Below are 72,089 nucleotides of genomic sequence, written 5' to 3' on the forward strand. Positions count from 1 at the left end.
AATAAAATGGGATGTTTTGATTGGTTAACTTGTGATAACGCGACGCATGACGCGCTCAGTGGAAACTCAGCCTAATTGGTCTAGATTTTGGGATCTAAGTAAAGGCCATTAATCATTAAGGTGCCATTTCATGTTAATGCTTGACGCTCATTTTCAGCGAGCAAAAATCTTCAGAAATAATATTTTTTATTTATATAGATATATAAATTGATTTTATATATATAAAAATAAAAAATATTATTTTTACAATCACGTGGCTTTGCTTTGACGCTGTTAAATAAAGTTGAATTTATTCAACATCCAGCGTTGACGCTAAAGCTGGCCACACACACTTTTCATAGAACGTAACAGTAAGATTTCGACCAATCGCGTTGCTCGATGTCTATCTTAGCATTTATATCAATATCTATATTTCTATAACTATATTACTCTCTTAGTATCTACGTAAATCTGTAATGCATATTTCATAGTAATAAATAAATCATAAATCCAATTTGTATTGTGTAACTTTACTTAGCAGGACACACATTATCATAATACATATTGTAACATAATACATATTATAACACAATCATATATAAGATAATACAATCAATATTGTGGACAGTATACTTTCCCTTAGATTTTAACATTTGGCTTATTTTGTACTTTTAATTATTGCACAAAATTAAAAATTGCACTATGTTGTTATTGTCCATCTTAATATCTATTGTAATATCTAGCTTAATGTTCATTTTAACATTTTAATGTTTATTAAAACTTCTAACTAATATCTATCTTAAGTCTACTGTAATGTTTAGCATAATATATATTTAAATCTGTAATATGCATTCGATAATCATAAATATGTCATAAATTCAAGCCGTATTGTGTAATTTTACTTAACAAAAAACTCATACATTATTTATAATACACAATGTAAAGCAGCTATCTAAAATAATACCATCAAACCGTAAAGCATAAAGTATACATCCTTTTTTGTTTTCAAAAAATAAAATATTTTAGAACTTTTCCGTTCAGAAATAAAATTTAACATAGACCATGACAATGAAAACTTTCTTTTAGACTGCAACATTTAACTTATTTTGTATTTTTTTTTTATGAAACAAACTCGAGTAATCTCTTAATATTTGTCTTAATATTTATTTTAATGCCTATTTTAATGTCCATCTTATAATAACACATATTCGATAATCATAAGTATGTAGTAAATCTCAGTTTTATAGCGTAATTCTACTTGAGAAAACAAATCTCCTAATGCATATTGTAACTACCTGAAATAATACAATCAAAGTGTAAAGCGTACATGTCATTTTCTTATTTCAAGAAATAAACCGTTTCGGACCTTTCCTGCTCAAAGACAGGAGAATTAAGATACAACATGACATTGAACACTTCTTCTTAGACTTTAACATTTTACTTATTCTGGACTCTTTATAATTGCACCAAATCGAAATTTGCACTATATTCTTATTTTCCATCGTAATATATATCTTAATGTATATCATAATACCAAATTAAATTTGCAACACATATTTTATAATCATAAATATGTAGTAAATCCCAGTCTTATAATGTAATTCTACTTAAGAAAAGAAATATCGCATATTATAACTATCTGAAGTAATACAATCAAAGTGTAAAGCGTACATGTCATTTTCTCTTTTCAAGAAATAAACCATTTCGGAACTTTCCTGCTCAAAGGCAAGATTTAAGATACAACACGACATTTAGAACTTTTTATTGTTAGACTTTAACATTTGGCTTATTTTGTACTCTTTATAATTGCACAAAATCGAGATTTGCACTATATTATTGTTATTGTCCATTAATGTCTATTGTAATATCTATCATAAAAAAATGTGTATATTAATATCTAGCTTCATATTTGTCTCAATGCCCATCCTAATGTCTATCTTAATATCTATCTGAATATATATCTACCTTAATATTTATCTTAATATCTATTTTAATATATATCTGAAGATGATACATTTACTGGAACATATCATAGAAAAGTTTCATCATGGCCAACTTTCTACAAAAATAAATAAAAGTAATCAATTTGAAATCATTATGAATCTAACAGCGAGATAAGACTTTAATCCATTTTTATGAATATTATATTTATTATATATTTATCATGAATGTTAATGCCAAGTAGTAAATAACAATTAAAAATACTTGCTAATTAGTTACCAAAATGGTATTACTCACATTTTGGCCGTACAGCTTTTAGGGGTTTTTGCTTATTATTTATCCATGCTTTTATTTGTGGCGACGTCCGGTGAGATAAACAACTATAGTTCTTTTTGACTTCTTGAATTTCTCGAAAAGTTGGTAGCGTTAAGTTCTTCATATGTATGGCAAATACTCGTAGAGCTGTTTCTGTTTCTTCGTGTGTCCAGCGCTGCCTCTTGGTTTTGCCATAAGGAGATGCTAGAAGAGAAGAAACATTATATTATTAAAATAGTGCATACATATTGAAATTGATAAATGATGAATCTTAAAAATAGACATAAATAAAAAAATACTAAAATATAAAAATAAAATATAATTCCACTTTTCATTTTATTAAAAACTAGTAGAATTATAAGGAAAATAGTGAAAATGTGTTTATGTTAAAAATGCCGACATATGAATTTTAATAAAACTATGCAAAATACTCACTAGATCTTTTTTGTTTATTATTTTTTTGTGTCTTATTCATGTCACGTATGTCATCGTTGGACGTGTCATATCTTAAACATTTTCCTAAAACCAATATTTTATCAGCATTAAAAATAAATACGAACGTGTTCAAAATAAAAAACATTTTTCAAAAAAAAATTAAAATAATACTGTATTTTATTAGAAATACTTACTGGAACTTTTACGTTTATTATTTTCTTCTATCTCATTTATTATATCATCATTAGAGGTGTTACATGACGATATATCTGAAATAAATAATTTGTCACCATTAAAAACAAGTAAATTTTCAATTAACACACACAAGGTAAAAAATTAAATTAATTAGCATGTAATATTTTTGGAATCTTTCATTAAACAAGTGATCTGTTCTTCTTGATTTGCACTTTCCGCACTATTTTGTACTAATTCTTTCTTTTTTTTCAAGTATGTATTTCTTTCTAAATCCAAAAAAGTATATATTACTTCAGCAAACAATTTTTTTTTATATAGATATATATAATTTGAATTATTTCGATAATTCAAAAATATTATGTAACATCTTTAACTTTTCACCTCATTTAGTTTCTATAATGCTCTCTAATAAAAAAAATTAAATTATTGTATAAAATATTTATATAATTACTTAAAGACTTCGTCTCTTTCATCTTTTTCGTCTTCTTCACTTTCAGATTCGTTCAAATTTTGTATACCTTGGACGGCTTCCAAATATTGTGATATTTTAAGGATATCTCTGCTTGCTAGGGGTTGCCTATAATGCTCTCGATGTATTTTTTCTGCATGACCCATGAATGTAGCAAGATCGGAAACGTCAATATCAGTAAGGTTCAATTGTATGCAATGAGTTGCCACGTGTTTTCGTAAAATAGTACCCCGTAAACTTGATGATTCATTTGCATTGCATTCTTGTGCAAATTTACGCATTAAAAGGCAGGCCCTTAGATATCTGTATCTATTTTTATTATAACCGGGTAATCCAAAAACATATGGGTTTTTCTTCGGCACTTCAGCTTTTTCACGAAGTTGTAAAATCAGATTAATACATTTAAGTAGTTCATTCGTTAATAATACGGGTACAGTGCGACCCAATTTTCCTCTTATGCAAAATCTACTATAATTTTGTGCTATTTTTTGGTTCTGCTCTGATAATGAAGTGTAAATATCAGTATACATATCTTCATTTATTTTTTCACAGTTCTTAAAATCATTAATAAGCACTCGCTCCATTTCTCCTGCCCGTCGTCTGTTGAACACGTGGATTGAAGTCAGCGTTGCCTCTGCTAAAGAAACCCAATTTTTATAAGAAAATGACTTTTCTAGTTCCATATAAGCCTCGGTTCTAACTTGCTCTAAATGCTTGTATAACTTTTGAATATCATGAATTGACGGGAGATTTATTTTTTTATGTCTTTTCTGAGCTGACTGTGTTTCAATGACTGTTTTATTAACGCTTGTTCCAATGTCCACAACTAATAGCTTTAGAAAATCTTTCGCTAATTTCTTTTTTTCTGAATCATCTCTCTTTATGTACTCTGTAATTAGCACATTTCCTACATGTTTAAGTAACGTTGATAAATTAGCTGCTACTGCTGGGGATTTGTAAATGTTTTCTTCCTTAACATATCCAGCTACTATATTGATTGCAGAAATACAATCGTCGTATACTCTCGGATGATAAAGTGATTTGAAATCTTCAACACTTGTATTTATTTTTTTCAATGCTAAAAGGAATCGACCGAGAAGTCGCAACCTTGCACGTATCATGTCATGCTGGTGTTGTGTGTTATACTTGATACATAACTTATTTGCATATAATATTAGCAATTCATCGTATCGTATAATTCTTGTTACTTCATCCTCTCTCATCACTGGAAACACTATTTTCTTTAATGTATCATTTGCTAAATGATGTATTCTGCAAGTCACTTTTCTACCCATAATCATAATGCATCTATTTTTGCTAAAATCTGTTTTAAGGCAAGATCGTGAATGATGTCGTATGGTTGTTTTTGCGAAAAAACCTTTACATTTGGCACATGCTATAAAGTCTGTTGCAGACTTATTATATTTTGCGTTAGGACGTCTGCATACAATAAGTTTTCCATTATTATTTTCTGACATTGTGTTGAACTTGAAATTACCATTTTTTCGAATAATATCTATTATTTTTTTTCTTTCTGGATTACCTTTAGGTAAAACGGCAAACTTTTTAACTTCAGGTTCATTGCGGTGTACAGTTTCTAAGTGTCGCGAAATTTGAGTTTGCAATTTTAAGCAAAAATAACAATAATTATGTTTTGTTATTACATTAGACTTTTCTACATACATATTTTCATCATTGCACGCAGATGTGCCAATATTTTCTGCCGAGACATCTGCACTTGATACTGAAGAGACAGTTTTACTTAAAACAGTTTTTCTCTTTTGTGATTCATTATGTTCATTACGTTCTAATAAACGTATTTCATCTTCAGATGGCAAATATTCTGAGTCACTACTGTTTTCTTCACCTTCATTAACATCTAAGATACATGAATAAATAAAATAAATATATGCATTAATATATATAGCTTCAATATCCTTCATTTGAATGCAAGCTACATTTTGGTATAAATTTGAAAATGCATCTAGTCTACATACCATGTGATGTAGATATTGAAGAAGGTACTTGAGATAAAAGAGATGACACTGGATTAATTATTTGTCCACTGGATACGATTGTATTCGTACCTTCTATGAAAGGTGATTCATTATGTTCATTACGTTCTAATGAACGTATTTCATCTTCAGATGGCAAATATTCTGAGTCACTACTGTTTTCTTCATCTTTATTAACATCTAAGATACATGAATAAATAAAATAAATATATGAATTAATATATATAGCTTCAATATCCTTCATTTGAATGCAAGTTACATTTTGTATTAAATTTGAAAATGCATCTAGTCTACATACTATGTGATGTAGATATTGAAGAAGGTACTTGAGATGAAGGAGATGACACTGGATTAATTATTTGTCCACTAGATACGATTGTATTTGTATCTTCTATGAAGGGTGTATTCATACCTTCTATGTATATATCTGCTGCATCTATCACATCTACATCTACATGTAAACAGAAATATAATTAAGACATTAAAAACTAAATGTTAGACTCTCGAATATGACACTTAAAAAGAAAAATCGGCAAATGAGAGTCAAGCGCTGTTCTTAGTCCACATATATTTTCGTATATTAGAATAAATTAAATACAGTGTCCGGACATTTCGACTCTATTCGAGTCATTTTCAACAGTATAAAATTAACGAGATAAAGTGCCGGGGCATTTTACTTTCGGACTCAGAGGCATTAATATCAAAAGATCCGATTGACTGTCTTTTGACTAAATTGATTTTAACTTTAATTTTATTAATTCTTTTTTATTGTGTGACATCTTTTTGGAACATGTGCATTTTTCGTTCTACACTGGTTGACTTCTTTTGGATGAGAAATAGACCGGAATACATCACTCGGCTGTGTAACCGCTGTGGATGACACCTGAATTTTCTATGGGTCGTCACCAAAGGATTTTTGAATTTTTGCATTTTATCTCGTTAATTTTATACCGTTGAAAATGACTCAAAATAGAGTCGAAACGTCCAGACACTGTATTTAATTTATTCTAATATACGAAAATATATGTGCACTAAGAACAGCGCTTGACTCTCATTTGCCGATTTTTCTTTTTAAGTGAGAAATATAATTTATTATAAGATTAAAACCATAATCAAAATATTATATATTTTGATGAAATTAATATATAAATCAATCATAGCATACGAGGAATATTTTGTAAGTAAAACATCGTTATAAACCAATAATTAAATATATTGTTAAAAATATTTAAACACTAAATTTTAAAACACAATTTTACCGTAATCTGAGATTACTCTTTAAAATGACATAATGAAATAGTTATGTAATTGATATATTAATAACAATTATCTAAATTTAATTATTAAATATGTTTTAAAACGAAAGTTTATTCTAACCCGCAAGAAAAGAATCAAATAAATAATAATAACTTACCAACGGACATTAAAACTTCAAAATTTTCCATACCAGCCTCTGTATTATTGTTATGCATGTTTTCATCGACACACATTAATTTTGTATTGGTATCTAATATAACAATAAAAATTATTACTAAACATTTATAACAAAATAATAAGAAAATTAGACAATATTTAAGAAATTTACCTAACGGTACTTGAACGTCATTATTTCCTAAAAAACCACTGTCCTCTTTTTGTACATCAGCATCTTTGTTGTGCATGTTTTCATCGACACACAGTATCCTTGTGTTAGTATCTGATATAAAAGTAAAAAGTCAAGTTATATTGTTATTAAATACTTATACCAAAAAAATAATAAACTGAGACAATAGTTAAGAAAATCACCTAACGGTATTTGAACATTATTATTTCTCAAAGAACTGTCCTCTTTTTCTACATCAGCATCTTCGTTGCGTTTGTTTTCGTCGACACACAGTGTCCTTGTGTTAGTATCTGATATAAAAGTAAAAAACCAAAGTTATATTGTTGTTATTAATATTTTATTTAATTTTTTTATTATCTGTAAAATGAGATTGATTTGTTTTAATATGTTGCTGATTTTTCTATTTAATTAATTTTCTTTTTGCATCTTGTAAAACTAATTATTTAATAACATCTACTATGATATTGATATAAGTGTAACATATATTGATAACAATGTTTAAACTAATTGTAAGACTTGACACTATTACAATAGACAAATATCATACATAGCGCACAATTCAACTGTAATATTTTAATTCAAAATTTACATCAAGGTTTCTATACAACTTTAATTAATAATTTAGATTTAACTAATACTTTATAAATAATACAGCTATTAATTAATTAAAACTCTCAATCTTCTACTCTTTCACTTGTACCGAAGTAATAATAAAATTAGACAATAGTTGAAAAAATTACCTAACGGTACTTGAACGCCATTATTTCCTAAAAAACCACTGTCCTCTCTTTGTACATCAGCATCTTTGTTGTGCATGTTTTCGTCGACACACAGTATCCTTGTGTTAGTATCTGATATGAAAGTAAAGAGCCAAGTTATATTGTTATTAAATATTTATACTAAAGTACTAAAAAATTATACAATAGTTAAGAAAATCACCTAACGGTATTCGAACATGATTTTTCAAAGAATCATCTTGTCTCCGTGTATCAGCCTCTCCATTGTGTATGTTTTCATTGACACACATTCTTGTATTACTTATCCTTGTATTTTTATCTGATATAACAGTAATAGGTAAAATTATTATTAATTAAATATATGCTAAAATAATTATGAAATTAGACAATATTTAGAAAATTAATCTAAAGTACTGGTTAATAATGTATAAGTCTGGCTTGTCACTTTCATATGAATTATTAATACAAAAATAATACAGATTTGAACATCATTACTTTACATCATTATGTTACATCTTTTATATAGTTTTTTTTTGTGTATGTTTACCAATCTTATTCTTGTATTAATATCTAATATAGAAGTAATAATTTAGACTGCATTATATACTATCAAACATTTATGATAAAATAGCAGTCATGAAATTTATCAATATGAAGGAAATTTACCTGCAAGTACTTGAACGTCATTATTTTCGACATATGTATTGACTTTGTCTGTACTATTAAACTGAATTCTTTTACATATGATATAAGGTTTTTCTTTATTTATGTTTTTTAATATTTCATTTAATATTTTTTTATTGTCTGTAAAATAAGATAAATTTGTTTTAATATGTTGCTGATTTTTTCATTTAATTAATTTTCTTTTTGCATTTTGTAAAATTAATTATTTAATAACATCTACTATGATATTGATATAAGTGTAACATATATATTGATAACAATGTATAAACTAATTGTAAGACTTGACACTATTATAATAGACAAATATCATACATATTGCACAATTCAACTGTATAGTTTTAATTCCTTTACATCAAGATTTCTATATAATTTTAATAATTTACAGTTAACTTAATATGAGGCCCGATTGCACCTAAGTCACATAATATTTAATCGTAACTTAATTCACTTTGTGTGTGTGTGTGTGTGTTTCTCTTTCTAACCCAGGTAGCAAGCACTCGTCATTTTGACGTCAATTGACGTCAAAAGACGTCAAAATGACAAACTTTTGACGTCAATTGGCGTCAAAATGACGAGTGCTTGCTACCTGATGGGAACTAACCTTTTAGAGAGAGACGAATAGCGAGTTAAGCTAAGGTTAAATATTATGTGAAGTTGGTGCAATCAGGCTTACGTCTTATGAAAAATTTTGCTGCTTACCATTTCTTGCTAAAACATTTGCCGTATACATACGCCCATCACTATACTTTGCTTTCGTAATGCTTTTATTAACAACAATCCTGTTTGACTTACATACGTAATTAATACCATCATCAAATTTGAGTAAAAGGCGCAAGTCCAATGGAGATCCGTAAACCTAACCCTAACCGTAAGACCGTAACCGTAAAAGTTGGTTTATTTGAACTTTTACATACCACGGCACGTACCACGGTTATGGTAACGAAGAGAGGTTAGTTCAGAACGTTACATTCAGAACGGGTGTGAGGTTATATGTTTACAATGGACTTGACGGACCAACGTTTAATTGAATTGGTGGAGAAATGTTCTCATTTATACAATAAAAGCAGTCCCGATTACAAAGACAAATTAAAATCACAAAATTCGTGGTGTAGCATTGCAGAAGCGTTGAATGCAACAGGTATGTACATGTATGTCATTATCAGTTTTTTTATTTATTTATTTATTTATTTATTTAGTTCTATAGTAATACAACAGTTTATACGTATTGTGTACTATAATTTAATCATATATATTATTATGCAGCTGCTGACTGCGAACACCGATGGAGCCAATTGCGAGAACGTTTTGTTCGTGAGAGACGTTCTTTAAAAGCAAGGCTTCCATCCGGTTCAGGATCCTCAAAACAGTCAACGCCTAGTCATCTGTATAAAGCTCTGCAGTTCTTAGAACCTCATGTTCAAAGTAGAAGGTATGTAATTTATGTAAATATTATCCATTCAAGTATGTTCACTAAATTTATTATATTATGTATTTATATTTAGCCTTTTTACACACTGTGTCCTTGCAATGCAGTTTGCTGAAAATTGACTTCGTATAGTAAAAATATTTAACAAAAACATACATGCGAATAGAAGTTTTTATCCGCATTTGTACGTTTCTTAATTAAATTTGTATGTTTCTTACACATACAATAAATACGCATGTAAAAAAAGTATTTTCCAATTATTTCAGGACACGTGGGAATGTTTTAAAAAGAAGCTTGTCATCATCTGAAGAATCTACACGTGGGAATGTTTTGAAAAGAAGCTTGTCACCATCTGAAGAATCTACTACATGGGATGCGCTAGAGACCGACGATCCAGATGTGATGGAATATCTGAAAATTGTAGAGCATAACAAAAGCAAGCATGAAACACCACAAGTGAGAAATGAGCTCAAAGAATCAGATTTGTTGAAAATAAAAATGGAACCATCGGATGAAAATAATGTCAATGTACTGAATGTTAAGACTTCAGCTGTCAATAAAACATATACAGACATTGTAAATGACAAAACAAGAAAAAGTGTAAAAACCAATGTAAGTGTCAATGATGATACTTTACAAGTTGTTTCTGAAGCATTACAGAGTGTAAAAGGACTATGTGAATCTGCTGACAAAGAGCGATAATGTTGCCTATAACTTTTGCATGACTACGTACAGTCAATTGAAGAAAATGTCGAAGAAAAAGCAAAAAATCGCTCGTTCCAAAATCCACACCATCATGCTAGAACTGGAATCTGACTCAGAGTAAACAGTATTTTATTTTTTTTATTTTGTGATTCTATCCAAAGAAGTTGGTTTTGTTTCTTATTTTTAAAAGTTACTTATTTTTTGTAAAACTGTTATTACATACTTATATTAGCTGTAAATATACTATATATATACTATACAGATAGGACATAATATATAAGTCCAAGCTTTCCAATTAGAAAAGTACTTTTTTAGAATAGTATTAATGAATGTGATTTAATCCAAAGAAATAAGTTTTAGTTTTATGTGTTGTTAAAGTACAATCACATGTGTAAATGAGTCTAAACACTTTTAAAATTGTCGGCTGTTAATGATTTCAAAACTTTCAAACTATCTCTACTATAATTTTGTGCAATGTACGAATTTCTTTTCATAAATGAATGTTACATAAATAAACAGCATAAAAATGTTATAAATGTAGCAGTTTATTATATTATTATAACAGAGACTTGTAATGTAGCTGTTATCCAAAGTTTATTAAAGATACAATGTGTAATACGTAATAAGATTGTTATTTAATGATAATAAACATTCTGCAAAATATACGTCGTTCTAAATAGTTAATATTTTCGCGAGTTGTACAATTAAAATGATCCTCTCGTAATATATGCTTCTTGCCACGAAACTGCGCCTTCTGGAGAAATTAAGTACTCGGCAAGCGTGTCACGTAAGGTAACATTCTTGCGTGTAGCATTATTAGCTCCCATTCTTCCCATGTTCCTAAAGATGATATTCTCTTCGCATTGTCTCCACTGTCCAGATATGACATTCCCATTGTTGTCCCATGTATCAGCGTAATTTGGAGGACAGTACGTAGCATTTTCTGATTTTGAGATTAATTCTGACATCCGGAGGAAGTTATGAAGGCACAATCCTGCACACACAATCCATTCCGCAGTATCAACATGTGCAATAATTGTTGATCGGAAGATTCGCCAACGACTGGCCAAAATGCCAAAAGAGTTTTCGATAACACGTCGTGCTCGAGAAAGACGGTAATTGAAAGTTTTTTGTGTTTTGTCCAATTTAGTTCCAGGATATGGTCGCATAATATAGCTTTTCAAAGGAAACGCTTCATCTGCAACCATATAATATGGAAACTTTGTGTCGGTTTCTGGTAAGCAGCTATCGTCTGGTATTTCCAGTTCGTTGTTATCAAGAGCTATTCCAAAAGCTGATTCTTTAAAGACTCCTCCGTCACTTTGTGAACCAAAAGCACCAACATCAACAAGAGTAAAAATGTAGTTAGCATCACAAACTGCCATTAACACAATGCTGAATGTTTTTTTATAATTGAAGAAACTGGTCCCAGTATTGTAAGGAGCTTGTACAACGATGTGCTTTCCATCAATCGCCCCGAAACAATTCGGCATATTCCACAACTCTTGGAAATCTCGTGAGTACCTTCTGAAATCGTCAGCAGTAGGTCTTGGCAAACATATAGGCGATAACTTGTCCCATATAATCTTACAAGTGTCACGGATAACTTTGCTCACAGTTGATTTTGACACGTAAAAGTTCCATGCAACAGTTTGCATACTGCAACCATGAGCAAGATAACTATAAAATAAAATATTCGTAAAATAAAATATGTTATAATAGTTTAAAAAAACACATAAATCATTGAAAGTATTACAAAATATACTTACTACAAAGTAATACATAATCGATGTTCCGGCGATAGAGGCTCTCAAATACTTCTCTTTGTCAGAGACTCTTGTACTAATTCTAATAGTCTTTCGAATTGTAAAACAGTCATTCTAGTAAATTTGAAAAACTGTTCATCGTCATTGTCTTTCATAAATTGAAAGAGAGTATGAAAATGGCCTTTTTGCTTCCGCTGTAATAACATTGGCCGAACCCAATATTTTCGTTTAACCTTTTCTTCTTTTTCCGGAATAAGTGCAGAATTACCGCAACTAAGTTAATAGCCACAAGAGCTGTTTTTCTAACACGGTAAATATCCATTATAGCGAAATTTCTGCACTTTGTAAAAGTTAACACAGAGGTTAGAATCGATTCAAAGACGAATTCGCGTTATGGATTTACGGTTCTTTATGTTACGTTTCGTTACGATTATGGGCTGTCATTGTAGACGATAGGAGGCGATTTCTTACGGTTACGGTCTTACGGTTAGGGTTAGGTTTACGGATCTCCATTGGACCCGCGCCTTAAGGCGTACATATTGGAAAAGTACTCTTAATATTATCTCTTATTTATAAGGCACGTTTTCTTTCTTGTGACCGATGTGTTCTAATGACCTCTTACCCGCCTTTTCACGTATTTGAAATAGCTGTTTACTAGAGCCACGAGTGACTGCGTTCAGCAAAACATTTCTTTTACTACGAGTGCGTTCAGACAACACAACAGTTGCACAACGGTTGAGTAATTTGTCAACGTAAAGGTGGAAGCACATAAAATTGCAGGAGCCATAAGCAGAAAGCAGAAGCCATATGCGCATGCGCTGTGTATGGACCAACCAATTTTCTTATGCTTACGCATTATGCGTTGTGCAGAAATGTGTGCTCCTCGCTTAAGGAATAAGGCATCTCACTTTAATGTACACGTGTACTGAAGTGAGATGCGACATTCCCTTAGTCGTATACTACGTTTACGCGAGCGTTAAGCCCCTTGCACAATGCCAGACAACAGGCAATAGGAACAGGAAATAACCAAAAAATCGTTAAGGAGGTTCTACAGGTACTCTCTAGTCAGTTGAGAGATGAAGAGAAAATCTTCAAATTCATCGATTCTAAGTATTCATAAAATATTTTCGTGAATTTTGATGACGTTAGAGCTTATATCATACCCATATTAGTCGAAACGAGGAATAATTAAAAATATCGTGTAAGTGCTCTTTTGACTCTGGCGGCTTATAATGGAAGAAAATGTGGTAACGTCGCGAACTTGACAGTTCTGCTCATATGACCGTGGTAATTTCACAGTTTCACATAATTCTAGAGCGAGTACTTCTCTGTAAGCGCTCGTAAACGTTAGGTGCTTAAGTTTGAGGTGCTGTCATACTGTAATGCTGTACTGGCTGTACACTTTTCGCGCGGGTGCAGTCGCTGCGACATTGCCAAATCTCCCTTGTTATTCGAAGCACGCTACGTGAACTGTGATATGGCCTGTTTCAATAGCCAATATCACAAAATTTTACGCGATAACCCTTGTTTTTCTCGATATTTCTGAAAAGGTTAGTTTAAGATCTATAAAAGCTCCGTTTTTTGAATCTCTGGTAGGTCGCTTTTATATAATTAATATCTCGTTTCCTGTCTCCAAGAGCCCCTCTGCCATATGTAGCTTATGTTAAAAACTGTGATTTCAAAATTCATTTTTGCAAATTTTTACACGGTAACCGATGCTAAAATTTTTCGAGCACTTTTCTCGCATCTCAATTTATACGTTCATAAAGTTTTTTCCAATTTTTAGATACATTCATTGTCTGTAGAACCTCCTTAATTACAACCTAAAAAATTCGAATGCTATGATTGGTTGGCAACAGGCAATAGGCACAGAATTTCCAACGTGACGGAAACTTTATTTCTGTAATAACTTACGATAATTCCTTTGCGTAAACGGAATTTTGTAGTAACTTACGATAATTTACTCCGCGTAAACGGGTGAATTATTATAAGTCACTACAGAAGTAACGCTCGCGTAAACGTAGTACCAGTCTACAATAGGTGTTTTAAGCCCTAAGAAATTGACCAATCACAGTCAATTATTCTCCTCAAATTCAACTGTGATTGAACAATTTTTAAGGCTTAGGGCTTAAAACACCTATTGTAGACCGGGACTTATTCCTTATTCCTTTATCTTATTCTTTATTTTTGTCATTGTGTCTTAGCCCTAAGGCTGAGTTTCCACTGAGCGCGTTATGCGTCGCGTCGTCTGTCGTTAACCAATCTAAACATCCCGTCACAAGTAATGTAATAAAATGGGATGTTTTGATTGGTTAACTTGTGATAACGCGACGCATGACGCACTCAGTGGAAACTCAGTCTAATTGGTCTAGATTTTGGGATATAAAGCTTTGTGTACACGATACTAGAAATCGGTCCAAGTTTCGGTTTAAGCCAATGAAACTGCTGCTTTTCTGTAAGAGCTGCAAGTTGATTGGCTTAAACCGAAACTCGGACCGATTTCTAGTATCGTGTACAAAAGGCTTTAGTAAAGGCCAATAATCATTAAGGTGCTATTTTATGTTGACGCTTGACGCTCATTTTCAGCGAGCAAAAATCTTTAGAAATAATATATTTTATTTATATAGATATATAAATTTATTTATATATATAAAAAAATAAAAAATATTATTTTTAGGGTCACGTGGCTTCGCTTTGACGCTATTAAGGTCAAGAAATGAAGTTGAATTTATTCAACATTCAGCGTTGACGCTAAAGCTGGCCACACACACTTTTCGTAGAACGTAACAGTAAGATTTCGACCAATCGCGTTGCTCGATTCGAAAACGTACGGCCGTACAACCCCGAATATAATAAATAAAATACGGAGTAAAGTGCAGTTTAACACTTAGTGCATAAAGTGCACCTGAGTGCATCTGAGTTTGCCTGGGTTTCCTGCCGACCCTTAATAACTTGTAAATTATCTAGTAACTTTAGTCCTAGTGACTTTTTGGTGACTCAACGCTCATGTGCCGTTCTTAGTTCGACGTATGATATAGGCTGCATTCGAGGAGCGCGCTATTAGCGCTATTGCATCATTCTGTCTTTATCGCTCATCAGGTGTAAAACAAGGATAGAACAAGCAAATAGCGCTAATAGCGCGCTCCCCGAATCCAGCCATATATGTAAAGTGTTAAATAGTAAATAAACAGATGTTTATCTGCAACGTTCATGTATGTACCGAGAGAAACCTGAGAGCGGCCACCGGGATCATTCCGTTCCAGCGGACGTATACTGACGCGCCGCCTGAGAAAGTGGACGTCAACTACGTCGTTACGCTCGGTAACGGTACACACATGGTTCGTGTCCGTGCTATGGTTCGTGTCCGAACTATTCAGATGGAGGGGATATGCTGGTCGCGCAAGCCCCTCTTCTGTTCGTGTACGCTCGGCACTCGGCAAGCTTCGAGCGGGGAGAGAAGGACAGACATACGATCTACTGTCTCTTTTTTTCTTGAGCTGGGACATTGCCGGCGCGGCGTTGCCGTTAGCACGCGCCGGCTATACCACAATGCCACGCATTTCGGTTTCGCGTCTCGTGTCTCGTGTCTCGCCGAGTGCCGAGTCTCGAGTTGGCAAATTGACGATGCGCTATACGTTACATTTGCGTTTATATTTACAAATTTTATTTTTTATATTTATAAATAAATATATATATGTATATATATTAGAAGTTTATAATATACAGGGTGCCCCTGAATTCTTGGTACTTTTTTCATATTTAGATAGAGCGAGCCAAACTGAGTCGAAAAGTCATGTACCATTTTGCAATTTTCGCAATAGTTGACGAGTTATTAATGATTAAAAATCGCCGTATTAGCCCGCCCTCCGCCAAATCCAAGCGCGCGGCGAGATGCGGCCGCCCCGCGGTCGGCGCGCGGGCAGTTGTTTACTACGAGCGGCGCGTAACGCCGGGCCCCTGTCCTAAGCGATGATAGTTTCTCTCCTTTTTTTTAAATAGAAATAAAATTTTCTAACAACATAGAACATTTTTTTGTGCGTACGTATGTACATACGTGTGTACATGCATACAGAAAAATATCAATTGTGCTGCTTAAAAAAGCGATTACTCAATTTACTTTTTTTTTTTTTTAGTAAGTAACGGTTGTCTTTAAGAAAGAATATTTTCTTGATAATAGTCTTAAAATGTACAAATTTTAGAAAGAGTCTTTATCATGTGCTATGTACTCGAAAGAAGAATTTATATTCCTTCAAAGAACATAATAAAATTTTATCAAAGAAAAGTCAAAATAATAAATAAAGTAATATGAGGACCCTCGAGATTAAAATAGGAGAAGGCTATGACGGTCAGACGCAGATCACAGTGCGTAATATCAGAAATAAGTGATTTATTCGTCGTTTTGATACATTACATCGATCCGTACGTTTCGGCTCAGTTTTGAGCCATCTTCAGCGGTAGTTACAGAAATTAAGTTACACGTTCTCCGTACCGTATGGTGAGTTTACTGATTCAAAGTATCAGAAACATAGACCAATTGATCCATATCTGTAAATTTGTTCAATTAATGTTGAGATATTAAAAAGATCCCTTAGGAAACTCACCATTCGGTCTGAAAAACGTGGAATACAGAGCCATGTATACATAATAAATACTCTCTGCGAGAAGTTTTGACGATCTTATCGACACGACACATGCACAGCAATGATATGAAAGGTTTGCAAGAAGAGGCATGTCGTAGGTCAACACACCGGCGAGGATTATAACAAAGCACGATTTGACACCGTCTCAAAATGACACGGATTTTTTGCATCATGCATATGTCACGGTTTTGAGCAAATTGTAATCCATGCTCATGAACTTTGGTCGTTGGCAAATCGGGGTTTTACTATTGGTACATGCAATATTGTGACGGTGTCAAATCGTGCTTTGTTATAATCCTCGCCGGTGTGTTGATCTACGACATGCTTCTTCTTGCAAGACCTTTCATATTATTGTGTGTCGTGTCGACAAGATCGTCAAGTCTTCTCGCAGAGAATAGATATTCATTATGTACGCATGGCTCTGTATTCCATGTTTTTCAGACCGAATGGTGAAGTTTCCTAAGGGATCTTCTTAATATCTCAACATTAATTGAACAAATTTACAGATATGGATCAATTGGTCTATGTTTCTGATACTTTGAATCAGTAAACTCACCATACGGTACGGAGATCGTGTAACTTAACTTCTGTAACTACTGCTGAAGATGGCTCAAAGCTGAGCCGAAACGTACGGATCGATGTAATGTATCAAAACGACGAATAAATCAGTTATTTCTGATATTACGCACTGTGATCTGCGTCTGACCCTCATAGCCTTGACTTCTCCTATCAAAATAATTAGCAAATTAAATTTTTGTTTTAATTTTATATTCTTAACTGAAGAACTGAATAATTAGAATGTAGAATATTATTTATTTTAAGTAATATTATCAAGAAAACATTTTTTGTAAAGATCATCGTTATACTTAAAAGAAGAGAAAACTGAGTAATTGGTTTTCTTAGCACTAGAATGATATTTTTTTACTCGTGCGTATACGGCACGCCATTTTACTATTTAATATCATCATAAAAATTCTATCAAATTAAATCGATACTTAAAGAAAAGAAATTATTATTATGTCTAGACATACTTATAATTTATCGAATTATTATTAAGCTATAATTGAAAATGCAGAATTACAATTATGTCTAGACAAAATATTAATTCTGAATTTATTTTACGTTATGACATAAAAAATTTTCGGGAATTAAAATTATGTACATAATTGTAATTCCCGAATTTTACTTATGTACGCAATTTTAATACTTGAATTTCTATTATGTACACACAATCGTAATTCTGGAATTACTTTTTTTCTTTTGGTAAGTAACGGGGTTCTTTAAGAAAGAATATTTTCTTGATAATAATCTTAAAATGTATTCATCACAAATTTTAGAAAAAGTCTTTATCATGTACTGGAAAAAGAATTATACTCCTTCAAAAAACATTATACTATTTTATCAAAGAAAAGTCAAAATAATAAGCAAATCAAATTTTGTTTTAATTTATATTTTTAATTGAATAGTTAAACAATTAGAATTTAGAATATTATTTGTTTTAAGTAAAGAGAGTGATGAGTGTATTTTAAGATTATTATAAAAATGAAATATTCTTTGCGAAGATGACCGTTAAAAGAAGGGAAATGGAGTAATTGGTTTTCTTAGCACTAGAATAATATTTTTTGCGTGTGAATTGTGCATGAATAGCAATCGCGATATAAGATCGCGAGCCAAAAAATAATTTTTTTTTCTGTGGCAAGAAAATGATAGAGCGCTATCATTTCCACACCACCTTGCGGTAGATAGCATGGCGCATTTTTTTTTAAGTGGTATCCCCAGTAGGTCTAATCCACTTTGCATTAAAATATTTTCATATTTTAATGTAAGAACTGTTCGAAGTGCCTTCCTCCTTCTCGTATACAGAGTTCGGCCCTTCGAATGATATTGCGCGTCGAGCGGTGCGCCATTTCCGGCGTGATGGTACCGAAAGCTGCGAGAATTTCTTCTCGTACCTCAGCTTCTGTACCACCACGCCTGTGCTCGATTAAATCTTTGATGTAACCCCAAACGAAATAGTCGAGCACGTTAAGATCCGGCGACCGCGCCGGCCAAATTATTGGTCCACCTCGACCCATCCATCTACCCGGATATCGCGCGTCTAAAACATTTCGCGCCTGTCGCGAAAAATGCGCGGGAGCCCCGTCGTGCTGGAAAATGAGCTCTTCCCGTTCACGAAGGGGAACGTCTTCGAGAAGACCGGGCAACTCATGTTCCAGAAACCGCGCGTAAACTTCCCCGGTTAAACGTGGCGGGAGAATGTAGGGACCGATCTGAAAATCATAGAAAGAGTGTAATTTGAAAAAACTGTGAGGGATACAAAGACGGACTTTTTTAACTCATAAACTTACTACTTACAATTCGGTTCGCTTTTATTCCTGCCCAAACATTTATCGACCAGCGATATTGGAACGCGCCTTGGCGAATGGCGTGCGGATTTTCACCTCTCCATAATAAAAAATTATGGGAGTTAAACACTCCATTTGGTGTGAAGGTCGCTTCGTCCGTCCACAGGATGCGGTCGGGGAAAAGAGCGTTCCGCCGACACTGCGCGAGGAACCCTGTGGTGTATTTCGCCGATAATTAATATTTGTTAAAAGCAGCGTAAACATTAAAGAAAGATGATAAAAGTACCTTCACAATAATAGATGCGCTGCTCTGCATCTCTTGCAAGAAGTTGCTGCACCCGTTGATAATGATACGGGTGCAATCCGTCCTGACGTAGAACCCGATGTACGACGCTTTGGGAGAGACCAAGCATACCAGCGACACGGCGTATGGTAGGTCGTCTCTGGGGGTTCTCGGGATCGTCCTCGAAATCCTCGAATATTTGGAGGATTCTTTCTTCGTCGACTACGCGACGTTGCAACGGCGCACCAGCATTTCGCCAATTGGGCATAAGAGATCCTGTCTCTCTGGCGCGTCGGACACATCCCAAAATCACGTTGTATCCGGGATGTCGTTCACGCTCGGGGAATCGTTCCGCGTAGAGTCGAACGGCGGCACGGACGTTTTCTCCAGCCATTCCATACGTAATTAGCATATCTGTATACTCTTGAGCAGTATACATTTTCTCACAATTTATCAAAATATTAGCGAGAATGCACGCACGTCGGACGCTTAGGTACGACTCGTGGAGCGACAAACAACAACGTTTGCAAAATATCTTTTGTTTTAACGTTGTTGTTTGTCGCTCCACGAGTCGTACCTAAGCGTCCGACGTGCGTGCATTCTCGCTAATATTTTGATAAATTGTGAGAAAATGTATACTGCTCAAGAGTATACAGATATGCTAATTACGTATGGAATGGCTGGAGAAAACGTCCGTGCCGCCGTTCGACTCTACGCGGAACGATTCCCCGAGCGTGAACGACATCCCGGATACAACGTGATTTTGGGATGTGTCCGACGCGCCAGAGAGACAGGATCTCTTATGCCCAATTGGCGAAATGCTGGTGCGCCGTTGCAACGTCGCGTAGTCGACGAAGAAAGAATCCTCCAAATATTCGAGGATTTCGAGGACGATCCCGAGAACCCCCAGAGACGACCTACCATACGCCGTGTCGCTGGTATGCTTGGTCTCTCCCAAAGCGTCGTACATCGGGTTCTACGTCAGGACGGATTGCACCCGTATCATTATCAACGGGTGCAGCAACTTCTTGCAAGAGATGCAGAGCAGCGCATCTATTATTGTGAAGGTACTTTTATCATCTTTCTTTAATGTTTACGCTGCTTTTAACAAATATTAATTATCGGCGAAATACACCACAGGGTTCCTCGCGCAGTGTCGGCGGAACGCTCTTTTCCCCGACCGCATCCTGTGGACGGACGAAGCGACCTTCACACCAAATGGAGTGTTTAACTCCCATAATTTTTTATTATGGAGAGGTGAAAATCCGCACGCCATTCGCCAAGGCGCGTTCCAATATCGCTGGTCGATAAATGTTTGGGCAGGAATAAAAGCGAACCGAATTGTAAGTAGTAAGTTTATGAGTTAAAAAAGTCCGTCTTTGTATCCCTCACAGTTTTTTCAAATTACACTCTTTCTATGATTTTCAGATCGGTCCCTACATTCTCCCGCCACGTTTAACCGGGGAAGTTTACGCGCGGTTTCTGGAACATGAGTTGCCCGGTCTTCTCGAAGACGTTCCCCTTCGTGAACGGGAAGAGCTCATTTTCCAGCACGACGGGGCTCCCGCGCATTTTTCGCGACAGGCGCGAAATGTTTTAGACGCGCGATATCCGGGTAGATGGATGGGTCGAGGTGGACCAATAATTTGGCCGGCGCGGTCGCCGGATCTTAACGTGCTCGACTATTTCGTTTGGGGTTACATCAAAGATTTAATCGAGCACAGGCGTGGTGGTACAGAAGCTGAGGTACGAGAAGAAATTCTCGCAGCTTTCGGTACCATCACGCCGGAAATGGCGCACCGCTCGACGCGCAATATCATTCGAAGGGCCGAACTCTGTATACGAGAAGGAGGAAGGCACTTCGAACAGTTCTTACATTAAAATATGAAAATATTTTAATGCAAAGTGGATTAGACCTACTGGGGATACCACTTAAAAAAAAATGCGCCATGCTATCTACCGCAAGGTGGTGTGGAAATGATAGCGCTCTATCATTTTCTTGCCACAGAAAAAAAAATTATTTTTTGGCTCGCGATCTTATATCGCGATTGCTATTCATGCACAATTCACACGCAAAAAATATTATTCTAGTGCTAAGAAAACCAATTACTCCATTTCCCTTCTTTTAACGGTCATCTTCGCAAAGAATATTTCATTTTTATAATAATCTTAAAATACACTCATCACTCTCTTTACTTAAAACAAATAATATTCTAAATTCTAATTGTTTAACTATTCAATTAAAAATATAAAATTAAAACAAAAATTTGATTTGCTTATTATTTTGACTTTTCTTTGATAAAATAGTATAATGTTTTTTGAAGGAGTATAAATTCTTTTTTCCAGTACATGATAAAGACTTTTTCTAAAATTTGTGATGAATACATTTTAAGATTATTATCAAGAAAATATTCTTTCTTAAAGAACCCCGTTACTTACCAAAAGAAAAAAAGTAATTCCAGAATTACGATTGTGTGTACATAATAGAAATTCAAGTATTAAAATTGCGTACATAAGTAAAATTCGGGAATTACAATTATGTACATAATTTTAATTCCCGAAAATTTTTTATGTCATAACGTAAAATAAATTCAGAATTAATATTTTGTCTAGACATAATTTTAATTCTGCATTTTCAATTACAGCTTAACAATAATTCGATGAATTATAAGTAAGTCTAGACACATAATAATAATTTCTTTTCTTTAAGTATCGATTTAATTTGATAGAATTTTTATGATGATATTAAATAGTAAAATGGCGTGCCGTATACGCACAGAGTAAAAAAATATCATTCTAGTGCTAAGAAAACCAATTACTCAGTTTTCTCTTCTTTAAGTATAAACGATGATCTTTATAAAAAATGTTTTCTTGATAATATTACTTAAAATAAATAATATTCTACATTCTAATTATTCAGTTCTTCAGTTAAGAATATAAAATTAAAACAAACATTTGATTTGCTAATTATTTTGATAGGACAAGTCAAGGCTATGAGGGTCAGACGCAGATCACAGTGCGTAATATCAGAAATAACTGATTTATTCGTCGTTTTGATACATTACATCGATCCGTACGTTTCGGCTCAGCTTTGAGCCATCTTCAGCAGTAGTTACAGAAGTTAAGTTACACGATCTCCGTACCGTATGGTGAGTTTACTGATTCAAAGTATCAGAAACATAGACCAATTGATCCATATCTGTAAATTTGTTCAATTAATGTTGAGATATTAAGAAGATCCCTTAGGAAACTTCACCATTCGGTCTGAAAAACATGGAATACAGAGCCATGCGTACATAATGAATATCTATTCTCTGCGAGAAGACTTGACGATCTTGTCGACACGACACACAATAATATGAAAGGTCTTGCAAGAAGAAGCATGTCGTAGATCAACACACCGGCGAGGATTATAACAAAGCACGATTTGACACCGTCACAATATTGCATGTACCAATAGTAAAACCCCGATTTGCCAACGACCAAAGTTCATGAGCATGGATTACAATTTGCTCAAAACCGTGACATATGCATGATGCAAAAAATCCGTGTCATTTTGAGACGGTGTCAAATCGTGCTTTGTTATAATCCTCGCCGGTGTGTTGACCTACGACATGCCTCTTCTTGCAAAACCTTTCATATCATTGCTGTGCATGTGTCGTGTCGATAAGATCGTCAAAACTTCTCGCAGAGAGTATTTATTATGTATACATGGCTCTGTATTCCACGTTTTTCAGACCGAATGGTGAGTTTCCTAAGGGATCTTTTTAATATCTCAACATTAATTGAACAAATTTACAGATATGGATCAATTGGTCTATGTTTCTGATACTTTGAATCAGTAAACTCACCATACGGTACGGAGAACGTGTAACTTAATTTCTGTAACTACCGCTGAAGATGGCTCAAAACTGAGCCGAAACGTACGGATCGATGTAATGTATCAAAACGACGAATAAATCACTTATTTCTGATATTACGCACTGTGATCTGCGTCTGACCGTCATAGCCTTCTCCTATTTTAATCTCGAGGGTCCTCATATTACTTTATTTATTATTTTGACTTTTCTTTGATAAAATTTTTATTATGTTCTTTGAAGAAATATAAATTCTTCTTTCGAGTACATAGCACATGATAAAGACTCTTTCTAAAATTTGTACATTTTAAGACTATTATCAAGAAAATATTCTTTCTTAAAGACAACCGTTACTTACTAAAAAAAAAAAAAAAGTAAATTGAGTAATCGCTTTTTTAAGCAGCACAATTGATATTTTTCTGTATGCATGTACACACGTATGTACATACGTACGCACAAAAAAATGTTCTATGTTGTTAGAAAATTTTATTTCTATTTAAAAAAAAGGAGAGAAACTATCATCGCTTAGGACAGGGGCCCGGCGTTACGCGCCGCTCGTAGTAAACAACTGCCCGCGCGCCGACCGCGGGGCGGCCGCATCTCGCCGCGCGCTTGGATTTGGCGGAGGGCGGGCTAATACGGCGATTTTTAATCATTAATAACTCGTCAACTATTGCGAAAATTGCAAAATGGTACATGACTTTTCGACTCAGTTTGGCTCGCTCTATCTAAATATGAAAAAAGTACCAAGAATTCAGGGGCACCCTGTATAAAGATTGCAAATATAATTAATTAAATAAATATTTATAAACTTAAAAATTAAAATTCGCAAATGTAATGTATAAAAATCACGGTTCTATACATATGCTTTTCTATCTAAAAAAGTCTTACATTAAAAACCTTTACTTTAGCATAATAATATTTACGTGTAATATTTAAATGCATACCAATAATTATATTATTAACTATGAGAAATAATTGTAGTTTATAATGTTCTTTTACTCTCATTAAATTTATTTTACCTATGCATGTTTAATTGGCCAAATTACGGCTAAATTACAAGCAACAACAAAAGGATATTGGATAAAAATAAAAACATTTTATTAAATAAACAATACACGTGGATAACATTTCGACTGTACTTATTATAATTTTAGTCTTCTTCGGAACGGATTACTATGAATATAAAAGAAGAAGATATAAATATAAAAAACTATGATAATGTTTCAGTTAACACACTAAAACATTAAACATTAGTCTACTAGACTAAAACATTAAACAATTTCCTAATAATATAAACAAAATAAACAATAAAATCTAATTGAATCACAAATATAAAAACGCCGGAGTAATCGAATGAAACCATGACAAGATAAATTTTATATTTATATTGAGAGGTGATAAAATCTCTTCCGTCAGGAAGAGAATGTAAACAATTAATAACGGGGGTATTCTGATTTAAAATATCTTTAAAATAGATATTTTTCAGGAATTTTTTATAGGGAAACAAAAAAAGTGAATAACGTTAAACTTTGCATGTTTTCTTCACCTTATTTTAAAATTTTATTTTTATTTAAGTAACAAAAATGCTCTTCTTTTCTGTTATATCCTTGTCACTATAAATGACAGACGGTGTAAATAATTCTAGCTGTTCTAGGTATCTGAAACACAAAAAGCTAAAATTTTCTTTCTCTAAAATTTCTAATTCTGCAGAAGTGTGACTATTGTCTGAACTAGAATTAAATCAATATTTCTATTTTGTGTGTGTAAAAGCGGCTTTTTTATTAAAAATATTATAACTTTCTTCAAAATTTTATTAGTATTTTATTAAAAAAAAAACTAATAAACAATGTTTATTCTAGTTCAGACGATAGCCATCACTTATTTTAAATAAGAAAGTTTTTGGTTTTTACATTTCTGATATTTAGAACAGCTAGAATCATTTACTTCATCTCTTATTTACGTCTTTTAGTGATCAAGATATAACATAGATAAGAATATTTTTCTTACTTAAAAAATAAAAATATATTCTTAAAATAAGATTAAAAGAACATGCAAAGTTTAATGTTATTCGCTTTCTTCGTTCACCTAATTAAAAATTCCTGAAAAATACCTATTTTTAAAGACCTTCGCCGGCTCCAGTCGTGCTCAACTTGTATTCATGCCTAAAAAGAAAAATTTATTTTACTAAAGTTAGGGCCAAAGCACATATGACAGTCGTAGTCGTGGACGTAAGTAACGCACAAACTTTGGCGTATCCTGATCTGTCAGGTCGAGTACTACGACCGTCGTATATCGCTACGCCATGTTATGTGCTTTGACCCTTCATTGTTTATATACAAAATATTACATATAACAACTAAAAAATAAGAAGTTAACTTCACGCGTGAGAACTCATGCGACGTTGCCAAGTAATAACTGACGCCTCTCCTCTTTTGTCATTCCTGAACCGAGCGAAAAATTCATCAAATCGCGTACTTTACACTAGTATTTCTCGAAAACGCGTACCGCAAGGTTATTGACACTTATCGCATATTATTTCTATTGTTATGGATTATATACTAGTTTTTCAAAAACATTTAGAGAAAACTTGTTTCACAATTTATTATGTCTATATTACAATAGCTCGGAATAGGAATAGGAATTCCATGTTAAAAGTTGAAACTTTGAAGCTCAATATCTCGATTTTTAATATCGTAAGAGGTACTGAAATTTATACCACGCATAAAACACACCTAAATTAATGTATATTCACAGTTTTAAAAAAATCTAGAGAAAATCGATTTTTCGGAGAACGTCCTTAAGATCTTTCAAACTAGAATACGCCCTTGTAATTTATTATTTGTCATTAACATATTGTTATTAATTACATACATATAAGTGTGAAGAAGCATATGGTACAAAATAATTTTAATATTTAAATGTAATAATAAGGAAATCAATTATTTACATTTTCTACTGTGTGTGCGTGTGTGTGTGATATTATTTACAAGTTTTTTTGCACGTTTACATTTTTTTTTGCAGATTTATTACACGCTTAACTTTCACAAGTGTGATGTGAAATACAGACAAGATTTTTATTTATCTGTTATAAGCGTGACTTCAAATGCAAGATTACGTTTAACATTTTCAATCTGCAAACGAGTGATCAGCAATGATCCACAACATGTAGTCTTAAAATACTACGATTTTCTCTAGAAGCACTAGCGTATAATTTATTCGCCGACATTACGAATTTCTTCTGCAACAATCACATAAAATATTGAACAGTTTTCTTGAACGATTATAACAACGTCTGCATGCTTTTGCATCATTTACCCCCCGAGGCCACACCTCTTTTTTTAATACGCCCCGGCCACACGCGTGTGAATATGAAAATCCAATTTGTATTTCTAAACATCGTGAATATTATTAATTAAACGGACATATTTTACATTTAATTATATAAATTTGTGTATTTTTATGTTGTAAATTTTTTATCACACACAAACGTTTTGCCGTTGATTATTATTGTCATTAAGCTTTTAAAAAATGATATTTATCATATTTAGAAAAACAAATTGCACTTTCATACTCACACGCGCATTATATGCATTAAAGAAATTTAAAATATATTTTAAAAGTTAAGATAAGTTTCTGTCTCTATATATAAATTAACTCTTTCTTCCAAGTCTGTCAAAATTTTTTGAAAGAATAACATTTGAGACAGCATTTTCTTTAAAGAAGAATAAACATTTTTTAATAGGATTATTATTTTAGAATGAGAATGTGAACAATACCTTAACAAATTAATAATGCAAGTACAGACGTTGTTACAACCATTCGAGGAAACTGTTTAACATTTTATGTGTTGCTGCAGAAGAAATTCGTAATGTCGGCGGACAAATTATACGCTAGTGCTGCTGATGAAAAGATCATAGTATTTTAAGGCTACATGCTGTGTAGATGATATTGCTTGTCCCTCGTTTGCAGTTTGAAAATATTTGATTATTAAAAACGTTTGATTATTAAAATCTTGCATTCGAAATAACGCTTATAACAGATAAACAAAAATCTTGTCTGTATTTGACATCACACTTGTGAAAATTAAGCGTGTAAAAAATCTGTAAAAGAAATGTAAACGTGCAAAAAAACTATTGTCAATAACATCACGCATACACACACAGAAGAAAATGTAAATAATTGATTTTTTTATTATTATTACAATAATTTGAATATTGAAATTATTTTATACCATATGCTTTCTAATACTTATATGTATATAATTAATAACAATATATTAATAACAAACAATAAATTAAGGGCGTATTCTGGTTTGAAAGATCTTAAAAATAAGTATTTTTCATAAATGGGAATTTTTTATAGCGGAACTAAGAAAGCGAATATTGTTAAACTTTGCATGTTTTTTATTTAACCTTATTTTAAGAATTTATTTTTATTTTTTAAATAAGAAAAATGCTATTTTTTTCTATGTTATATCCTGCATGATCACTAGAAGGTGTAAATGACAGACGGAGTAAATGATTCTGGCTGTTCTATAGGTATCAGAAACCCAAAAACAAAAAATTTTCTTATTCAGAATAAGTGTGGTTATTGTCTGAATTAGAATAAACATTATACGTTTATTAGTTTTTTCTTTTAATAAAATACTAACAAAATTTTAAAAAAAGTTATAATATTTTTAATAATATAAGAGAAATAAGACCCCCCGTTTTATGTGACCGTTATATACAATCAATCAATATTAAATAAGCCGTTTACGGCGGTCCGAGCTTGGATCTTAATAGCCTAATAATATTTTTTGTGTACTACACGTATATTTTTTCCAACCTTAATAAACTGCGCGCCGACATAACCTGTCAGACTTACAACACAGCTCCTGTGTTGGAGTAGTAAATTCTTTACTATTATTTAAATCGATTTAATTAGAGGGAATGAGGAGATGTTATAAGTCTGACAAGTTAGTCGGCGCGTAGTTTATTAAGGTTGAAAAAAATATGTGAATATAGTATATAAAAAATATTATTAGGCTACGATAAAATACAAGTTCAGACCGTAAATTGTTTATTTAATATTGATTAATAATATTTTTGATAAAAAGGCTGCCTAGAATGGAAATATTGGTTTAGTTTTAGTTCAGACGATAGCCACATATACTTCTTCTGAATAAGAAAATTTTAGCTTTTTGCGTTTTAAATACCTGTAGAACAGCTAGAATTATTTACACCGTCTGTCATTTATACCTTCTAGTGGAAAAGCATTTTTGTTACTTAAAAATAAAAATAAAATTTTAAAATAAGGTGAAGTGAACATGCAAAGTTTAACGTTATTCACTTTCTTTGTTTCCCTATAAAAAATTCCTGCAAGATATATATTTTAAAAATCTTTTAAATCAAAATACCCCCGTTAATAATTTTTTACATTCTCTTCCTGACGGAAGAGATTTTACCACTTCTCAATATAAATAATCTTGCCATGGTTTCATTCGATTATTCCGGCGTTTTTATTTTTGATTTTAGATTCAATTAGATTATTTGTTTATTTGTTTATATTGTTAGGTGATTGTTTAATGTTTTAGTCTAGACTAATGTTTAATGTTTTAGTATGTTAAATGAACATTAATTATTATGTTTCTTGATATTTATCTTCTTCTTTCGTAATAATCCGTTCCGAAGAAGACTAACTATAGTCGAAACATTAACCGTGTGCATTATTTGTATAATAAATTGTTTTTATTTTAATCCAATATCCCTCTTTTGGTGCTCGTGATTTAGCAAATTTAATAAGAGTAAAAAGAACACTATAAACTACCTTTTTTTCTCGATAGTTAATATTTTACTATTATTACGCATTTAAATATTAAATTTAAATATTATCCCAAAGTTAATGTTTTTAATATGACTTTATTTCTAGATAAAAAAGCATATTGGCCAGAACGGGAATTTCTATACATTACATTTACAAATTTTAGTTTTTATGTTTATAAATATTTATTTACTTAATTAATTTTATGTTTAATTTTAACGGTACAAAAAACTACGGAAGTACATGATCACGCGATTTTATGTTTAATAAAATTTATTTATTAATTTGCAATTTTTTTGTAAATATAATTGCAATATTTATAAATATAACAATTAAAACTCGTAAATATAAACATAAATGTAACATAGCGCATCGTCGATTTGCCAACTCGAGACTCGGCATTCGGCGAGACATGAGAGGCGATACCCGAAATGCGTGGCCTCTAACAGCTCAAGAGAGAAGGAAACAGCAGATCGTATGTCTGCCCTTCTCTCCCCGCGCGAAGCTTGCCGAGTGCCGAGCGTACACTGACAGAGGAGGGGCTTGCGCGACCAGCACATCCCCTCCATCTGAGTAGTTCGGACACGAACCATAGCACGGATACGAACCCATGTATCGTTACCCGAGATCTCTCTGATCGTTACCTAGCGTAACGCCGTAGTTGACGTCCACTTTCTCAGAGGGCAGATTAGGACAGGCGTCCCCCGAAGCGGGATGGCCGCTCTCAGGTTTCTCTCTGTATGTACCATATATACATATAACATGTAGCACGTGTACCACTCTTACAGGTATGCAACTTGTAAAAAACACGTTTAACTAAGAACGACGCGTGAGCGTCGAGTCACCTAAAAGTCACTAGAACTAAAGTTACTAGATAATTTACATGTTATTAACATAAAATATGGGCAATTTATAGATAAAATAAGAACAATACTTGTATACACGGATCTAACAAACGATTAGCAAACGACTAGCAAACGTTTTAACACCGAAATATTCACCGAAATCATGAGTTATAGCTTCCAAATGGCGGTTACATTTGCCCAAATTTAATTTCCATTTTTTGTCAAAAATATTAATATATAAACAAAATAAAAAAAAACATGCAAACATTAGCGAACGACTAGCAATCAAATAACGTATTCAAAATTATTGAAAGTGTTAGGACCTAAGCAGAATGGCTGTCTTATAACCTTAAGGCAGTGTTTTATGTCGCGTATACTACACAAGACAGGAAATATTAACACAGTATTGTGCGTTACATAAAACAAAGACTTAAGGCATAAAACACTGCCTTAAGGTTATAAGACAGCCATTCTGCTTAGGCCCTATTCGTATGTATTTGACCGGAAATGAATGTCCGGGAAAGAATCTACCATATGAAATCGTTTGTATTTCGTATGAAGACTTTTGAAGTGCAATTGAAAAGGTTTGTGAGTCATTCGTTTAATTGTAATTAATTAATTATTTTTACACCATGCATTTAGCCGAAATAGCTAAATTAATAAAAGTTTTTATACGGAATCGTTTGTATTTTGTATGAAGAGTTATGAAGTGTGATTAAAAAGGTTTGTGAGTCACCCAGATAATTTTAATTAAATATTTATAAACTCGGTAATTAGCCGAAATATAGATTTTTAGTTATTCATGTTAAAAGAAGAAGGCGCTAGTGTTCCCGAAGGTCCGTCTGCAATCAGAATTAATATGAACGTTTTAAAAATTATTTTATACTGAAATAAATAAATATACAGGCTAATAAGCCTGTAGCTATAAGCGATAGTTGCTAATTAAGTTTGTCACTCATATTTCCATCTTGCAGAGGACCTCCGTAACGAGATCAAAGATGTACACCAGCTGTGCAGGGTGCAAGAGGTTATCTCAAACGCCCTTAATTGGCCACAGTCCAATTAAGAGCGACTCAAATGTCATTACCGCTGAGAAGTACTTCTTGCCATTTGAGTCAGCATGTCAGAGCTAGTCACTACGGATTGTGGTGACACAGCACTGGACTGCCTGCAGAAGTTAATCGCATATAGCCATCTCACTGGCAATGTGCCTGATTCAACGGAGCCTAACAAGCTGCTGATTGTGCGCATTGTCGAGACAATTTGCGGTTGCTTCACCGGTCCACAGACCGATGAGAGTGTGCAGCTGTAGATTATTAAAGCTCTGCTGACTGTAATGACAAGCCAGCATGTGGAGGTATACGAGGGTACGGTACTGTTAACAATTCGTACTGTTTACAACGTTTACTTGTCGTCGCGCAACCTGGTGAATCAAACAACAGCCTGTGCGACTCTCACGCAGATGATCAACGTGATCTTCGCGCAAATGGAGACTCAGGCGGAGGAAGAGAACGTGAGGCTTGATGGGGAACATCAGCAGGAGGGTTCTGTCATAGCAAACGGCAAAACTGAAGCTGAGCTAAGTCTTAGTTAGCTAAGTCTAACTAGCTCATCTTCATGAAACTTTACGTTGCGTGCGTCTATTTAATGACGATGGATGTAGAAAGCTCTTCAAATCACTTCGAGAGGATTATCAAAAGCGATCTCCTTATATATCGCATATTTAATCAGATGTCGTCAGGGATTGCTGTCGACATTAGCTCACTTAGATAGGTACTGTTTATATATAAATATCATCTTTGTATGTAATGTATAAGTAAATGTAAGATGTTTAAATGTAAGATGTTAACCGTTTAATAATAATATTTTTCAGATTATGCGTGCGAGTTAAGTGCGATCGGGATGCTATCTTTAATTATCTTGTATCCGTTTGTGTGAGGGTATTTTTGGAAAAAAAGAAGGCTTTCCTCCTGCGTTTCTGCGAAGAGTTTAAAAAGCTTACGCTAGCTGACGAGAAACAGGATCTCGTGGATAATTTTCTAGGGAAGGTCCACGTGGAAATGGACAACGATCCGATTTGGCAATGTACATGAATATAATTATTTATCTCGCAATTGATCTTAGCGGGAGTGCTCAGAGACGTCTGAACTTACTTCTTACTTTCAGCGGCAAGCGCCAACCAGTTAGATTTGGCGAGAGTCGTGGTGGAAAGAACCGTCATGGCATGGGTATACCACAATGCGCTCTATCTAAATGAAGATGGAGATGTATATAGGGACCAGCTTTTTCACGGTCATATCAATAAGTTGGCAAAGGTCGTAACTTCAAATCACAGGGATCTACGCATTTCAAAAGTTTATCATTACGAATGCCCCTGGTCATGGGCGCAGGCTGAATTGGCTATGATATCGGCGTATAAGACTCCTAGGGATAAGTTGCAGTGTGTATTTTGTTGCGCGACTACCATCATGAATCTCTTCTCCATGGCATCGGAAAGAGGCATACCTGCTGCCGACGATCTGACTCCCGTGCTGGTCTACAGGTATGTCATAATCAAGGTATGCGATTGAAAAGAAAATTGTGATTTTAGCAAGAAGAGTGATTGTTAACGTGTGCTTAATTTCAGACTAATCCGCCGTCGTTGTATCGACTGTTCAATATGTAGACAGCTTTTACGGGAATTGATTGGAGGGAGAAGAACAATATTGGTGGACGCAGTTCTGCGCCGCGATCGAGTTAAAACAATGGATTAACAGTTTCTCAAGAGTATCACGATAAATAAGATTAGATTCGATGCTGGTGATAATGTAGAAATGTATCATAATCATAATTTGACGATTTCATAAAGAAGAAGACCAATATCTTGTGTAAAGCTAGCTAAACAGTTTTTATGCTTCCAGTATCAATTAAATTCTTAAATAGCCTCTTAAATAGTTTAACTGTTAGTTCTTTCGCACGTTATTATGTAACATTAGCAAAGACTGAATCAGATTATACGTAAAGTGTGGCTTTATCTTTATTTGTAACTCTATTGTACAATGTCACAGGACATCGAAAAAAAAAGAAACGTTTAGATATTCTATAATTTATGTACAATACAGAACTTATAGAGAATTGATAACCATTTAGCAGGATAAACTGTGTTGGCGTACTCTTTCTACATGCGCACCTTCCTCAAGAGCCGAGACTCGAACCAGATCCGTGAAAAATATCGCCAATTTCGTAGAGCTTTTGTACAGTTTTACTCTAGGAATATCGCGAGAGAAAGAAAGACTTCGGAGATTTTTTTCTGAATCGATCGACATAAAGAGAGAGCATAGTAAAGAAGCTATTAGCTTTCGAGAATTTGAACGCATAATACTTTGTTATAATACTATGAGCGAATTAGTTTACGTCACTCTGTCAAGTTTTAATATTAAATTACTAATAATATGTCGATATCGGTAGTTTAATAATAATACATTTAAAAGCGCTCAATTTAAAAGTAGGGCAATCCTAATAAACGACTGTAAAAAAAATTCAAGGTGGAACGCAATGGACAATCCGGTTGCTCTGACATGCTAACTTAAATGGCAAAAAGTACTTCTCAGCGGTAATGACATTTGAGTCTCTTTTAATTGGGTTGTGGCAGGGCGTTTGAGATAACCTGCTCTTCACCCTGCACAGCTGGTACATCTTTACAAACTTAATTAGCAACTATCGCTCATAGCTACAGGCTTATTAGCCTGTATATTTATTTATTTTAGTATAAAATAATTTTTAAAACGTTCATATTAATTCTGATTGCAGACGGACCTTCGGAAACACTAGCGCCTTCTTCTTTTAACATGAATAACTAAAAATCTATATTTCGGCTAATTACCGAGTTTATAAATATTTAATTAAAATTATCTGGGTGACTCACAAACCTTTTTAATCACACTTCATAACTCTTCATACAAAATACAAACGATTCCGTATAAAAACTTTTATTAATTTAGCTATTTCGGCTAAATGCATGGTGTAAAAATAATTAATTAATTACAATTAAACGAATGACTCACAAACCTTTTCAATTGCACTTCAAAAGTCTTCATACGAAATACAAACGATTTCATATGGTAGATTCTTTCCCGGCCATTCATTTCCGGTCAAATACATACGAATTTAGGCCCTTAGTACGACAGCTGATTTCATGAAAATGGCTTGTCCCTATTGTATGTAAATATACTGTGGTTCTGCTGAACGCGGCCGATGCAGTGATGCCAGACGAGTTGCGTTTTTTTGCGCATGCGCGACGAACGCGTCTTCAATAAGTATTTATTGTAAACAAAAGGATGTCCTATATGACCTATATGGTTCACCCGTAAAAAATTAAAAAAAATTAGTTTTTTTTTCAAAAATTTTTACGGGTGACCCGTAGCATATCCTTTTGTTTGCGATAAATTCTTAATGTGAAATTTTATGGGCAGTAAAAAGTAGCAGCATTTTAGTAATTTACTAGATGTTACTAACATCGGTTTGATAATTTGACAAGGTCCACCAAGGCTGTGCTCCAAAATTCACTTTAATCAACTAAAATTTATAGTTTACGTCACGTGCACTATAGCATTTTAATTAACTAAATGAATTCGGAACACAGCCCAAATCGATGTTAGTAATATCTAGTAAGTTATTAAAATGCTGCTGCTTTTTACTGCTATGAAATTTCACTTTTAGGGTCCGTCCACATGGACTGATATTTTTTGCGTAACGCGTATCGCGTAACCAATAAATTACGACTAGAGTCCCTAGTAGTAAGAGTCTGGTCAAAGATCTAATTGGATCGAAAATGGCGTACCTACACCTATACTACACCTACTGTGATCCGGGAGCCTATTACGGTTTTTGAAACAAGGTGAAAATTACAAAAGTGAGAAAATTCACTAGAGTATCTATGATTTCATTGGTCAATATCTAGTAAATTTGTTCACTTTTGTAATTTTCAAGAATCGTAATCGAGCCCCCAGTCTGACGTGTGCACATCGTCTTATTAAGCTGCTTCTTCGCTGAACGCAGCCAATCACATTACTACTTTTCAAATATTCTGCGTGCTTCAGTCATCATTGATTGGTGCCGCCATTTCGTATCCAGCCAATCAAAAGTTGAACCACATCTGGTCAGACTCTTACTTCTAGGGACTCTAACATTCTAAAAGAATGAACGATATGATTGGTTACGCGATACGCGTTAGGGTGCCGTCCCATGCAGGACGGAATTTCGAAAAACGGAATCTCGGAATCATTCTGATTGGTTAGCCCCATGAAGCTTGTACTGTGCCCCATGGGGCTAACCAATCAGAATGATTTCGAGATTTCGTTTTCCGAAATTCCGTCCTGCATGGGACGGCACCCTTAAGGTGGAAGCACATAAAATTGCAGGAGCCATAAGCAGAAGGCAGAAGCCATATGCGCATGCGCTATGGTATCTGTGGCTATTGCACGTAACAAAGTTTTAGTCATAATCGTAAGGCCGTAAGAAAATAGACTATTCACAGTCGATTATTCTTCTCGAGCTCGAAGAATAATCGAGTGTGATTGGTCTATTTTTTTACGGCCTTACGATTATGATTAAAACTTTGTTACGTGCAATGGCCTTTAGAGCTCTACGGATACCATAGCGCATGCACATATGGCTTCTGCTTTCTGCTCATGGCTCCTGCAATTTTATGTGCTTCCACCTTTACGCGGAAAATATGGCCCATGTAAACGTAACTTTATTGAGGCCGCGTTCGTCGCGCATGCGCGAAAAACGCGACCCGTATGGCATCAATGCGGCCGATGTTGCTTGTCACGTGGCGAGCGTTTCCGCTCCTTACTCCTTATTATACAAGGCCATAATCATGGTCGGATGTGTGTGGACATGCTGGCTTTGTCCTTTATTTTTTGAAACGTGATCCTTTCAGTATCAGAATTTTGTGACGTCTCGTCTGAAGATGCCGAGTAATAGACGTAATAAGAGGTGAAGTCTCATAAAAAGAAGGAAGAAGTTTCCGCGTGTACAAAGTGCAGGCACCATAAGAAAAGCCCACTATTAAACAGAGGCTATTATATTCCAAGGAAGGATTTGATGTAACAACAAAAATAAATTGTTGATTTCTATAAATATATGATAAGAAATATATCTGCGAACATCTTGTCGTCTTGTGAGAAAGTATGTATGTAATAAAAATAGGAAATACATACAACTCAAACGTAAGCATCATTATATCACTATTCCCAGCTAAATCAAATTCTTAATTTAGCAAATTTTCTTATTTTTACGCAATTGATATATATTATTATATATATAATTATATATGCACTATTATATTTTTAAACTTACGTGCGAATAGAATCAATATATTTTTTTTCTCTTTATGTCAAATATCATTTATCAAATAGAGATTGTTTTTTTTATGTAGAATATAAAAAGAATATAAGTTAGTCTGCATAGAATGTTATTATATATAAATTCATCGGTAAAATTAGATATAATAAAATATCTCTCAAACTGGAATAAGGTACGGATTAATGTTTTATTGATATTTTATTTATTTATATTATTTTGAGTTTTGCTTAAGGTTTCTGTAATAGTCAATTGTACATATGAAATTGTACATTTACATCTATGGAACTATGTAATTCCATAAAGAATAAAATTTTTTAAAATTTTTCTAATAAAAGTTTTTAATAAGAATTTCTAATAAAAATAAGAGCTAATATATACATATATAAATGTAAGCCTGACGCCTTATCAAACTTGGTCACGTTGACGTCTACGGTACTGACTACGTCAGGCACGTGACCAATAGAGAGATACTCATTATAACCACATAGCGCTGGCAGCGAGAGATTCGCTGCCAAGCCGTCCAGCGACGGGAGGATTCGCTGGTTAGCCGTCTCACGGCATAGTCGTTCGCTATAAAGCTACAGCTAGAACGAAAGACCGACAATCGTGTTGATTCAGGTGCGGTACTAATAGTAAGGTAATTGTGTGCAGCACTTATATAAATTGTAACCCTTTTATTTTATGTAAATACAGTAATCACTTGCTGCAACTACACGTGTCGTTCAATTCTGCGCCTCTCTCTCCCACGCGTCCATTGCGTCTCTGATTCCGAGGCTTACAAATCAATTACAATTTATATAAGTGCTGCACACAATTACCTTACTATTAGTATTGCACCTGAATCAACACGATTGTCGGTCTTTCGTTCTAGCTGTAGCTTTATAGCGAACGACTATGCCGTGAGACGGCTAACCAGCGAATCCTCCCGTCGCTGGACGGCTTGGCAGCGAATCTCTCGCTGCCAGCGCTATGTGGTTATAATGAGTATCTCTCTATTGGTCACGTGCCTGACGTAGTCAGTACCGTAGACGTCAACGTGACCAAGTTTGATAAGGCGTCAGGCTTACATAAATATTACAAACATACGATAGAGATAAAATTCTTATATAGATAAAATTTGTCCATCTAATATTAAGATTATCACTATTCCTAATTAGGTTCATTAAAGCACTAACATTTACAATTTTTCTAGGGAAATAGCTTTAATATATACATATATGTTGCAAGATGAAGAATTTCTTTTTATAAGCTTATAAAATATGTACAAAACATTTGAATGTTGAAAGAACAATTAGAAAAAGTAAATTTTATTCACTTATCAAAGATTTTTCTATATAAATACTTGATTGATCCATTTATGGACATTGTGTTTTGCTGATGCAGTTAATAAGTCTAATATTGTCAGAATTTTTTTCAACACATGCAAATTTTTTATGCAAATTCTTTGCTGACATCGCGGAAAAAGATTATAAAAGTGATTGATCTTTGTTTGACAAATCTGTGTTTTATAGTTAAATTGTTCATTTTTTAAATATTTTCTGTATTTTTTAGGTATTTGCTCTTTGAATAAAGAATGAAGAAGAAGGTAGAGACAGTAATGTCTTACAAGATCTGAAATAATAATTTGGAGAAATTTACTTGCAAAAAATTTATAACCTACAGAAAACAAAATTTAAAATTATAATATGTCAGCGATGTCACATAGATCAAAACGGTTGCAACGAGGGATCTAAGCTTTAAAAAACAATGATTCAAATATCTTCAGAACTAACAGTAAGAAAACACACATCAAGAATTCTTGCGTTATAAGTTAAGATAAAAATATGTATTGACAATCTGACATTGTGATTAATTCAAATTTGTTTATAAAATTATGTAAATATTTTTCTCTTACTTAATGAATAATCACAAAATTATGGAATATAAAACTTTCCTTTTTAATTTGACTTTTTTTCATACTTCTGTCAATATTAATTTTGCGATTATTTGGTGATACATAAAGTATAAAATGTTCCGAAATTTGCAAATATTTTGAATCAATCAAATGTCATTTTGTGGGTATCTTTATATAAAAAGGTACAAATAATTGTACCTTATTAATTGTATAACTTAAAAATTCTTGCGCTTTCTTTTGACACTCTAAAACAAGAACGTTTACAGCAAAGGACCAAGAGTTTTGATAATATTAAATACTTATAAAATAATAATGAAATTAGGTAATTTTAAACAAACTTTCCTAAAGATATTGACATTTCATTATTCTCCAAAAGTCCACTTTACTCTGTGCAATTTTCTCGTTGTATGATCATAGATACATCTTATTCTTGTATTAGCCTCTGATAAACAAGGCAAAAAGATAAATTATTATTAAATACTTTAACAAAATAGTAACGAACTTAGACAATATTTACGAAACTCACCTAACGTATTCGAAAGTCATCATTTCCAATAGAATCACCATTCTTTCTTTGTGCATTAACATCTTCCTTCTGTATGTTTTCATCGACACACACTATTCTTGTATTGGTATCTGATATAACAGTAAAAAGAGATTACATTATTACTAAATACTTGTAACAAAATAGTATCAAAATTAAACATCGAAATTAAATAATATCAAATTATATCGAGATTAAATGATAATATAATATAACATAATATTGAAGAACCTCACCTAATATCTCATCTTCGTCATCTTTTCGTCTTTCATCTCTTTTGTTTTCTTTACTTTCAGATGAAGATTCGTTCAAATTTTGTACACCTTGGACCGCTTCCAAATATTGTAATATTTTAAGGATATCTCTGCTTGCTAGGGGTTGCCTATAATGCTCTCGATGTATTTTTTCTGCATGACCCATAAATGTAGCAAGATCAGTAAGGTTCAATTGTATGCAATGAGTTGCCACGTGTTTTTGTAAAATAGTACCCCGTAAACTTGATGATTCATTTGCATTGCATTCTTGTGCATGCATTAAAAGGCAGGCCCTTAGATATCGATATCTATTTTTAATATAACCAGGTAATCCAAAAACATATGGGTTTTTCTTCGGTACTTCAGCTTTTTCACGAAGTTGTAAAATCAGATTAATACATTTAAGTAATTCATTCGTTAATAATACGGGTACAGTGCGACTCAATTTGCCTCTTATGCAAAATCTACTATAATTTTGTGCTATTTTTCGGTTCTGCTCTGATAATGATGTGTAAATATTAGTATACATATTTTCATTTATTTTCTCGCAGTTTTTAAAATCATTAATAAGCACTCGCTCTATCTCTCCTGCCCGTCGTTTGTTGAACACGTGGACTGAAGTCAACAATGCCTTTACTAAAGAAACTCAATTTTCGTAAGAAAATGACTTTTTTAGTGCCATATAAGCTTCGGTTTCTAACTTTTTTAAATGTTTGTATGACTTTCGAGTATCATCATTTGAATATCGCTCGTTCTGATGTCAACAAACGATGGGCAGGAGAGATAGAACGAGTTTTTATTCGTGATATCAAAAACTGCAAGAAATTATATGAAAATTTGTATACTAATTGCTACTTGTCATATCATTATCAGAGCAGGACAGAAAAATAACACTAATAGCTTCAAAAAATTTTTTTTATTTTCTGAATCATCTGTCATTATGTATTCTGTAATTAGTACATTTCCTACATTTTTAAGTAACGTTGATAAATTAACTGCTACTGCTGAAGTTTTGTAAATGTTTTTTTCCTCACCATATCCTGCTACTATATTGATTGCAGAAATACAATCGTCGTATACTCTCGGATGATAAAGTGATTTGAAATCTTCAACACTTGCATTTATTTTTTTCAATGCTAAAAGGAATCGACCGAGAAGTCGCAACCTTGCGTGTATCATGTCATGCTGGTGTTGTGCGTTATATTTGATACATAACTTATTTGTATATAATATTAGCAATTCATCGTATCGTATAATTTTTGTTACTTCATCCTCTCTCATCACTGGAAACACTATTTTCTTTAATGTATCATTTGCTAAATGATGTACTCTGCAAGTCACTTTTCTACCCATAATCATAATGCATCTATTTTTGCTAAAATCTGTTTAAAACAAGCTCGAGAATGATGTCGTGTAGTTGTTTTTGCGAAAAAAAACCTTTACATTTGGCACATGCTATAAAGTCTGTAGCAGACTTATTATATTTTTCGTTAGGACGTCTGCATACTATAAGTTTTCCATTATTATTTTCTTTTTTGTATCTTGTAAAACTAATTATTTAATAACATCTACTATGATATTGATATAAGTATTGATATTGATATTGTAACATATATTGATAACAATATATAAACTAATTGTAAGACTTTGACACTATTATAATAAACAAATATCATACATGTTGCATAATTTAACTCTAAAGTTTTAATTCCAAAGAGCATCGGCAAAAAATGCCCGTTTTCGGTACCTCGATTTTTGAAACTTTTTTTATGCCAAATGGTTACTTATGATGACCCAATAATCCCTGCAAAATTTTAAGAGGAGCATACGCCCCGTTTAAGAAATATAGGGGGTCAAAGTTGACCATTTCCAATCAAAAAATATAGCAGCTTCACATTTATACTCCAATAATAATGTCCAAAAAATTCAGCCGAAATGGTTCTTTTAAGATTTTTGGCTGCTGATTACGAATCTGAAGTCAGATTTTAAAAATTTAAAATGGCGGATCCAATATGGCGGACTGATTTTTCTTAAATTCATCGGATTCACTTGAAACTCGTTACTCGGGGGTTTTGGGGGTCGCTGATTGCGAATCTGAAGTCAGATTTTAAAAATTCAAAATGGCGGATCCAATATGGCGGACTGATTTTTCTTAAATTCATCGGATTCACTTGAAACTCGTTACTCGGGGGTTTTGGGGTCGCTGATTACGAATCTGAAGTCAGATTTTAAAAATTCAAAATGGCGGATCCAATATATCCAACAAAGGCAAGATGTAATAATCCAACCAACGAAGGCAAGATGTAATGCATAATCCAGCCAGCAAAGGCAAGATGTAATCGACAATCCAATTAACGAAGGCAAGATGTAATGCATAATCCTGCCTTCGTTGGTTTGATTATTACAACTTGCCTTTGCTGGCTAGATTGTCGATTACATCTTGCCTTTGCTGACTGGATTATGCATTACATCTTGCCTTCGTTAATTGGATTGTCGATTACATCTTGCCTTTGCTGACTGGATTATGCATTACATCTTGCCTTCGTTGGTTGGATTATTACATCTTGCTTTTGTTGGATATATTGGATCCGCCATTTTGAATTTTTAAAATCTGACTTCAATTTTGTAATCAGCGATCCCAAAAACCCCGAATAACGAGTTTCAAGTAAATCCGATGAATTTAAGAAAAATCAGTCCGCCATATTAGATCCGCCCTTTTGAATTTTTAAAATCTGACTTTAGATTCGTAATCAGCGACCCCAAAAACCTCCGAGTAACGAGTTTTCAAGTAAATCCGATAAATTTTGAAAAAATCAGTCCGCCATATTGGATCCGCCATTTTGAATTTCTCTAAACTGACTTCAATTTCGTAATCAGCGACCCCAAAAACCCCCGAGTAACGAGTTTCAAGTGAATCCGATGAATTTAAGAAAAATTCGTCCGCCATATTGAATCCGCCATTTTGAATTTTTAAAATCTGACTTCAGATTTGTAATCAGCAGCCAAAAATCTTAAAAGAACCATTTCGGCTGAATTTTTGGACATTATTATTGGAGTATAAATGTGAAGCTGCTATATTTTTTGATTGGAAATGATCAACTTTGACCCCCTATATTTCTTAAACGGGGCGTATGCTCCTCTTAAAATTTTGCAGGGATTATTGGGTCATCATAAGTAACCATTTGGCATAAAAAAAGTTTCAAAAATCAAGGTACCGAAAACGGGCATTTTTTGCAGGGGGCTTGCCGATGCTCTTTAAGATGCGGTAACTTAGAATCAGGTAATAGGTATTGGTTAGAAAAGAGAAACGGATGCGTATTTTTTGCAACGAAGGTAAGGATAGCATGAAACACTACGTGGAGGATTGTATTGAGACAAAGGAATGGTTTACTGTATTAGGAAAAGATAGTAAGGAAAGATTGGAAAAACTTTGGAACGATAAATTGGACACCACCAAAGCGGAGGTATTGTTGAAAGTTGTTAGGGAAAGAAATGCGAAAGAAAAAGAAGATAGATATAGAATGTCAATAGGCTATGAGATAGGCTGTTAGGAGAAAATGCAATAAGAAGCTACGATTATTTATAATTGTATAATTTATAATAGGATTTTTTGATATTTGTGTATGCGTGGATTGAATGCAAGTATGAGAAATTAAGGATTGATTGTAAACCGAGTCCACTTTCTGGCTGTATTGCTAAAGTTAATAAACATTATATATATATATATATATATATATATATTCTTTAGATAATGGGACGTTGCATTGAAATGATCAGCTTCACGTAAGTCGTCTAAAAGTGCTCATATACTTATATGAGCACTTTTAGACGTATTATTGAAGAAATCGCCGCCCTCAGGTCGCAAATTGTTGATTCTGTGCCCTTCTAGTCGCAGGTAAAATTTGAACTTTCTTTTTCAGGAAATAAAATTATTAAAAAACATATACACACATATATTCTTATTTATAATAAATATTTCTTTTTGCAGACAAGTTTTAGATGATGTAGATTTACTTCCAGCATTTAATACCATCCGTCATGCTATAATTTGTCAACCCCTGATTATCTGTGAAACGTGTTGGAAGAAGTTGATCTCTTTTCAAAACACGAAATGGCTTTCTTGCACGCAAAGCTTCAAGGAAAAGGTAAGTTTTTAAAATTCTTATTGACAATTTTATTCAGACAATATACGTGATATCACAATATATATGATAATATATTATCTGCAGGCGTATATGACACGTAGGGCAAATACTTTGTTATAGATATATTTGTGTGTTATAGGTATATCTATAACAAATATTATTCTACGGGAGTCGCAGGGGACTTGCAAAAATATCTAGAGGTTTGTCACCGTTCACAATAGAATTGGATGATACTATGGATAAAGATATTTTAATAAATGATGTAGGAAAATCATTAAACTAATATATTTTAACGTTGCCAAAATGATTAATCTATGTTACTGATCTTTCACGTTTTCTTGTCTAGATTGATCAACCTGTATATTTTTCGGACGAGTCCGATGAGGATATTCCCGATGAATTGAAGCATTAATATGTCGACGAGCCAGATCATACGAAAGTTAATAAAAAGAAGTGCAAACTCAAACAGTCTGGACCTATGGTCACGAACACGACGTTAAGCATACTGAGAGTGTGCGGCAAGTATCTGCAGATGTCGAAGCTTTTATGATCAATCGCGGTTACTGTCATACAGAGCATGATACAATTTTTCGAGCTGTGCTTCTACGCGGCAACGATTGATAGCGCTTGTGGAGGAGCAGCGGCCCAGCAGATAGCATCCAACTATTTATTACAAATCCCTGCAAGATATTTAATATTTACCTGCTTTAAAATTCCATTTTATATAGTTTTATTTTTGTAAAAAAGTAGAACACGCATTAACTATATGACATGTTTTTTCTTTTTCTTTGAGATTATATGTGATTAAACTTTGATTTACAATAACAAGTATTTCCGAAGCTAAAGTGAAAAACATAAAAGATAATGTGATGGTTAATATCTCGTTTTATTCAAACTAATCATATTGGCTATATGCGACGTGACATTGCAGAATGTGGCTTTCATTTCTATTGAAAACAGTCAATTTATCTAATATTGCACCGCGATCAAAAGTAATTTCAAAGGAGCAACGGATATGGCTTTCGTTTTGTTCACCTTTCAATTATTCAACATTTTTTCTCCTGATTCACACACTTTTAATCATATTGCAATATAATGAATTCAATCACTCATCGAGAATTATCCATTTTACATTCATGCAACATTTATACATCGCCATTCTTGGAGAGTCACTCAATATCGCGCGACGCCTCCATTATTTTCAATCACTCTATTCAATCTTCGGGGCATTGACTCTACTAAATTTTGAAAAAATGCGGGCCTTGCGCGGAGACCCCCCCCCCCACTTTTTTAAAACATATTGCGCAAGTGCCTCGCGTGTTCTCTGAATTTGAGGGTCCCACTCTTGTACTATAATGCCCCAAACATTTTCTATTACATTCTTATCTGGGGATTTGGCTGGCCAGTTCAACGTCTTGAGGTTGGGTTGCTCAGCCAGCCAATTCTGGACAATTCTCGCTTGATGCACTCTTGAATTGTCGAACGAAATTTACGTACGGTATGCCAGGAAAAGTCTCCGCTACATATGGCATTATCACGTCAGATAATATATTGAGGTATTCCTCGCTGTTCATATGTGGTGTTGTGCGAACAAGCGGCCCGGGGCCTTGCGAGGTCATACATCCCCAAAATCCTAACGTGATGTGTCTACTTCGTGCACGAAAACGAACATTTTCCTGTGCATACCTAGTTTCTCTCGTTCTCCACAATGTCACTCTACCAGACTCATCAGTCGAAAATACCTTCTCATCTGAGAAGATAGTACTCATCCATTCTTCCTGCCATCCTAAGTGTTCCCGCGCGAAAGCCATACGTCGCTCCTTGTGGTTGCCGGTTAATAATTCTTTCTGCACGGGAATTCGGTGATGATAGCCGCGCTGATGCAAACGGCGTTGCACGGTACGATCACCGCACGGCAAGTTTAAATTTGTCTTTATTTTCAGCGACGATTGAAAGCCACATTCTGCAATGGCATTCACAATGGCATTGTCCTCTTCTGGGCTTGTTTTTCGCGGTCGTCCTGGAATTGGGGATGGATTAGCATGCCCCAGCGCGTCAAATCTAATCGCGTTAAACGACGAACCGTTCTTTCCTGCAATAAAAATGCATGTTATGTTTTTAAGAGTATAGAACCATTTGTATAGACATTTTTTACACTTTGTATGTTTTTTTTATTATATATATAATAATTTTTATTAATATTGTTATACAATTTTTATATATTATACAGATTAATATTATTATACAATTGCTATGTATTAATATTGTTTTAAAATTATTATACATTACTATAATAATGTTATATAAAATATATAATTTATATATTTTAAAAAAGCACACACGCACGCTTCTTTGCAATTGTGTACTAAATTATCAATAAATCGTAGAAACGACGTCGTCTCTTGTCAAAAATTGTCATTTCCAAATTGCATCTGAATGTCGGCATTTATGAGTAACAAAAGCTGAATGTATTGAGTTTAAAATACTTCTTATATTTTGTGCATACAATTCACACAATCTCATTCTCTAGAATTTTGTTTTAAAATGCAATCGGCATTGTTTTCTTATCATCTGTTGACCTCTAAAAGTTTATAGCGCATCCATGAGGTAATTATCATTTTACTTCCTACATATGCAACTTATTTATGCTGCTGAAAGATGCCGAAATGTAGAGGCAAATTTTGAATTAATGACATTTGGACATGAAGGACTCAAACGACGTCCTTTTGGCGATTTATTTTTATCTTGGCAATATTACTTACACTTATGTTCAACTGCGCTGCTATGTCTCTCAAACTCAATCCCTCAACGCTATGATTTTGCCTCTCTTGAACAGGCTTGTGGGACCAGGCATTTTGTATTGCAATTATTACGCAAATAATAATTTAACGATGCGCTTCTCTACGCCGCACAGTGGGGCGAACGCCTCATTTTTCGGTCATTTGCTTATAACTTCTACATTTTTCAATTGAAACTTGACATAAATAATGTACGATTATTATACATTTAGTGTATAAAATCAAAATTATTTAATTAACAATTTTTCATAAAGCGCATAAATAATTTTTTTTTTTTTTAAATATTTTAGTTTTTTTTAAGTCGGTTCTATTTTTAAAAAAATTTTTTATTTTATACTTTTTTAGTGCTTCATTAAATTAATATGAATAATTATTATCGCATATTTTCTTACTGCTTCGTACCCTGATGTTTTAGCGCGATCTTTTATGTACTAAAACCTTTCTAGAGAATTGCTTTATAGGACAGTGAAAACCGCATTTAAATCCGTTCAGTAGTTTTAAAGAAAATCGTAGTCATACATACATACATACACGCCGAATATAGAACCTTCATTTTTTGAAGTCGGTTAAAAAATAAAGTTAATTTGATTTTCAATGATAGTCTTAAACCTCGGGATGTTTAATTTTTGTGAGTTTTATAATAGAAAAGGAACTGTTTTTCTTGCTTCTCACATCTATTTCTTGAACTTAATCATCATCTACATCATTATCGCTGAAATATAATAAACATTTTGCATCTTTAGTTAATTCTTTCTTTTTATGTCCTATAATTTTTTGCGAATTAGATATTATTGGATCTGAAGCAATTATCAAATTATTAAAAATATCTTTATTATTTTGTATTTGCGACATTTTTCGCGAATGATTTTCTCTATATTTTCTAAAATATTTATGGTTTGCTTCCTGAGCATCTTCAGATAATTGTCCTATTGGTACGATAGTATTTTTTATAATATCACTGCCATGAATCAATAATTTGTGGACTGAGACTGGCATGTAGTACCATGGGTATAATGATACAAATAATTCGGCAGTTCTAAAAGCATAGGATTCGAATTCCAACACGTTAATCCTATTACCGCTAGCGATTACTTGCAACAAAACTCCAAATCGAGTTATTAAGTTTTTATCTAAACCTGCGCAACCTGTAATGGCAGCTGATAATTCTGGATTAGCAAAAAATTTTTTGACCGTGTTGCAATCATTGGATGTACCTTTTCCTTGTTTCACGAAGTCTATCAAGAGACCTGCTTTTGTTCTAAAGGCAGTCTGTATCTTTTTCTTTGCTCGACTTTTCGTTTATGACTCTCATTCCTCGCTGACCAACATTTGATATTAATTTTATACGAAATATGAAATAAGCATTTGAAACAGCGAATCCAGCAATGTAACCGTAATTGTAATGTAATTGTAATCGTAACGGCTAGCTATCCATTTTGACTTCAAATTCTTCGTGAAAGGAGAAGGGTCCCTAAGGCCTGTTTTCGGCACCCCTTCAAAATTGGACCAAAATGGCTGGAATCACTTCCTTATACCCTTGGAAGTAATATTTAGTCAATTCCAGCCTAAACGGAAGTATGTAGAGTGTATACTTCAAGTATACATGGTGCATCAGCGCGCCCGTATCAAGCATTTTTTTGAAAAACTAAGCGTTTTTGAGAAAAATGTTTCAGATAAAAGTTGTATGGTTTCAAGGGGGACATAAGATGGTGTCATTGTTTGACCGTGGATAGTCATTTGAAGGTCACGTGAATGTCGATTTCAATATTTTATATAGAACCCCCTATTTTTTTACATATCTTTAATTGTAGCTTATTTCGAGAGCTTTCCAAAACACTCATAACTAAATCATTTTTCATTAAGTACTTTGCGAGTTATGAGGCTTCTTACAGATAGATTTGTAGAAACGTTACTTAAGGAGATCCGAGATTGAAATCATATTATTCATTCTTGTTGATTCTCCACACGTGAACAGTAAAATCGTAAACGTAATCTTCCTTTAAGAAGCCACGTAGAGTGGGGTGTTGGATTTACGTGAGTCCCCTTGCCTGTCACTTTTTGGGGTGCTAGATTAAAAAAGTGAGTCCCCTTGCCTCTCTCTTTTTGGGGTGCTTGATTAAGGTAAGTCCCCTTGCCTCTCACCTTTTGGGGTGCTTGTTAAGGTGAGTCCCCTTGCCTCTCACCTTTTGGGGTGCTTGATTAAGGTGAGTCCCCTTGCCTCTCACCTTTTGGGGTGCTTGTTAAGGTGAGTCCCCTTGCCTCTCACCTTTTGGGGTGCTTGATTAAGGTGAGTCCCCTTGCCTCTCACCTTTTGGGGTGCTTGGTTAAGGTGAGTCCCCTTGCCTCTCACCTTTTGGGGTGCTTGGTTAAGGTAAGTTCCCTTGCCTCTCACCTTTTGGGGTGCTTGATTAAGGTGAGTCCCCTTGCCTCTCACCTTTTGGGGTGCTTGGTTAAGGTGAGTCTGATGAAATGACTATCCAAGGTCAAACCAATGACACCATCTTATGTCCCCCTTGAAACCATACAACTTTTATCTGAAACATTTTTCTCAATAACGCTTAGTTTTCCAAAAAATGCTTGATACGGGCGCGCTGATGCACCATGTATACTTGAAGTATACACTCTAAATACTTCCGTTTAGGCTGGAATTGACTAAATATTACTTCCAAGGGTATAAGGAAGTGATTCCAGCCATTTTGGCCCAATTTTGAAGGGGTGCTGAAAACAGGCCTTAGGGACCCTCCTCCTTTATGAATTTTCGTTTCAATGGTTCCAACGCGATTTTGGGTAATTCAGTATCAATACATGATATTATGTGGCTTATTAAAGTCTCATAATTTGATAAATCAAGATTATTTGCACGCATACAATTAAAAAGTTGACGATTCGTTCGGAAATTTTCCATTTTGCGAGCGTGTTAAAGTATAATCTTCTATATACTTTATATATTCTATATATTTTTTTCACTGTATCCTGAAAAGGACGCAAAGTGAATTGTATAAAGCAACGACAAAAATCAAAACTTTCAAAATCAAAAAGTCTTTAATCGACTACTGATCGAGAAAAACTAACGAAAAGTTCTTATCTCCGCTGTTTTTATTTCCTCCTTCTCCCCTCTCCTCTCCCCCTCCCCTCCCCCTTCCCTCCCCCTCGAGAAGAACGAATAATTTAACGTAGAGCAATCTTATTGGCCCATGGATTTACAGAATGCGCAGTACTCCAAATACATTTATCCAATATATTTATCATATTGCTATTATATTAATTAATGTAATTAATTGTTATAAAATATGGATGTAATAATTGTTATAAAATAGCAATATTTAAACAAATTATATATCCTCTTCGTCTTTCTTTTATGAGAAAATAGACATCCATATTCACTCGACATGATCGAACGTCGTCCATTGAGCTTATCATGGACGACGTTCGACTATGTCGAGTAAACTTTGAGGTCAATTATCTCAAAAAGGGGGACGAAAGGGGATGAATGATCATATATGGCCAAAAACTAGACACTTTGCCCTATTAAATGGCGCAGAGTAAACCTTAATCCATTTTAATCCACAAACTTTCTTCCTGTTTGAATATTGAAGTAAGAAATTTTTAATAGTCGAATATGTCGTGTATATTTATTAATATATAATAGTACTCAAATGACATAAAACTAAAATAAATATGTTTTTTGAACCCTAATAAATAAGTTCTGATAGGCATTTAACTCATATTCGCAGTTATATTTTCGGCGGAGACTTTAGAAAGTAACCTATCGAATTACTAGAATTTCAGTATTCACGAAAATGTCATATTTTATCAGATCATTTTGAGAAAATAACAAAGGATAAAATCAATTATAAGCACATTTATTTATAATTTAGGATATATATTAACATAAAATCTCATCAAAATTTGAATTATACGTTTTTCATTTTTTCGTCCAATATCCGGTTTTTGACAGAGTCGCCCCACTGTGCGCCGTCACGGTTGCGTAAAAGACGCCACATCAGAACAAATGAATAACGAATGTTATGCTATCATCGATGGTTCTTTTGTTCTTTATTCGTTTTAATGGAATGCTTTAAGGGAGAAAGCCACGGTGACGACAAAGAAAACTTGTTGAAACTTTTAAAAACATGTACAAAAATATGTATAATGTATGGATGGAAAATAAAAATAATTTATTTCTTAAAGATCTACATTCGTCGGTAATTTTATTTCTGTCTTGCATCGATAGTAGATCACATTGATTAATATACAGACAAGTAGTCGATTATATTACAGCATATAAGAAATATTGCACAAGCAAAATTTCTTCACAACATGTCCGCGATAAATATGATTCGTTTCTTATACATATATACACATATAATGCATATAACAATTAAGTTTGATAAATTCTTCAAGCTATAACAGAAACAATTAACACAATTGTGTACAAAAAATAAATCAAGAGACACGGTAGTGTCTCGCGCCAAGTACACGCGGAGCGAGACCGACCGTGACTCTTTTACGCGACGCGACGGGTTGCGAGTACCCGAGATGTTGAGATCTCGATAACGAGTGAACGGATCAAGTTCTAAGTAGGCTTGATCGATAGCTTGGGGTCCAATTAGGGGGGGGTTTCTCTCATAATATTCCGCTACGTGCCCTACGAGCGGAGATATTGCGACGCAAAGTCCAAATGGGAAAATTTATTTTTAAGATACTCCTCCTCCTCCTCCTAACGCCGACGTCTCAATATTATTATGATTATCAGAGAAACGTCCCTTTCACTTTTTCGACGCTGGCGGCGCAGGTATCGCCAGTTTCGATATCGCGCGCGTATTTCGAAATTAGGTCGATAGACTTATCGGTCAGGAGGAAGATTTCTATTTAGGTAAATTAGGTAATATATAATATAATATTGGGTGCGTTCAGCCGATACTCCGCTAGCCTAGCAATCGTGAGCAGTCGCTCGTTTTCGCTCGTTTCCTCTCCTTTGACCCAATGGATTAAAAGGAGAGGAAACGAGCGACTGCTCACGATTGCTAGGCTAGCGGAGTATCGGCTGAACGCACCCATTGAGTCAACGGAAAAGAAGGTTCTCTACGCTTGGCAGAAAGTGCCGCTAGGGAATTTTTAAGTCGATTCTTATGAATCAAGCTTGATATAATATATATTAAGTCAACGGAAAAGAAGGTTCTCTACGCTTGGCAGAAAGTGCCGCTAGGGAATTTTTAAGTCGATTCTTATGAATCAAGCTTGAATTCGATGTCTAGGTATCCCAGGTTGCCGATGACGAGGTCCAGATGGTGCGCTTCATAGTTTTCGGTGTCCAGGTGTAATAATACGTTGAATTCGATGTCTACGTGTCCCAGGTTGCCGATGACGAGGTCCACATAGTGCGCTCCGTAGTTTTCGGTGTCCAGGTGTAATCGTACGTTGAATTCGATGTCTACGTGTCCCAGGTTGCCGATGACGAGGTCCACATAGTGCGCTCCGTAGTTTTCGGTGTCTACGTGTATTAATATCTTGAATTCGATGTCCACGTGTCCCAGGTTGCCGATGACGGGATCCAGATAGTGCGCTTCATAGTTTTCGGTGTCCAGGTGTAATCGTACGTTGAATTCGATGCCTAGGTGTCCCAGGTTGCCGATGACAAGGTCCACATAGTGCGCTCCGTAGTTTTCGGTGTCTACGTGCATTAATATCTTGAATTCGATGTCCACGTGTCCCAGGTTGCCGATGACGGGATCCAGATAGTGCGCTTCATAGTTTTCGGTGTTCAGGTGTAATCGTACGTTGAATTCAATGTCTACGTGTCCCAGGTTGCCGATGACGAGGTCCACATAGTGCGCTCCGTAGTTTTCGGTGTCTACGTGTATTAATACCTTGAATTCGATGTCCACGTGTCCCAGGTTGCCAATGACAAGATCCAGATAGTGCGCTTCATAGTTTTCGGTGTCCAGGTGTAATCGTACGTTGAATTCGATGTCTAGTTGTCCCAGGTTGCCGATGACGAGGTCCACATAGTGCGCTCCGTAGTTTTTGGTGTCTAAGTGTATTAATACCTTGAATTTGATGTCCACGTGTCCCAGGTTGCTGATGACGGGATCCAGATAGTGCGCTTCATAGTTTTCGGTGTCCAGGTGTAATCGTACGTTGAATTCGATGTCTAGGTGTCCCAGGTTGGCGATGACGAGGTCCACATAGTGCGCTTCGTAGTTTTCGGTGTCCAGGTGTAATAATACGTTGAATGCAATGTCTAGGTGTCCCAGGTTGCCGATGACAATGTCTAGATAGTGAGCTCCGTAGTTTTCGGTGTCTACGTGTATTAATACCTTGAATTTGATGTCTAGGTGTCCCAGGTTGCCGATGACGAGGTCCACATAGTGCGCTCTGTAGTTGTCGGTGTCTACGTGTATTAATATCTTGAAATTGATGTCTAGGTGTCTCAGGTTGCTGATGACGAGGTCCAGATAGCGCGCTCCGTAGTTTTCGGTGTCTAGATGTAATAATACCTCGAATTCAATGTCTACGTGTCCCAGGTTGCCGATGATAAGGTCCACATAGTGCGCTTTGTAGTTTTTGGTGTCTAGGTGTATTAATAACTTTAAATCTGAATGTAGGACACGTAGATATCGAATTCGAGGTATTAATACACGTAGACACCGAAAACTGCGGAGCGCACTATGTGGACCTCGTCATCGGAAACGTGGGACACCTAGACATCAAATTCAACGTATTATTATACCTGGACACCGAAAACTATAGAGCGCACTATCTGGAACCCGACATCAGCAACCTGGAACACGTTGACATCGAATTCAAAGTATTAATACACCTGAATACCGAAAACTATGAAGCGCACTATGTGAACCTCGTCATCGGCAACCTGGGACACCTAGACATCGAATTCAAGCTTGATTCATAAGAATCGACTTAAAAATTCCCTAGCGGCAGAATCAAGAGACACGGTAGTGTCTCGCGCCAAGTACACGCGGAGCGAGACCGACCGTGATTCTTTTACGCGACGCGACGGGTTGCGAGTACCCGAGATGTTGAGATCTCAATAACGAGTGAACGGATCAAGTTCTAAGTAGGCTTGATCGATAGCTTGGGGTCCAATTAGGGGTGGGGGGGGTTTCTCTTATAATATCCCGCTCCGTGCCTTACGAGCGGAGATATTGCGACGCAAAGTCCAAATGTGAAAATTTTTTATTAAGATACTTCTTCTTCTATCTACTTCTAACGCCGACGTCTTATATGACACTACAAAAAGGCGTGATATCCGTACAAAATTACCTTTTTCAAAAAAAAGGTAAAGAAATGCGCCAAGTACACGCGTAGTAGTATATATGTATTATGTTGTTACCTCGAAAAAAACAAAGTGGAAGTTATTATACCTCGAAATAACACCCTTTACATATTGTTTATACAATGCGTAATACTACAAAAAGGCGTGATATCTGTACAAAACTACTTTTTTTAAAAAAAAGGTAAAGAAAAGCGCCAAGTACACGCATAGTAGTGTATATGTTGTTACCTCGAAAAAAAAAACAGTGGTAGTATTATACCTTAAAAAAATCTAAGTAACAAGTGGTAGACGAAATCTTTGTATCTTGAAAAATCTCGAAAAAACCTAAACAGTAGTATCTTCACCTCGAAAAAAAAACAAAGTAGTAGTATTATACCTCGAAAAAACCTAAGTAACAAGTGGTGGACGTAATCTTTGTATCTCCAAAAATCTCGAAAAAACCTAAGCAGTATTATTTTTATTTCCAAAAAATTATTACTCAAGTGATACACATCACAAAATTACGTTACCTTATCAAAAAATGAGTCGCGCTTCAAGTGATCTATTATTACAATTACAAAAAAGAAATGATATCTCTTTAAATTACAGCGCCAATTACAGAGAACATATATTTTTCGAGATACAAAGATTACGTCTACCACTTGTTACTTAGGTTTTTTCGAGGTATAATATTACTACTGCTTTTCTTCGATTAGAATAAAAATTGAATCATGAAGAATTACACAGAGGTAACAGTACAAAATACAAATATTTTATTAAAATATTTAAACCCAACAAGGGAATACAAGGTATTTAAATACAAAGTTTTATATATGTATTTTAAAAGATTTAATCGCATCGCAAAGAATTACAGAGGTAACAGTACAAAAAATAAAAATATTTTATTAAAATACATAAATTTTTCTTGTCAAAAAACTTGGCGCTGCTAGAGAGAGAGAGAGAGAGACCTTTTACAAATGTAGATATTACTTATTCTATACTTATTCTATACTTAATTCTAATCGCTTTAAAAATTTAAACTTATCCTAACTTATCCTATACTTAGTAATAAGCCGCATTATTCACCGTCACACACACACACACACACACACACACACACACACACACACACACACACACACACATCGCCCACACCCACTCGCTCGCACATACACACCAGGCTGACCTAATTTTGAGGTCTAGCAGCGCCAAGTTTTTTGACAAGAAAAATTTATGTATTTTAATAAAATATTTTTATTTTTTGTACTGTTACCTCTGTAATTCTTTGCGATGCGATTAAATCTTTTAAAATACATATATAAACTTTGTATTTAAATACCTTGTATTCCCTTGTTGGGTTTAAATATTTTAATAAAATATTTGTATTTTGTACTGTTACCTCTGTGTAATTCTTCATGATTCAATTTTTTATTCTAATCGAAGAAAAGCAGTAGTAATATTATACCTCGAAAAAACCTAAGTAACAAGTGGTAGACGTAATCTTTGTATCTCGAAAAATATATGTTCTCTGTAATTGGCGCTGTAATTTAAAAAGAGATATCATTTCTTTTTTGTAATTGTAATAATAGATCACTTGAAGCGCGACTCATTTTTTGATAAGGTAACGTAATTTTGTGATGTGTATCACTTGAGTAATAATTTTTTGGAAATAAAAATAATACTGCTTAGGTTTTTTCGAGATTTTTGGAGATACAAAGATTACGTCCACCACTTGTTACTTAGGTTTTTTTGAGGTATAATACTACTACTTTGTTTTTTTTTTTCGAGGTGAAGATACTACTGTTTAGGTTTTTTCGAGATAACAAATTACATTACTATTGATCTATCTTAAATTGTACTAAAAAAAAAATAAAAGTATATATATATATATATATATGTGTGTGTGTGAGACGCGCCTTTCTCATTAATCTACGTTATAATCTTGATTACAACTTAGAAATAAGATAAATTAAGAATTATCATCAAACTTTTAAATAGCAATAAATGACATTGGCGTAATCGTCAGAGGCGAGAAATAACACGCTGACAATTCTTATGTGCTATTTTGAAATAAAGAAATATTTGGATACCAAAAACTTTAGACCGCTGTATAAACTATCTTTATTGCTTATCCCCGCAGGGTTTGCAAGGCGTTTTTATAAGAAACGTTACCCAAACCTTTCCAGGTAGCAAAATGACGTCTATGACGACTATGACGTCAATAAGACGTTATTAAGACGTTATTTGACGTCATTTTGCTACCTGGGTTTACACTACTATACCCTTTCTCCTCCCACTTTAACCCTTTGGACCCAACGGCTTAACGTCTCTTTCCGAAAGACGGAGCCCAGTTTGCTCCGCACAAAAGCCTATCTTTGCACGGAGGGGCGCAGCTTCGGAAAAACATTCCATGTTTACATGGCTCTAGTAGACTCGAACCTGGTTCCTCAGATTACGAGTCTGGCGCTCTACTACTAGACCACACTGCCGTCCTTAGACCGCTGTATAAAATGTCCAAAAAAGTAACCTTTTCTCTGGAAAGTCAATACACAGCCATAAAATGATGAATGTAATACGGAACCTAGTCATGCGCTTGTGCAACAAGCTCGCATGACCAGGCTTCGTATCATATTCATTTTAAGGTAAACGTCCCAGTGGCCGGACACGTCCCAGTGGCCGGACAAATTGGAAAAAAATATTACTATTTATTTAAGGGGTGCCTAGTTGGAAGGGCATGATTTTCGGGGATTTTTATAAAAAAGTCGATTTATTTTTTCTTACAACAAAAAGTTGATATTAAAAGTACATGTATAAAAGTACTTCATTTGCCCCTAAGGGGCCTTAAAGGGCGTTTTTAAGGAACGTACCCAAACCTTTACAACCTCCTACTCTTCTTCCTTTTCTCACAAACCATTGGCGTTTTTCAGGAACGTAGTACGTTATGCTATATACTATATACTATATGTATGGGGGGGCGGGAGTGCAGAGGAGCAAAGCCCTCCCGCCCACGTATGTACTTTGATATATTATATAAGATATATTCATCATTGAAAGCTAACAATAAGTGATGTATTTAACTTTTAAAGCGCGTCATCTGACCTATGTAGGTTAGTGACGCGCTTTAAAAGTGTTTAACTGTTTAAAGCGCTTTAAACCAATATTTTACTAAAGCTACATTTTTAAACTTGGAGGAGAAAAAAGCTATGTACAAGAGTAAAAAGTAAATAAAAAGCTACATTATGTTAACAATAAGAACTTAATTTAGTAAAAAAAATCTTGATTTTACTTGTTAACAATCACACAGTCTGAATTAAGCCACACCTAGGATTGACTGGTCAAAGTCCGAAGTGATTTTTCTTTAGTTTCTAACTTTGACCAGCCGTATTAGTTATTCCTAGGATTGACTAGTCAAAGTCCGAAGTGATTTTTCTTTAGTTTCTAACTTTGACTAGCCGTATTAGTTATTCCTAGGATTGACTAGTCAATAGCCGAAACGCAAAACTTATTTCGGGCTTTGACCAAAACGCTTGGTCGTTCCCCAGGATTGACTAGTCAATCCTAGGAATGCCTGCGTTTCGGGCTTTGACTATAACATATACATAAGGAAAGTAAATAAGTAAAAGTAAATGTAATACAAATGTAAAAGAGAGAAATTACAGAAAATCTTCCTAGTGTATTCTGACAAATATAAAATTATTATAAATATTATTATTAATTATTGTATATTATTATAAGTATTATTAATAATTATTTCAAATTACTATAAAATTATTATAAGTATTTGTTCGAGATTCCGTTCACGTTGCGCCGTCCGATCAGATGGCAGCATCGATTGGATATCGACAGGCCGGATCGACGCGGCAGCTTGCGCAAACACGGGCGCGCTCATCGCCAACGTCTTCCTCGCGATAGAAGAGTCGTACAAATGGCCGCGCAGTGACCAGACGTGCGACGTGTGCTCCGTGCATTTTGATTGTGACTACGCATTGAAGTGCCCACCGCAGTGATTGAAGCTGCCGAGATACTGTATTAACGTGTAAAAAGACCGCTCGACCAGCTCAGGTGCATCAACACGACGAATCAGGCTCACACGTGCGCGAGTGCCGACCGCCACGTGTCTCACAGGCGAATCACCACGAGGAAGACAATTAATATAATTGTCTCTCGCCTTCAACGATCATACAAAGACTTCTCATTTATACACCGCTCATCGTTTCTCAAGTCAGATTGTACAATTTTAACGCATTAAAGACGGCTCAGACTGTGCTCTGAGTTACACAAAAAATAAGTAAATAATTTGTTAACACCTTACATGCGCGTCCTTCTCATCCCGCTTCCATCGCCGGGATTAATCAGCGATTTCGCGAACAGTATTTTATAAACATAAGTATATTAATATATATTTTATTATGTTATCTTTATATTTTTCAGATAATTGGACGTTGCATTAAAATATCAGCTTTACGCGAGTCGTCAATGGAATTACACAACGAGCTGCTGGACGAAGTGCTGTAAACAATTAAAGAATTAATTAATGAACAATATATGAACAATAGAGAGATTATCGAGTCCAAACAAAGACACTATGTAAGTTTATCTCGTAGTAAATATCTATAATTTATATCTGATGTAAAACTAGAAATAATTATCACTTAATATTTGTGCAATTCTAGGTATTCGACAATGCTTGTCGTTTGCAGTTCAGCTGCATTTTGTTGATAATATTGAACGTCTACTACATTACGGCCTCCAATTAGACCAAAATGCTGTAATCTGACATTGCAAGCACTTTTGGTATTAGTGAATAAATCGCCGCCACCTGGTCGCAAACGGTTGATTCTGTGCCCTTCTAGTCGCAAGTAAAATAAAAACTGTCTTTTTTTAGGAAGTAGGGTAATTATATAGAATAACTAACACAGCTCGGATTTGCATATGTTGTCAAGGTCACCCTCTTGATCGAGTGACCTGCAGAAGTTTTGGTAATTATGCAGTTTAGGGGAAGCACCTCCGATGACCTTGACCTTGACATATGTTGTCAAGGTCACCCTCCTGAGTGACCTTCAGAAGGTTTTAGCCGTCGCTCGTATTTTATTAAAAAATTATTAACAAAAAAAAGTTTGGCGACCTCACCGATTTCAATGACCTTGATATATGTTGTCAAGGTCATGACCCCGAGTGACCTTCAGAAGGTTTTAGCCGTCGCTCGCTATTCGTTAAAAAGTTATTAACAAAAAAAGTGGAAAATATAGCATATATAGGTGCATATATAGGTTAGTTGACGCGCTTTAAACACTTAAATATTTTTAAAGCGCGTCAACTAACTTATGTAGGTTAGTGATCAACGATTTACTGCTTTAAATGTTGTGTTTTGGTAAAGCAGCGACTTTTTCGCAAAATAAAGTATTCTCTGCTTTAACAAAAAGACTTCAATTTATCAACAATTTACTGCTTTAAATGTTGTGTTTTGGTAAAGCAGCGACTTTTTCGCAAAATAAAGTATTCTCTGCTTTAACAAAAAGACTTCAATTTATCAACAATTTACTGCTTTAAATGTTGTGTTTTGGTAAAGCAGCGACTTTCTCGCGAAATAAAGTATTCTCTGCTTTAAAGAAAAACGTAATATTAGTCGTTTATGCCTTTCAGTACTTAAATTACTGCTATATTTTCGAAACTTTTTTTTGTTTATAACTTTTTAATAAAAAACGAGCAACGGCTAAAACCTTCTGAAGGTCACTCAGGAGGGTGACCTTGACAACATATGTCAAGGTCAAGGTCAAGGTCATCGGAGGTGCTTCCCCTAAACTGCATAATTACCGAAGTTTTTAGCCGGCGGTCGTTATTCGTTAAAAAGTTATTAACAAAAAAAAAGGTTGAAAAATATAGCAGCTATTTTGAGTATTGGAAGGCATAAATGACTAATATGTATGTCGAAATAGTTCACGCATACACTTTCCACGCGAAACGATGTGCCAAATTAATCAGTGTTTATTGTGTATTGTGTTTATTGTATGTATTAATTTTACAGTGGATACATTCTACGCATAATACGAAAGAAAACATCAATTCTTTGACTGTGTTTATGTTCTGTGTTTAAAGGGAAAGGATAGGGTTAGATACGGGGAAGGAAAAGTGACGGTAGAACAACGGTCAGATAGGTAGGCATAGAATAAAACAGAGGAGAGGGGCAGAGCGTATAGACGAGGACGTCACGAAGTCGCGCTGCCGCGGCGACACGCGTGGGGGCATAGGCAAGTTCGAACATAAAAGGGAAACTCATAGAGAAATAGAAGAGCAGGGTAGATAGGTATAGCTAAAGGAAAATGGCGGAGGATGAAGGAAAAGCGGCAAAATTGATAGAATTAATGGGGGAAGATCAGGGGAAGGGAAAAGGGGAGAGAAGAGGAAGTACAGGCAGTATTGAATCAAAGAGAAAGAGAGGGGAAATAGAAGGCGGGGAATCCGAAAAATGGGCCTTTAACAGGAGTAAGAAAGTGCAGAGATCACCGAAGAAAATAGATGATAAGGAAACTACAGGAGACGAAAGAAGCTGGATAGAGGAGATAAAGAAGGAAGTAAAAACCGAGATGAGAGAAGGGATAAAGGAGATGCTGGAGATAATGAGGGAGATAAGACAAGAGATGGAAGATTTAAAAAGAACCATGGAAGAGAGAGAAGAAAAATGGATGAAAGAGAGAGAGAAGATGGAGAAGAGAATAATGGAAATGGAGAAGACGATAACGGAAATAAAAGAGAAGGGAATAGGAAAAGAAGAAGACGTAGGAGAGAAGGGATTAGAGAGAAAACTAAAAGAAATAGATAAAAAAATAGAGATGAGAGAGAGAGAAGAAAGAAAAAAAAACATAGTTATAAGAGGAACAAAAGGAAAGAGGAACGATATAGAAAAAGAGGTGAAAGAAATTGTAATGGGGATTGGAATAGAGACGGAATTGAATTGCAAAAAGGTCATAGAGGACAACAGAGAGGGAGGTATAAGGATGGCAATAATAGGCCTACAGGGACTGGAACAAAAAAGAAAGGTCATGATGGAGAGAAGAAGACTAAGAGAGAAAGGGATAGGAATAGATGATGACCTGACATGGAAGGAGAGAAAGATGAGATGGAATATAGAAGACATTGCAAGGCAGGAGAGAGGAAATGGTAAGAGAGTAAAGGTAGGATATGGAAAGATACAATTAGAAGGAAAATGGTGGAAACGGGAGGAGGATGAAGAGATATTAAGAGATAACAAAAGAAATGTGTGGAAGGAAAAAGGGGAAAACTAAGAGAGGAAGAAGATGGAGGTAATATAGAAGAGGGAGATGAGAAGGACAAAGAAGGTAAAAAGGAGAATGAGGAAGAGAACTTAGGAGGAAGAGATGGAGAGGAGGATACCGAAAATGGAGAAAGAGAGAGAGAAAAGGAAAATCAGGAGGGAGAAGAAAATGTGGAAGGTGGCTTTTTGGAATGTGGCGGGCATAGCAAACAAGGATAAAGAATTCTGGGAAGCGATAAAGGAATGGGATGTAGTGATAATAATGGAGACATGGTTAGATGAGAGGGGGTGGGAAAAGATGAAAGAGAAGATCCCAAGAGAATACAAATGGAGAGTACAGATAATGACCACGAAGAACAAGAAAGGAAGAGCGAGTGGGGGTATGCTGTTAGGAATACGGAAGAGAAAGAGAAGAGATAAAGGAAGAAAGAAAGTTAGAGGAAGAGGAAGGAAAGATCGAATGTAAGATAAGGATAGGAGAGGAAATATGGAGAATAATAGGACTTTATGTAAATAATGATATAGACAGGAAGCTAGAAGGCCTGAAGGATACGACGGAGGAGGGAGAAAAGGGAGTAAGAACTATAATAGGTGAGGGGGATTTCAATGCGAGAACGGGGGAGGAAGGAGGTTGGGAAGAGGAGGACGAGGAATGAGTGGAAAGTGGAGAGAGAAGATCAAAAGACAAGAAAATAAATAGGGACGGAAGAAAGCTATTGGAATTCATAGAGGAAAGAGGTTGGATGATACTAAATGGAGGCGTGAAGGGAGATGAGGAAGGTGAATTTACGTACACAGGAGGGAGAGGCGAGACAGTTATAGACTACGTGATAGGGGAGGAGGAGGTTAAAGAAAGAGTGGAAAGATTGGAGGTAGGAGAAAGAATGGACTCAGATCACCACCCAGTAACAATATGGATGAGGGGTAAACTTGAGAAAAATCAGAGAAAAAGAGAAGGAGAAAGAGTAAGAAGAAGAGGAATATGGAGCGAGGGGGGAAGAACGCAATTAAAGAGAGATTAAGAACGATAGAGGGAGAAAAAGGAGAAATACAAGAGGAGATAGAAGTAGGAATTTCAAGGATAAGAAAAGTAATAGAGGAGAACAAAAATGAGGGGGGGAGAAGGGATAAGAAGAATGGAAGAGGATGGTGGGACAAAGAATGTAAGGAAAAGAAAAGAGAGGTGAGGAAAGAGCTGAGAAAATAGAGGAAAGGAAGAGGGAGAAGTGGAAAGGTACAGAGAAGAGAAAAAGGAGTACAGAGAAATGTGTAAAAGAAAGAAGAAAGAGGAGAAGGAAAGGATGATAAAGAAATAGGGGAAGCGAAAACGGAAGGAAAGGTATGGGAGTTGATAGGCAGAGTATGAAAAAGAAGGAAGAGGATAAATGAGATAAAGATGGAAGAATGGAAGGAGTACTTCATGGAGCTAATGGGTGGGATGGAGAATAGGGTAGTGAAAGAAGAAGGGGGAGGGAACAGACAAAAAGAAGAGGATATAGAGTTGGAGGAGGTAAAAAATGTAATAAAGAAGTTAAAAGCAGGAAAGGCAATAGGAAATGACGGGATACCGAACGAGGCGTGGAAATTTGGAGGAGAAGAAATGGAGAAATGGATATGGGAAATTTGTAAAAAAGTTTGGAGAGGGGAAGGCTGGCCGGAACAATGGAAGGAAGAAGAAATAGTCCCAATAATAAAAAAAGGAGAAAGACGAGGGGTGAAGGATTATAGAGGAATAACAATAATGTCATCAACGTACAAGATATACATAGCGATACTGGCAGAAAGGTTAAGGAAGGAGGTCGAGACAAAGAATTTGATTCCAGATAACCAGGCAAGATTCAGAAAAAGGATGAGGACGATGGACCAGATATTTGAGCTGAATTATCTGGTAAATAGACAATTGGGTAAGGAGAAAGGAAAGATGACAGTATTTTTCATAGATTTGAAGGCGGCCTTCGACTCAGTGGACAAGGAAGTACTAATTAGGGCGATGATAGAGAGAGGAGCAACGCAGAGTTTAATAGACAGGGTTAAAGAGGTATTGAGAGAAACGAAGAGTAGGGTAAGAATAGGAAGAGAGTGTGGAGGTGCATTCTGAATGGCGAAGGGCGTGAGACAAGGGTGCCCATTGAGCCCGATACTTTTTAACATATTGATCGCGGACTTGGAAAATTACATGAAGAAAAGAGGATGGGGAGGTGTGAAGCTGAGAGGAGGAAAGATTTACACGTTAATGTATGCGGATGATATAGCACTGATGGCAGAAGAGGAACAGGACATGAGATCGATGATAAGCAGGCTAGAGGGATACCTGGACAAGAAGGGACTAATATTGAGCATAGAGAAATAAAAAATAATGAGATTCAGAAAGGGAGGAGGAAGGAAAAGGAAGTATGATTGGAGATGGAAAGGAAAGAAACTAGAAGAAGTCAAGGAATTTAAATATCTTGGATATACGCTGAAGGAAAATGGGGGACAAGAGGCGCATATCAGAGAGAGAAGAAAGAAGGCGGCGAGAGTAATGAGGGAAGTGTGGGGGATAGGGAAAAGAATGTGGAAAAAGGATTGGAGAAGAAGGATCTGGTTGTATGATACTCTGATATGGACAGTGATGGGATACGGGGCAGAAGTGTGGGGGTGGAAGGAAAGGGTGGAGGTAGAAAGTATACATGAGAGATATATCAGATGGATATTTGGGCTAAACTGGAGGACACCCGGATATATGGTGAGAGATGAAGTGGAGAGAGAGAAGATGAGAGGCAGAGCAAGCAAGAGAGCTTGAAAGTTCGAAAAGAAATTAGAGGAAGGTAACGGAGGGGGAATAGCGAGGAAATGCCTAGAGGAAATGAAAGAGAGATGGAAGAAGGGGAAGATAATAGGAAAGTGGGAACAAGAAAGAAAAAGTTATCTGGAAGAGCTGGGGGTGAGAGTTGAAGAGGAGGAAGAGTTAGAAGTTGAAAATCTGGAGAGCAGAGAGAAGGCGAAGCAAAAACAAGACAGTATGGAAAAGATCGTAGACTCGAAATACAACCGGTGGTATAAATTTATAAGGAAGGACGGGATGCCAGGATACTTAGAGAAAAACTGGGAGGAAGAAAGGTGGAGTAGGGTCGCGAGGTTCAAACTCGGTAATGAAATTAGGGAAGGGCTGCATTGGGAAAAAGAGGAGAATAGAAGGTGTAGGATATGCGAGAGGGAAGAGGAAACTTGGGAACACATATGGGAGGAATGTACGAGATGGGAGAAATGGGATGGAGAGGGGTGGCAGGATGTGGTGGAGAATTTACTAGGAGAGGGAGGAGAGAGAGAGGAATGGATGAAAGCAATAGAGGAAATGCGACAAGAGGGAGGGAGGAGAAGGGAAGTGATGGATGAGAGAGCAGTGTGATTGAGACGTATGAGAGAAAAATATGAAAGGAAGGAAGCAAAGGAAACGGAAGTCCAACTTTAGAAATAAGTTAGAATTAAGTTAGATATAAGATATAAATATAAGAGCGATTAAGTGAGAAACGATTGAGGCGCGGGAGAGCGAGCGAGAGAGCGGGAGAGCGAGAGAGAGAGGACAGGCAGGGATAGGAAGCGCGAGCAATTGTAAAGGTTTGGGTACGTTCTAGGGATGGGCAATACAAGAGAAATATCGATATTTCGTATCGATACGTATCATAAATAAGAATATCGATACACTAGAATTATCGGGCGAAAAATATCGATATTTAACAGTATCGATACTGTCGATACCTCTATTATTAGTTATATTTTAATTTAATTTTGAGAACACAAAAGCAGCCCGCTAATGCGTCGTCATTGTTAAGTTCGTTTTCTTCGATTAGTTATTTACATATGTGTTATAATGATAAAAAAAGTTACAGAAATACACTATTAATATACACTAATTATCTTAAATATAAAGTCACAGTATTGCAAACGGCATGGAGATCAAGTTATTGTTTGAAAAGGAGAAATCAATTATGACAGATACATATGCGACAAGTAGTTTTATGCTAATTGTAATAAATTTGGATACAAAATTCACGCAAACAGAGAACAAAGAAGGTACATGTTCCTGTAAATGATTAAATAGAAAGTTGACAAATTGACAATGTACAGTCGCGGTCAGAGTAGTTGCAACCCGTGCTAGACACGTAATTGGTAACCAATCACAACTATCACATGCCAAGTAGCTGCTGCGTGCGCAATTGACGGTATACACTCACGATCAGGCGAGGAAGATATATCCGTCGAATTATGGATTGTATCGAAAGTTCGATATTCATGTTCGAATATCGATACAGGCTAATATCGAAATGTAAAATATCGATACAAAATATCGATATTACAGCCCAAAAGTATCGATATTCAAAATATCGATACAGTATCGCCCATCCCTAACATGCATGGGGGGGGGGTGCAGAGGAGCAAAGCCCTCCCGCCTACGTATGTACTTTGATATATTATATAAGATATATTCATCATTGAAAGCTAACAATAAGTGATGTATTTAACTGTTTAAAGCGCTTTAAACCAATATTTTACCAAAGCTACATTTTTAAACTTAAGGAGAAAAAACTATGTATAAGAGTAAAAAAATAAATAAAAAGCTATATTATGTTAACAATAAAAACTTAATTTAATAAAAAAAAACTTGATTTTATTTGTTAACAGTAACACAGTCCGAATTAAGGTGGTAGACCAGTGCAAAATTTTCAAAAAATCAAATTTTTTTATTGGTTTAAAAAATCCTTTGAATCCTCTAGAATAAGGGACAAAAAGTCTCATACCCGCCCGAAGTCGTTTTCATTGAAATTTCGAGCTATTATTCAGCGCGTGCGATTATTCGAGGCCTCAAAAGAGGGAAGAGTCGAAAGAAGAGCGATGAGATCGGCTCTTGAAGAAGATTTTTATGAAAAGGAAGGTCCCCTTTATGAGGCAAGAATGGCAGATTAAGGGTAAGAAGCTTAAATACATTTTTTCACTAAAAAAACCAAAACGCCAGTACCAAAACTAAACGCGTTTTTCTCAAAACTATGTTTTTCAAAACGGTGTACACGATATCTCGAGATATAATTAACGAATCGACTTGAAATTTGGTACACTTATTCTAAGGACTAGTGTCTTTTGGCTGACGGACGATTTTCTCAATATTATGTTTTGTTCAATAATTATTAATAATAATAACATGTAATTTAGGCTTAAAAATTGCAGTCAAAATTCAGGAATTTTTTTCTCGTCGCTAAAAATGAAAAAAAATGCTTCGTCAGCCGAAAGCCAATACAGTACAGATAATGAGAATATTTTTTATTTTTGTTTCAGAAGACAAAAATCGTGTACACCAATTTATTTATGGTATTTATTTATGTATTTATTTATATGTGTATTATATTTATATAAGATAGATATATATATTTATATATTTATATATATATATATATATTTGGACACGTTCTTTAATGTGTACACAAAATAATAAAAAAAAATTACTGGTGTTTCATAAATATTTTGTTTTAAAAATTAATTCCTGAAAATTACCCTGAAAAAACGCCCGTCACACTGGTCTACTCCCTTAAGCCACACCTAGGATTGACTGGTCAAAGTCCGAAGTGATTTTTCTTTAGTTTCTAACTTTGACTAGCCGTATTAGTTATTCCTAGGTTGACTAGTCAAAAGCCAAAACGCAAAACTTATTTCGGGCTTTGACTTAGACGTTTGGTCGTTCTTGAGGATTGACTAGTCAATCCTAGGAATGCCTGCGTTTCGCGCTTTGACTATGACATATATATTAATTTAATTAATAGATATATCTTACCTTTATTCTTGTTACCTGCCATTCTCGTGTAATTCCATTGACAACTCGTGTGAAGCTGATTATTTTAATGCAACGTCCGATTATCTATAAAATATAAAGATAACATAATAAAATACATATTAATATACTTACGTTTATAAAATACTTATAATAATTTAATAATAATTTATAGATAATACAATTATTTATAATAATTTTTTATTTGTCGTAATACATTAAAATGATTTTCTGTAATTTCTCTCTTTTATACTTGTATTACATTTACTTTAATCTATTTATTTTCCTTATGTATTATATATTAATTTACCTTTCTTGCTAGCTGCCCAGCAAACGCAAAGGATTAAAAGATATTAAAATTTTTTAATACCTTTGAATCCCTTTTTTGGCGGATTAGATGAAATTAGATGGGATTCGAAATGAGATGGCCCAATTCCATGGAATCCAAAAAAGAAATTTTAAATTCCATCCAATCCTATGGAATCCGTAAAGGTTATGGAGTTGCATGGCATTAGATGGTTTAGGAAACGTCTCGCGCCTTCGTTGGGCGACCAAGCGCCGTGTTCGTCGGTGAGCTCTTGTGTATGCCTAAGGGCATTACACCACTACTGCCGACGGGCAGTTAGCCCGAAAATGAGATTTGTAAGATCTGTCAGGCACCGTAGAGGGTCCCTTTACATAGCGGTCGAGACGAAACTTTGAACTCGAGAAGATGCCCCGGCGATGCGACGCCTAGCGGCGTCGACGCGAATTGCCGGTAATGCAGATACCGCGCGGGCGTGTACTATTGTTGGCGCGTACCGCCACAGAGTTCAACACGGACACTTTTCAATCCCTATCCTGGCATTCAATGGTATTCATTTTATTGTCAGAATAGACGGAATTCAATGGAATTCAATACGGAAATTTTTAATTCCTAGTTTGGCATTCAATGATATTCATTTCGTTAACGGAATCAATGGTATTCAATGGAATTTTATCACGAAACTTTCCAATCCCTAACCTGGCATTCAGTGGTATTCATTTCGTTAACGGAATTAATGGTATTCAATAGAATTCATCACGAAACTTTCTAATCCCTAACCTGGCATTCAGTGGTATAATATTTTTGTGTCGGAATTGGATGGGATTCAAAAAAGACAAATTCTTTCCAAAATAAGGAATTCCATGATATTGAAACTATTTCAATCCTTTTTTGGACAGAATGGAATTCGGAAAGTCCTTAATTGAATTCCTGGCAATCCCGTTTTAATTCTTTTCAATCTTTTTTCGTTTGCTGGGTGCCATTCTTACTTATTTGACACCTCGTATACATGATTTGTATGCTCGAATAATGCGTCGCTGCGCAAGTCCGACAGCAGGGGCTATCATCGCTCATAGGTTAGAGTGTGTTCCAAAACCTATCACGAAAACTCGGACTTTCTGTCCGCGACTGTACATCCATAGGAGAGAGAGAGAAAGACGTGTATACCGTAGTAGCCGTTAGACAAGGAGAGCAATGCTTTCATGGTTTAGACATGCTAATAACGACTTTAATTGTATTGTTGAAAAATAATATTGTTAAAATATTTTTTACCATATGTAAAGTATGTCTAAAGAAAATTAAATAATATTAACATATATTTACATATTTCAAAATCGAATAATAGATTTCTTATATTCTTTTACGATAAAAGCCATAATAAAATTCTATACTAAAAGGAAGTATCGCTCTCGTCGCAAAACCAGTAGAATAGAAGTAGAACCCGGATCCATGAGTCACCATATGACTCACTGGAGTAAAAATAGACTGCCCGTAGAACATGACCATATATGGCCATCCGAAGCCAAAGCGAGCTATGGCCGTTTCACCGATGACTCACTGTACAAAAATGAGGCCACCTCCCACCACTGCTTTTAGAAGTGCATAAAAAAGGAAACCTTTCACTATCGGTAGCGCTTTTTCGTATAAAATCCTTCGGCTCCACAACTAGAGAGAGTGGAGCGAACCAAAAAAAGTCACATATCTTATACTTGTTCCACATAAGACACTTGTATCTTGATGAAGTTCTACAATAAATACGATACTTTTACATCAAAGAAAAATAAAAATCTTGAATACCTACCTTCAACGGATCCGAGGAGCTATAATCTACATCGCTGAGGACAGTTAATTATCCTGGGGTTTTTACTTCCTTAACCGCAGAAGAAGACCCATCAACGGAGACGTTCTGCAGGATCGAGCAGCCTCGCATCACCAGGACGTCACAGACTTCACGTATGATTTTAATGCGCTTCATTGTTTCATTGTAGTTCTCATTTCGCGCACTAGTTTCAAATTCGCGCACTTTTGCATGCGCGTGCGGCCACGGAGCATGCGTATGTGACCGCGGGGCATGTCCGTAGTCGCTACATCTCGTCGGTATGACAGGAATCATAACCTAATATGCTGTCTTTAACTTTAACGATTAATATCTCGCTTCGCGGGGCAGAGCGACACCTTTTTCTGCCAGATTCTTTCGTTTCGTCCAAAACCGCGTCGAATAAGCCTAGTTTCATTAATTTCTCTGTGCTGGGGTAGCTAATCTGAAGTATTACAAAATATATTATGTATATCAGATATATAATATATCATTTTTCATCCATATGTGATCTCGAGAATTTATAATGTTAACGGAAGTAACTTCCATTTCTCTTATTCTTGGTCTCAGTAATTCTCTCGGCGGTGTTCGTTTCTTTAAATTAGATTTCTTATTTTTTTAATTTTTTGTTTAAAAATTTTTTATTTAACGATTTTTTATTAGGAGTAGCGTTCTTTATTTTTACAGGTTTTTTATTGCTTATTTGTAAAAGTTTAGGAACTGCTTTATATGAAGGAGGTGAAAATATTCTATTCATATTGCTTTCGTCTGTTGAATCATTACTTGGCGTTTTTTGTTCACGATATCCTAATGGCCTTTTATTTATTTATAATCCATTTCACTATCAGTATCTACTTCCATTGCTTCTAATTCTCGTTTGTCTAATGGTATAATTTTCTTCTATTACTTCAATAGCGTCAATGTCATCTGGTAATTTGGGTAATTTCTTATCAATTTTGACTTTTGATTTTGGCATTATTCGTATATGTGAAGGTGGTGCATGAACGTCAGCTTTTATTTCATCATTAGTATGTGCTTAATAACTATCGCTTGTGGTGCTATTTCCATATACTCATTTTCTGATTCTCCTTGTTGTTCGTGCATTTCCTTTTCATCGTAAAATTTTTTATCATCGATCTGTTTTTCTGGGACACCCGTTGTGTGGCTTTCGCTCGGTCTCTTGCGCGAGGCGCATGCGTCGTCCGAAGCATTTACTTCCTGCGGTGGCTCGCAGGCGGCGTCATCATCGCTAGGATGCTCTAGAGACCCTCAAGGGAGAGTCTGGAAAACGTCCGCCATTTTGCAGCAACTAGTAACTTTTATAGGAAATTTTGAAATAATAAAAATCAAGTGATACAATGGAATTGTATTATTTATTTAAGATTACAATGCATTGCCATTGTCTTGCTATTGTATGATCGCCTTTTTAATACTTTTTTTTTGTTCGCTATTCGCAACCTAAATATAGTGTACTTAAATATAATTTTGTATTTTAAATTATGACAATCTAAAATATTGCAATCTATTTGAGAAAATTGAGTAATAAATATTGTTTTAAATTTTTGTTTTTATTTTTAATGTGAGGAAAACAATTTCTAAAAATTGTTTCCATTTTCACAAAAAAATCAAATATATTCGGTTTGACAAAAAACAGTGTTTCTATCTTGTAACGCCTAAGTAAAACTAAATTATTATATTTAACATTTGTACTTTTTTTGATCCAACAGATGATATACAGTTATCACAATGAGTCATATTTTTTTTTATATTTGCAATTATATATCCTGCTATATTGTACAGTACATTCAGTTCAATATTATTAAACACAATAGTATTACTATGTGGAATTGGTGAAAATAACTCATTATCATTACATTCTTCACTAATACTTTGTTTTTTTGTAGAATTAGAATTATTTAAAAATTCTGTAATCATATGACTGTCATCTTGATCATAATTACTTTTCTTTACTGTCTTAATATACTGAGATGTTGAAATAAGTTTTAAGTTGTCTTTAAACTAAAGTGCAGTGGGAATAACATTTTCGAACGTATAACTGAAAATAAATTTTCCAAACAGTCTTGAGAAAATCTACCTGTTAAAACAAATTTGTATGCTCTATCACTAAGTAAATAATCTGTTAAATGTAAAATGGAATTTGTTGATATTATAACACCAGTTTGCACAGGTTTGTAATGACCCTTTTCACCAATTCTTAAATTTTGAAAGAGGTTAACAACTTCTAATAAAAATGGTCGACATTCCTCATATTTATTTTCATTATACTTGCTTAAAGCTAATGTTGGATTTCGTGAAGTCATAAGAGCAAACCACTTTGAAATGACTTCAACAAAACATGCTGTTGTATTAAAATCTAAATTTGATTCTTCATTCGCTAAAAATAAAGCGATGAACTTACATCTCTACTAAGAAGATTTTTTGCTTTACATACTTTCATTTTATTAAAATGTCCGCTAGGTTGTACATCATCTTTATTTATTCTTGGAGTTAGCAAAAAATCTAAATTGTCTTGTAAAGCAACAAGATGAATAAAATGTTCCCATTTAACAAGATTAGATGTAAGTTTATATTTATCTACAAATTCAAGAGGAAGTTCTATAATTTTGTTATTTGCTAAGCAACATTTAAAATTTTTTAAAATATGTGGAACGTCTGCAATAAAAAATATTTTCGTTGCGGATCTTCAGGATGTTGACAATAAAATTTACATGTGGAATGTCGGCCAGCATGTATATCAAATGCTTTCCACATCGCCATATTAACAGGTCCCATGTCAGAAGTGATACTATTTATATACAAACCAATTGCATGAGCTTTTTTAATTATCTGCAATATAATAGGTTTTAATAATGAACCATCATAGCTATCTGACGTAAAGTAATATCCGACAGTTTGTTTCCATCGGCTACTTATACCAGCAATCATGAACACTAAGGCATGCGTAGCATGTACAACATTACCTGTATTATTTGGCAAAGTTGTATTTCCAATCATGGTATGACTGGAAACATCATATGAAGTTCCTGGCATAATAGCCATTTCATCGAGGGTAAGCATGCATTCTTTGTCATTATTATCTTTAAAACCATCTACTTTCAGTTTTAAATAATCAAAAATTTTATCATCAATACTATTATGAAATTGTACATGTTCTAATCTTTTTCGTAATGTTCTAAGACATGGTAATGGTATATTCTGTTTAATCAGTTCTTCGTAACCGTTATTTCCACATGTAAATCTTAACTTCAATGCCTTTTTTATTGTAACAGCAGACCAGCTTTAATCTTTCTCCCGTCTCTTTCTAGAAATTCAATCTGGTCACTATTAAACACTTTTTCTAACATTTTTCTATTCTTATCATCTTTTAATTTTTTTCTAATTTTTTAAATTTAGTTTGCTGTTGCCTAAATTTATTTTTCATAATTTTGTGTGCTCTTATTAAACGTTGATATTTTTTTACTAATATATTACTGTTCGTATTATTTTCATCTTGGACATTTTGACTTACTGCTACGGTTAATATTTCGTTTTCATCTTTTATGACATTCATAGCTTCGTGTTCATTTTCATC

At 34.6% G+C, this 72,089-nt stretch overlaps 5 protein-coding genes and 2 long non-coding RNA genes across 8 annotated transcripts in view; 4 read left to right on the plus strand and 3 right to left on the minus strand.

Moving 5' to 3' along the window:
* Positions 1-507: 507 nt before the first annotated feature.
* On the minus strand, positions 508-9,196 carry LOC139820861 (uncharacterized). Its single transcript, XM_071791447.1, has 15 exons — positions 9,073-9,196; positions 8,356-8,493; positions 7,892-8,008; positions 7,693-7,803; positions 7,135-7,242; positions 6,935-7,045; positions 6,764-6,856; positions 5,648-5,800; positions 5,332-5,529; positions 3,317-5,213; positions 3,051-3,085; positions 2,865-2,939; positions 2,671-2,754; positions 2,218-2,439; positions 508-2,038 (listed from the first exon to the last, which is right to left on the minus strand). Coding segments are annotated over exons 1-15 (3,375 nt in total). The 5' UTR covers positions 9,104-9,196; the 3' UTR covers positions 508-2,036.
* Positions 9,197-9,328: 132 nt separating this feature from the next.
* On the plus strand, positions 9,329-10,501 carry LOC139820537 (uncharacterized). The gene is made up of 3 exons (XM_071790907.1): positions 9,329-9,511; positions 9,637-9,802; positions 10,066-10,501. The coding sequence occupies exons 1-3, from the start codon at positions 9,364-9,366 to the stop codon at positions 10,499-10,501; spliced, it is 750 nt and encodes a 249-aa protein (XP_071647008.1). The 5' UTR covers positions 9,329-9,363.
* Positions 10,502-18,535: 8,034 nt separating this feature from the next.
* On the minus strand, positions 18,536-19,932 carry LOC139820862 (uncharacterized). Its single transcript, XM_071791448.1, has 3 exons — positions 19,542-19,932; positions 19,266-19,468; positions 18,536-19,180 (listed from the first exon to the last, which is right to left on the minus strand). The coding sequence occupies exons 1-3, from the start codon at positions 19,930-19,932 to the stop codon at positions 18,728-18,730; spliced, it is 1,047 nt and encodes a 348-aa protein (XP_071647549.1). The 3' UTR covers positions 18,536-18,727.
* Positions 19,933-20,214: 282 nt separating this feature from the next.
* Positions 20,215-21,611, plus strand: LOC139820863 (uncharacterized). Its single transcript, XM_071791449.1, has 3 exons — positions 20,215-20,605; positions 20,679-20,881; positions 20,967-21,611. The coding sequence occupies exons 1-3, from the start codon at positions 20,215-20,217 to the stop codon at positions 21,417-21,419; spliced, it is 1,047 nt and encodes a 348-aa protein (XP_071647550.1). The 3' UTR covers positions 21,420-21,611.
* Positions 21,612-30,692: 9,081 nt separating this feature from the next.
* LOC139820526 (GTPase-activating protein and VPS9 domain-containing protein 1-like) lies at positions 30,693-33,183 on the plus strand. Of its 2 annotated transcripts, none has more exons than XM_071790896.1 (4): positions 30,693-31,818; positions 31,919-32,130; positions 32,212-32,603; positions 32,672-33,183. In XM_071790896.1, the coding sequence occupies exons 2-4, from the start codon at positions 32,106-32,108 to the stop codon at positions 32,708-32,710; spliced, it is 456 nt and encodes a 151-aa protein (XP_071646997.1). In that variant the 5' UTR covers positions 30,693-31,818; positions 31,919-32,105; the 3' UTR covers positions 32,711-33,183. The 2 variants fall into 2 exon arrangements, with proteins under 2 accessions (XP_071646997.1, XP_071646996.1); XM_071790895.1 differs by having other exon boundaries at positions 30,694-31,818; positions 32,212-32,587.
* A 4,049-nt stretch (positions 33,184-37,232) lies between these two features.
* LOC139820636 (uncharacterized) lies at positions 37,233-40,782 on the plus strand. Its single transcript, XR_011734048.1, has 3 exons — positions 37,233-38,166; positions 39,128-39,412; positions 40,147-40,782. It is a non-coding gene; the product is annotated as an uncharacterized lncRNA (long non-coding RNA).
* A 31,262-nt stretch (positions 40,783-72,044) lies between these two features.
* LOC139820848 (uncharacterized) overlaps positions 72,045-72,089 on the minus strand; it is a 715-nt gene continuing 670 nt past the window's right edge. Inside the window, exon 3 of the long non-coding RNA XR_011734121.1 lies at positions 72,045-72,089. This exon is cut by the window's right edge and continues 138 nt beyond it. This is a non-coding gene — a long non-coding RNA (uncharacterized lncRNA).

The sequence above is a fragment of the Temnothorax longispinosus genome, chromosome 10 (genome assembly GCF_030848805.1).
Source record: "Temnothorax longispinosus isolate EJ_2023e chromosome 10, Tlon_JGU_v1, whole genome shotgun sequence".
NCBI lineage: Eukaryota > Metazoa > Arthropoda > Insecta > Hymenoptera > Formicidae > Temnothorax > Temnothorax longispinosus.

Excerpts from the sequence above, each read along its gene's own strand:
- LOC139820862 (XM_071791448.1), bottom strand. The coding sequence starts at position 19,932 with ATGGCTGGAGAAAACGTCCGTGCCGCCGTTCGACTCTACGCGGAACGA. Across the intron at positions 19,469-19,541 it reads GCGCATCTATTATTGTGAAG|GGTTCCTCGCGCAGTGTCGG; the intron begins GTACTTTTATCA and ends AATACACCACAG. Across the intron at positions 19,181-19,265 it reads GAATAAAAGCGAACCGAATT|ATCGGTCCCTACATTCTCCC; the intron begins GTAAGTAGTAAG and ends TATGATTTTCAG.
- LOC139820863 (XM_071791449.1), top strand. The coding sequence starts at position 20,215 with ATGGCTGGAGAAAACGTCCGTGCCGCCGTTCGACTCTACGCGGAACGA. Across the intron at positions 20,606-20,678 it reads GCGCATCTATTATTGTGAAG|GGTTCCTCGCGCAGTGTCGG; the intron begins GTACTTTTATCA and ends AATACACCACAG. Across the intron at positions 20,882-20,966 it reads GAATAAAAGCGAACCGAATT|ATCGGTCCCTACATTCTCCC; the intron begins GTAAGTAGTAAG and ends TATGATTTTCAG.
- LOC139820537 (XM_071790907.1), top strand. The coding sequence starts at position 9,364 with ATGTTTACAATGGACTTGACGGACCAACGTTTAATTGAATTGGTGGAG. Across the intron at positions 9,512-9,636 it reads AGAAGCGTTGAATGCAACAG|CTGCTGACTGCGAACACCGA; the intron begins GTATGTACATGT and ends ATTATTATGCAG. Across the intron at positions 9,803-10,065 it reads CCTCATGTTCAAAGTAGAAG|GACACGTGGGAATGTTTTAA; the intron begins GTATGTAATTTA and ends CAATTATTTCAG.
- LOC139820526 (XM_071790895.1), top strand. The coding sequence starts at position 32,106 with ATGGACAACGATCCGATTTGGCAAT. Across the intron at positions 32,131-32,211 it reads CAACGATCCGATTTGGCAAT|CGGCAAGCGCCAACCAGTTA; the intron begins GTACATGAATAT and ends TCTTACTTTCAG. Across the intron at positions 32,588-32,671 it reads ACTCCCGTGCTGGTCTACAG|ACTAATCCGCCGTCGTTGTA; the intron begins GTATGTCATAAT and ends GCTTAATTTCAG.
- LOC139820861 (XM_071791447.1), bottom strand. The coding sequence starts at position 9,103 with ATGTATACGGCAAATGTTTTAGCAAGAAATG. Across the intron at positions 5,801-6,763 it reads TGAAGTTTTAATGTCCGTTG|ATGTAGATGTGATAGATGCA; the intron begins GTAAGTTATTAT and ends GTTTACATGTAG. Across the intron at positions 2,755-2,864 it reads TAATAAACGTAAAAGTTCCA|GAAAATGTTTAAGATATGAC; the intron begins GTAAGTATTTCT and ends TATTGGTTTTAG.